Raw genomic sequence first — 70,280 nt, 5'->3', positions numbered from 1 at the left:
TGAAACACTTGATGTCTCTTGATACATTTCATATCTAAGCCACAATGTGTCAGAGGAGTTGGTGCAAATTCAGTTGATCTCCCTGAAAACAAACCCCCTGCTGATATTGTTTTCTGCAGTATTACCAAACTATGCTTTGAGCAGCTGTCTAAATCCAGCAGTGAAACAAGATTAAGGACAGGTTTCCCTCCCACATATTTACATTTCTATTTTTTGTGAATTCAATAATCATCATTCTACAAGTGCGTGGAATTTGTATTTATGGCAAACAGATGAAAGTGTTAGAAATCTTACTCTCGGTTGTTACAGGTGTGCACAGCTATTCTTTTCCTGGTTCTCTTCTGTTCTAGGAGGAGCTTCTCTTAAGAATATGTCAATGTGCAGTGAACATGTTTTGGGAGCTGAAAGAGTTACAATATGTCCTGCCTACGCACAGCCAAGGTGCCAATCTATTTTGCATCAGCTTCTCTCTGTGATAACTTACTTCAAACTCAAATCCAGGCATTTTGAGTGATTTATGATTTTATGTGTGAGCGCATGACAGTTTCTCCATGAAAATAGCCTCAACTGTAGCATTGGTCTAAATCATGCTTATTTTAGCACTAGTGTGTCTCTTCTGGGTTACTATGTCAATCACAGTTGCTGAATTCATTTTTAACAGTGCTTTTATCTTTGCTGCACTCCTACAGGGAAAGCCTCAGATTGTTTTATTGTTACTGTGAAGCTTGTTAGTTAGTGTTCTTTCCAGAGTCAATCCAAAGTTGCATCCTCAAACTGCTGCACCTGCTAGTAATACTTTTTCTGGCCTGTAGAGGGGCCACAAGCAAAATGTTCCAAGGTGCACCCACTACTAATCCTGCTTGACTCTGAGCAGTCAACACTCATTTGTTTCGATAAGCAGGGTTATGACCTCTTTTCTCTTTCAGAACGTTTTGTTCTGGCAATATTTATTATCAAGAAGCACAAAGTCGTTCCTTGTCTTTCTCTAGTTTATTCAGTCGTCTGCAGACGGACTCCTTGCTGTCTCAAGTGTGAGATGGCACAGTGAGCCCAGAGCAGAGGAAACAGTCAGATTATATATAATACATTATCTTGTGAAAGGATGACCTTGTTCTATCATCAGAACAATGTAAGCACAATAGTCACGCTATAATGCGTGTACAATCAGGACAATGGTTAGTCAGTAGATTATAACATACATGATGTTCACTCAATCAGCATTTCATGTAACATAAGTGGTGTCATGGTCAGCAGATTATGACACACACATACACCTAATCATATGACATAGTTGCTCATTTGGGTCAGAGAAGATGAATAATAAGAATTCCCATTACAGTTTCATCTTTTCTGTCTACTGAGGATAAGCAGCTGTCTTGATGAGGCTCTGTGTCCAATGACAACCTAGGTCAGGTGGAGATTTGCAGTGTTTTGTGGTCTCCTCATACAATGGATCGCATGGGTCCTACGTAGAGACTATGAAACTTCTGTTAACTTTTAGTCAGAATAACCTTAAGTATAGGGTAAAGATTTTGTGAAGGGGTTTCAATATGCTTGTCTGGAGGTAGATGGCAGAATTAAGTGGCAATACACAGTGTTTCACCTGTACTGTAACTTTGTTCTCCTCGACTAAGCTTCAATAAATGTTCTGCGTAAGACATACTGATCTCCTCCTGAAAAAAAATACTTTGGGTCTATCAGTTCTTTCATCATCATGGAGGTTTTTTAGGATATAAAAAACAAAATCAGCTGGTTACACCTCAATATGAAATCGTCTCTCTAATGTGCTTTGTTATGTGAGATTCTTGATTATTTCAGTTATGCCTGAAACAGCACTAATCCTATTTTCTCTGAGAGGACTGGATTAAATCTGTCATTTCTATTTGGAAACTTCTGATTTGACATTTGATTGATTTATTATTATTATTTTTTTTTAATTCTACTACTTCCACATTAGCCAGATATACGTTCATGGCCTTACATACAAAACACACACTCTTTTTTCCCCAAATAAAGTTATTTGGAGGGACAAAAAAGAGAGATGAGAGAGATCATTGTGATTTACAAAGAAGAACCATAACTCTACCAGAGAAACCTCAGAAGAAAACATCCCAACAATACTAATAGTTGCACTCTCTGTCTTGAGTGTTTTGAAATCATATTCTAAGTGTATGGTCTTACTGGAAACCCATCCACTACGATGACTCTTCAGCTCACTTAGATCTTAAACAGGTCTCATATTAGAGTATCGATCAGAGGAGTTAAATAGAATGCTTACTGCGTGTCCTGACTTATGAAAGTTTATAGTGATCTAAATTATTTCTACATTGCAAGCTTACATTAATGCCACTTCATTAATATTTGAAATCTCACATAACATGATAAAAATGTCTGCAAATTACCCCCACAAGGGCTATCCATTCATGTGAGCGCTATCAAACCCCAAAGGATGCATCATTAGCAAGACTCCATTGTTGGAGTGGAGAAAATAGAAGCATCCCCCAAAATAGAAGAGCAAAACAGAACCAATCACCACACATGGACAAACAGGGAAAAGTTCCAATTATAAAAAAAACACATAATCTTGCCTTTTCCTGGATGTACCATTTGCAGGAAGTAGAAAAACAATTCCCTAGATTGAGCCTTAATTGAGGCTCCTTTCATAATAGCTCAGTGTGCCTCTCTTTGTTCCCAATCCTGTGCTGAACAGCTGAAATAATTTATTTGGCCATACGCTGCACTGCAATGTGAGGCGGAAGTCAATGTTTTGGCTGACAGGCAGCTTTGCTTGTTCTCCGTAACAACCTCCAACCCCCCCACCCCCACCCCCCCCCCCATCCTGTCTGCAGCAGGAGCCCTGTGTAATTACATCCAAACCGTTCCCCTCTCCCATACGCTTGATATCACCGCTGACATCCACTAACACAGCCTCTCTCTCTCTCTCTCTCTCTCTCTCTCTCTCTCTCTCTATCTCTCTCTCCCTCTCTCTCTCTCCCTCTCTCTCTCTCTCTCTCTCCCTCTATTGGAGAGCTCTCTCACAAACAGTGTGCAGTCATGCCTTGTCTTCAGTTGTGTGTGTGTAGTGCAACGGAGCAGATGGGGGAAGAGAGGAAGAGAGGGAGACAGAGGCACAGATGAAAAGAAAGGAGAAAGAGCATGGCAGACAGCTGAAAAAGGAACTTATATATCCATGTCAACAGAAGCACCACAACGGAGACTGTTGAGCCGGATATTGATTCAGAGGACAAACTGCTGTCTGTGGGGTAAGAGAGCAACTAGTATGAATCTATGTCTCTGCTCTGGCATGTGAGAATATGAACTGTAGGATAAACCAAATTCAGGATCTTGGTGGATGTGAAGTTAACCTTATTATTAGAAGGATTACAGAGCCTCATACAATGTGGCATAATTAGACGGTGAATTATGCACGGGGGGGGGGGATCTCTTGTTGTGATTGCTGCATCTTCAGACTCTCAGGGGAAGTTTTGCCATGAATAAAAATCCTCCTTAATCTCATAAGAGCAAAAGAACAGAGGCTCCTTTCTACCTGAGGGATGAAGGCTGCACCACAGACAGATCAAACGATCTGTGACTTTATCAAATCCACCTGTCACACTTTGCAGGCAGCCAGCTTTTCCATTACACCCTGTGAGGGATTCCCTGTGGAATCATATTAGTAGATCAGTCTGATTGATAAGAGGTATGTGTGTGATTATGCTGTCACTTGCATGTGGAGGTTATGTTTTTTTTTAAAGTATTGCTTTCTAGGAGGAATTACAAACAGTCTGGTGGACCTTTTTGTGTGTGCGTGTGACAGCGTGTAACCCAGATAGGGAAAGAGACAAACGGATTAAAGACTGGCTGATAGGAAGAGAGATTTAAGTGTAAGAAATTCACTGTGGGTTATATCCTTGTGGTAGTTTTATAAGGTTTCTAGAGAATATAGTGTGTTTTCTCACAGCAATTGACGACACTCACTCCTGCTGTTTACCACTGATATTAGAATGCAGAGCAAATCTTTATTGAGAAGTAGGGCAGACCCTTTTTAAACATCAAAGATATTCAACGTCCTTAAAAACTCACCAGTATATTTGTTACAAACAAAAGCTCCTACCCTGTGCAATCCTGCAGGTTTCCTTTACAGTCATTGAAGCTGTTTTTATGTCTTTATGAAGCCATGTTACTTTAACAATCAATTAATCCTAATTACATTACAATCTAAGATCACTTAATTAATCTAACCTGATAATTTATTTAATAGAATATGAAACATTCACAATATTACTACTGTTATTATAACATTTATTACAGTGATGTTAGAATAAGAAATATTATCTTTAAAATCCAACTGGTCACAAATAGCAAAGCATTTTTTCTGATGTGGATTTTGTTTTAATGAACTGAAAATTATAAGAATTGATAAGCACTCTCTTGCTCGCTCACTTTGGCATAAGTTCATTGTTATTCACATTACAAGTATTATTCCAATGTAAATTTATGGGTATGCTAATTTACCAAATGGCAAAATAATAGCACTGAATTTTCAATCTAGTTCTTGATATTGTGCATCCTTTTTAGCATATGACCCGCCTGTGCTGCAGATGTTAATTTGAAGGATTTTGTGAAGAAAGGTGAGCACATCAAGTATAAAGTGGCATGGTGCACATAAAAAGAAACCCTCGCAGTATCTGCTTTGACGTAGAATTTGGGCTTATTTTGATTAATTACTTTGCACAGAACAAGGTGCAGGCACGCTTTTGAGGGATAAGTAAAAGGCTTGAGAGAGAAAGTGGATAAGATAAGGAGGAATGTATTGTCATAGTGTCATCATCACTGGGTGTGCTAAGCTCTGATTCAAGGCAAGTAACAATCACGGCTATTGATATTACCACTTTAAAAAGCAGTGCATTCTCCAATCATATTTATAGTTATGATAATGTAAACCAGATCAGCATCTTCTAAAACTAAAAAATATTCTTGTCTGTCACTTTCCTGTGAAGATACAGCAATCAAAATATAAATGTTACATTTTTCAGCAGCCAAAAGCCAAATGAATTAGTGGATCTGGTCATTTAAACATGCACACTACACACACTGCAGAGAACATACAGTATCTCTGCCTTCAAGTGGCTGTGCAGTCACTCAATCAAAAGCGATGGTCTTCATATAGTCCATATAGTATAAGCAGCATGTCGACAACAGATGCTGCTAAGAATCTGCCATTCATCTATATCAATGTAGATCCAACCGAAGACTCCACCAACTGATCAGTACATCTTCAATTAAAGGTGAAAAAGTCATTATTAATATCATTTGATATGGTGAGTTGGAATGAAACCCTGCAGACAGTTGGCTCTCCATGACATATGGTTGGCCTGCCCTGATCTATACTCTGCTCTACTGTTCCAACAGTTCCAGTAAGAACATTAAAGATGCTTGTGCTATTTTGGAGTGGTTTGCATTTAAAGCACAAATTGCAGTTACTTTTTACTTCACATAATACCTGCTACTTTGCTCATACTGTGTCAACACAAAGATGGAGCTCATACACTATTTTACATGTGAATTAAATGGAGTGTTCTTGTGACTTTATGGTTAAGATTCAGCTGATTGTAAGCAGAAATGTCCAAACCAACAAAAAATGAAATCAATGTATATCTATTCATGTATCTACCTACTAATGTATATCTATTAACTTTTTCATTTGGTCAATTTCTGTTTGGCACAGAACATATATAAAAATATATCTACTGAAAGATTTCTTCAAATTGATGTCTCATTACCGGCTCAGAGGAAGCCACATGGAAGGCTAATAATGCTGTTCTCTCACTGTGCATCTGATGAAAGTTGATGCCTTGTGTCATGAAGAATGATATGTTAACTGGCTGGCACACAGCTTGTTCATATATCCCATCTCACACTCCATTTGTGTTAAACTATTCCTAATTGTTCTGTTTGTTCCTCTCTTTCAGACACTGGCAGACACCCACTGGAATTGAAAGCAGTGTTTTGATAGCACAGACTGCTGTGCCATCAACATTACCACAAAATGCTGCGAGGCTCATCTGTATGGTGGAGAGGTTGCGTATCACCCTAAAGACACTAAAAAGAAAAAAACAAAGGCATAAGGAATAAACATTCATATCTGCGGTGAAAGGCACAGGCAGATGTTCCTCCTGCCATCTAATCTAAATATTCAGTCAAATCTGCACCGTGCCATGGAACACTCCCTCTTTTACACACACAATACATACTGATTTTTTTTGCCTTACGACGCAAAATGCATTTAACTGTGAAATGGAATTATAATCCATGAAGTTGATCTCTGTACAAGTAATCATAAACCAATGGATTCAAGACTAATTCCTGATTCTAGGAATACATCTAAACTCAAAACACAGGTGGTGATCAGTCTCACTCAGTCTCTATTATATGGACTAAATACATCACAGAACCTACTTAAAGCTAAAGCATGGGATCTTTACATATAAATGAACATGTTCTCATCTAAATCGTTGGCAAACAAGTTGATGCTCCAGTGCTGATCAAGCCTGTCACTGCCAGCTAAATCTCTGTATTTCACAGTATACCAGAGTTTTTAATCTGTTGTCGGTGGCGACATTCCCATGCTGGAGCACCAGTAGTGATGCGCTTCACATCGTCCAACAATGATTGCTGTGCACCAGAAACTCACAGTTTAGCCATCTGCTAACTTGATAGAAATGGGATAAAATAATTGAATGGTGCGGCCCTTCTAGACTTTCCAAACTAACTGGACCAAACAGACAAAATTCCAAAGGTGAAACGAGTCACTGAAAACTATTTGTCCACTGTTTTAAAGCCACAACAGTAGCAACAAGGACAGGCTCACATATATGCCTGAACTGTAGTTACTTGCAGGTAACTACTATTTACTCTCACTGCCAGAAGGGGGAGACAGAAGTTCCACACTGCAGGTATAAAATTTAAAATATAAGCTAACAGACACTGCAGTCCAGTCTTCATCATGGAATCTGAAAAGAGTACGACAGGACTGTCCACAGCTGCATTGGTGGCCATAGCCTGCAACACATTCGTTGCCATCCTCCTCCTCCTCCTGTGTCTTATCCTTTACCGAGCCTGCAGAGTACCATCCAGCCCAGAGAGGCTGCCGGTGTTGGCTCCAAGTGAAGGAGAAACCCAGCAGATGAACGAGCACAAGTACCTGTTGACCTCCTGACTGCAGAGCGATGAGTCAAATGTAGCGATGAGTGATGGCCTAGGTGCACTCCCCCACAGAAGAGAGGACTTAGGAACTGATCGCAAGCAATTATCAGGCTTGTCCTTTATAGTTGTTCAAGTTAGCTGCCAATCTGATGGTAGAGCCCTCGGTTGTGATTTTAAAAGTGGATAAATTGTGGCAGAGTGAGCAAACTATTTTTAAGCAGACGTCACTTGTCAGATCTTGTCCTTGATTTTTGGCAAAGAGCATGGAGGAGTGCTGATGTGAATGTATAAAGTTACAGCAGTTACAGCCTGAGGATCAGGACATGGGCACATGGATGGATGCAGGTTACACAGAAACAAAGAGAATGAAATGTTCAGTACACAAAGAGCGGTGGGGCTGTTGTTGGAAGTATCTAAATATATCCTTTGATTTCATATACTTTCATGAAAAAGGAGAAAACCATTGTATTGCAGAAAACAGGGACTTGAGCCTGTATGGAGTGTGTGTCATTGTCACTCATAAATACCAGCGATCTGTGAGGCATAACGCCTTGCTGAGAGTGTTACATAAGGACTAGAGAGGCTTAGTTGAGATTTGTGTCCTCTTCGATACTGACATCTGCTTGTGGCTGTCTGCATTGGCCCACACACTCTGGACAGGCGAGAGGGCTCATTGGCAGGAGGGGATTTATTGTATGGAAACCTACAGATTGAAAACAAAATATCCAGATTCCACCACACAGTAGCACCTAAACATTTTAACTGTATTGCTGGTTCTTCATCTTAGGATTCAACAAGGGATGCTGCCGAGATCAACAATTTCATGATGTGTATTAAACTTTAGAGCACCTTTCAGGCATTTAGCTGATGTTAGTATAACACTGGGTAAGGAGGCAAACATAGTTTCAGAATATATTGGTGCTGCATACCTGTAAACAATTGTTGGTGAGGCTACTGTGATCCCAGCTGGTTGTACAGAAGGTGACAATGCCACACACCAGACCAAGACTACCTGCAAAGGAGAGTCTTGGTCTGTTTCCAAGTAAACTGTGGTGTGGTTTGTTTGTGGTGTGACCAACAGGATTTCATGATAAAAATGTGATTTTAGCATGAATTCAACAGATAAACTACTATTAAATCTTCTAACCTGAGCTTGTGTCCTAATCTGTGTGTTTTGGCAATTATTAAAAGTTATTTAAAAGTCAGTGACACATCACAGAGTAGCTATTTATCCAATATTTATTACAATAATAAATATTTAAAAATGGCTAAAACATAATTTGAGTAAAAGGTGACTTTCACTTCTCTCAAGAAGAAAAGTTTCTCTTGACTTTATTGTGTTACTCACTGGATAAAAGAAGGTTATTGGAAGAGTCTAGTAAAAGAAGAGAATCCTAAAGTAAATCTCAACAATAATACAAAATAATTTATACCACTTCATCACAAAAATAAGTACTCTCTTTATCCGCTTGACCCAACCCAAATGAGACGCATGTGGCGACAACAATCTACAAAAGTGCAACATAAACATAAAGACATCTGACAAACCACAGAACAAACCCTGGGCTATGCTTCAAATGACTGCAGTAATGAGCTAACTGTCTGGCAGCTGCATTCTCATTACTATCATGGTCATTTGTGATGCATTATCTGTAAAAATGATGTGATTGAACAGCCCTTTCTTGCTAAATTTGTAGAGATGAAATAATGAATCACACTTAAGGGAGGGAGTGCTGCATGTGTTCGTGGGAAGACATGAAGGGCAGAGAAACTCTCTGTGGCAACGAGGAAAAAGAAAGAGAGCCCTAGACACGGCAAACATTTGATTCCAGTAGAGCAACGGAGCAATGGGTGGTACTTTACTGAAGGACAAGATCATTACGACAAAGACGAACGCAGAAGAAGGCAAAATAAAGACAGACACAGCCATGACTCAAAGCAAAGTTCTCCACGTTGATGGGATATTAAAAAGCTCCTAGCTCATCTCTGGATGGCTGCCCAGGACTCTGTGTGCCAGCCAAGATAACTCGTCTGGACATGGTCCATAAATGCTCAATCTATTATGCTAATTTATCTCCTTGTTCACTTGCAGTAACTCTCCCCCCCTTCACTTTTTAGCTTTATCAACTTGTACAATACACACGGAATAGGTTTAATAGATCCCTACAGCCAAATCTAATGTCGCCTGTCTAATATGTATCAAATACTGCAGTATAATAAATGGATTATTAATTGAACGTGAATGATTTATTAACAGTTAAAGAGAGAACAGAGGAAAACATTTTTAATAAACATATACACATTTTTTTCTTGTCATGTCGATGTCGTTACTGATGCACAAACTGAGCGAAATAAGTGTGACTTTTATGCATGGGAGTGAGAGATTGTACCATTCTGCCAGGTTAGCGAGTCTTTAAACTGTGCTTTGCTCTGGTTCCCTCAGCAGACTCAGTAGCTTCTCCATTTTGGCTACTTCCACTTCTGGACCTTTAGGTAGCTCCTGGCCCTTCTTTGCCTATAAAAATGCATAGACACATAGAAATTAGAATTTACTTGACCTTATGCTTACAGAGCACTGAGGGAGACCACAAACCCAGCAGGCAGTTAACATGAGGAGAACACAATCAGACAGAAATGGAAATTGATGCATGGTCACCATCAGTAGCAAAATGTTTATAATACTCCATTATATAATCATTTCTTTCCATTACATTGCCATTATATTGCCATTCCATTATAATATGCCTTGAGGGTATTGAGCTACTGCCTAAATGACAGCATTGCAAACAACAAAGGGATCTTCCAAAGCTGCGGTGTGAGTGTTAAATACTCCTGTGTGTAAAAAAAGCACAGCTGCTTAAGAGCCAAATTATGACTTAAGATTTGTCTTGTGTTGCTGCAGGAGTTCTCTCTGCTTCTGTGAGTGGATATTTAACAGGCTTCAATACTGTTACAGGATTTCCTCAGGCTCAGTTGGACCTTGATTGAAGAAGTCTGACACAATCCACCACAAACCATTTTAATCGGGAAATAACACATTTGACATTTAGGACTTTAGGAGACAACCTGCATTACAGCTTGTATGAATTAATTAATAAAACTGTAAAATCGGTTAATGTTTGTAAGATAATTTTAACTACAGGATATAAATATGTCGTGGACTTATATTTTCAGAAACAAAGAGGCCATTTGTTTCTTGTATCTTTGCTGACACAATAGATTACTAATGGTAGTTACCATGGCATTATAGACACTCATAGACACACTCACCAACTATTAATGTAAGCAGTGAATATGTTTGACAATTAGAACACCTCACAAATCTGATGACAGACATTTTGACTAGTTGAAGCAGGAAACACACAGGTGTAACTAATTAAACTACTACATTAACGGTGCACAATACCAGAGCCCTGATGGAACTGTAACAACTACATATAATGCTATCATTTGTATTATTAGTTACACATGTGCTTTTCCTGCTATGACATCACATAAAATCTTTTGCAAAAAAAGACATGAAGTATGAAAATGTTTAGAGTGCCAGCCTGTGTAATAAAAGGTATTGCAATTTTGATGAACACTGACTGTGCAAATCTTAAATCTGTTTATAATTATTGTAAAAATAGTGCATTATTAATATAGTACATAATGTAGTTTATATAATATTATTATAGAATTGGGACATAGTGACTGATGTGAAAAGGGGGATGACATGCTAACTCCTCCTTGGAAGCACTAAAAAGTTTAAAGTGCTGCTTATATAACAAACGCTGTTTACATCTATATTTCTATTTTGGTTAAACTAATTCAAAGTTCTAAATGGATACAGCGAGGGGGCTGGTGCAGACAGACAGCCTCTACACAAATGAGCATCAAATCCCAAAGCAACATAATATCGCTGCGATGATGTATGGCTCAATAAAGCTTCCCACACAGCAGAGAGAAAAGCTGACAAAGCACAAACCTGAACTTAAAATGAATAAAACCTTCTAAGTTAATCAAAATCATATAAATTCAGTATAGCTCAACATGTCCACATGGGTTCTCATTTATTATCTAAAATCCTATGTTTCCCTGCTAGTTTGCTTACTGCAGCAGTAAAATCCTGGAGCTGCTCTGTCTATCTATAGACTTCCTCTGTGTTAAAGTAATGCATACAGATAGGAAGCCCCGGTTGTGCTGTAAGGCTCAAAATATTGTTTGCCCTCATTTTCCAAATGTAAATGCTTTGATAGAAGTTAGCTTGTGGGAGGCAACAGTGATAAACAGATTATCACAAAACATTACATAACACTGCTTTTATATTGTGCTGGTTTGTGGCAATAAAGAATGAGACCAATGAGATGAACACATTGATGTTGTCACACAGTTGAAGAGAACAGTATACAGTCAGGGGACATTTAAGGCTTGGGGCCCAAGTACACAATAAGTACACATGATTAAAGTAGTGTGCAATTTAGTGATGTAATAGTGAACAAAACCTCAGACTTACAAACATATAAAGTACTGGTGAGCATTGGGGGATTTGGGCAAATGGTCACACACTGACCCTTCACAACCACATTACATACCTACACAATAGAACATAGATGTATCATCACCTCATTACTGACTGTAGCCCTCAGGCTTATAACTGGGGAATAACTGCTCGGATCAGCACAATGGACAGCGCTCATGGTAGAGCACACTTTGGCAAAGTACAACCTCCAATGAATTTCTGTTTCATGCATGAGCAACAACTCCTGAGCTCTCTGACCCTGGAAGCTCAAAATAATCAATTAAAAACTATTTGAGAGGCACCACAAGACGAGAGAGACTGTTTTATTGAGAGTATGAAAACCAGGGCGTTGACTTGTATTGTCACAGTTTGGATTGCTGGGCCACTGTGCCAGTGTTTTAGTAATATTAATGGACCACCATGGCAATCGGGCTGGTTTTAGTGGGCTGCAGTGCCAATTATATGGAACATATTATTGATATTATTTGCTGTGGGTGTTTGAGCCTGATGCTTATTTGCCACACTGGATTACAAAATGCTGAACGCTGTTAGTGGTGCTGAACTGTGCAATTATTCCCCAATTGTACGCTTGAGGGCTACAGTCTGAAGTCGCTAATGAGGTAGCACTGGGTTTGTGTATGTGTTGTTATGCTGAACTTATACAAACTGTGTCTGTGTGTGGTTGAAGGAGAATAGTTTATGTGTGTGGCACCCAGCCTGGCCTGGCGATGCCATGTATAATACACAAAGACTTGTAGTGACAATAAATATGTATTACTCTAGTTATTAGAATTTTGATCTGGTTAACATGCACACAAACAACCTAAAAGACGATTGGGGATGCTGCAGAGATGACTCTAAATGGGCCCTGATTAAAGTGTTGTGACTCACTGTGCTATTTGGTTTCCTCCTGTATTTAGTAAGGCCGGTGATTACGCCACAGCTCATTAACCATTGTCATCAGTGGCAACAGTTATGTGGTAGGCATCTTAAACAGTGGGCCAGCTGAACACTCTGTTTCATCATAATTTTCAAATAGCTTTTTAGTAGAATTTCCCATAAATAATAATTTCTGTTCTGCTTCTCCTACTGATGATATTTTCTAACAAGTTTATTTAATTACAAAGAACACTTGACTTCTTTTGTGGCTAATTGCTAACTGGCCTAAATGAGAAAGGGAGAGAGAAATACAGGCGATAAGTGATGCTAATAATGAGCTGCTGAGGAGAGGGGGAGAACGGCGGCCTTCATTCCATTGTTATTTAGCCAAATTAGCTTGAGGTCAGGGCTGAGTAAAGAATGAATCATTCGACTGGCTTTCATTGATGTGGAACATCAACAGATTGTTTACAGATAAAACAGTATGTAAAAGAACACAATAGGCTGTACATGTGCAATGATATCAAAAAAAGACATTACTCCACTGTGGTAGAATATTTGGCACCTAATGTGTACAAGCTTTGTTTGTATGTGCTATAAGAGCCTAATTAAAGATAAAGAGGCAAGAATAACATATAATGGTAAAGCATTTGAAAAAGAAGTTGATCTACTCATTACTTACAGGTAGGCTTAAAATATGCATAGAAATCACTGTCCCTTACCTTGGGTTTCTTCCGGAGGTTAGGAGAGAGTTTGAGGCTGGTAACATAGCCTCGGTCATCACCCACGATGATAATGGGATAAATGGGATTAAACTCTACGTGAGTCAGCTTGGTCTTCTTTTTGGACACCACTGGCTGCTGGCAGATAGCCTCATATTTGTTGATGTTGAGGTCAAAAACGTGAACCTGAAAAAGATGAGTGATGACACTACTCAATGTGTTTATCAATCTTTTTTCCCTCATTTTTGATTGGACAGTAAGAGTCTGCCCTACACGTGCAGCTATCCATGAGTGCGTGAGTGTGTCAGTGAGTGAGTGAGTGAGTGAGTGAGTGAGTGAGTGAGTGGGCGAGTGATAAACTTTATCACGCCATTGGTCAGCTAGCCGAGCGATTGAGTGTCCCCATTGGCTGTTGCTCTTTTAAAATGAATCGTTGCAAACAGTGTTCTATTGCCTCATCATGGGGTGTGAACAGTGCTTCCACTCAAAGCCCAATTTGCACGGGATTACCTGGGGACCTCATGATATTTAGCAATCGGCCTCCTCTCCTTCCTGTATCTTGTAGAACATGAGACTCGTGTAGGCTGTTATATCAGTTTAGTGTAGGTGTGCTTGCTGTAGGCTAGGGGCAGTAACTGGGTGGAGATGAGCCTTCTGAATTTGCACCCACTACCGTCAAAACTTGAATTTATAATGTCCACCGCCTCCATGGTCCAGCCTATATTAAATTCTGATCTGGTCTTCTTTACATTTACAAACCTCGAATCGAACTGACATTTCAGGGGTATAGCAATAACACAACACTGACTAAGGATGTAAATAAAAAGGCAAGTTAGGAGTGACCCATCTTATTGTAAGTCTTCAAAATGTGCCTCTACAGTGAGTAAGGGAAGGCTCTAAATCTGCGGTACACTGCCTTTTCTCATCATGTGAGCATGTCGTCTTTGATGTGAGAGGGAGCGCAGTGTAGCACAAGCTTCTGCAGTGATGCAAGCCTGACCATCTGGTGCAAGGAGGGTGTTCCCGGTAATTCAATGAGTGTACACTTCTGCCCATATGTGCATATTAATGTGTGTGTGTGTGTGTATTAATGTGTTTGTGTGTGAGCGCACGCTGGCAGCCCCAATACACAATCACAGGCAACTTTATCCAGAAGGAACCAGATCACATATATTATTCTTTGTGTGCCTAAGTGCATTTAGACAATCTGTTGACAACAAATGAGCCCACTGCAAAGCGCAGCCCACTCCTTTTATCAGAAAGATGACTGTGACCGAGCCGCTAGGGTTCACGCTGTCTGTATCAGCCCGGCACAAAGCATCACAGTCATCACTTGCGACTAATCATCATATTCTAATAGGGTATGACTTTCAGTAACCTCCATCACTATACCCATTAGCTACAGTGTTTTTGTTGTTGGTATATAAGCCCTATTAGTCACGACTGATTTCAGTGTACCGTGACTACGTCTGCAAATTGTGCAAGAATATAGAGAGTAATAAATGTAAATGAAATGTATCCAAATTATATTAATACACTGTTGTAGAGGTTTAAATTTAATATGTTAACAAATGTATTTAAACCATTGCAAACAGTTAGGTAGATTATGATATCAGTTGTGCAAGGTAATTGTCAAAAAATTACAAAAACATCTTGAGGTTTTGTAGGTTTTTGAGGTTAAGTATCAGATCTTAAAATTTCTCATGAACTGATGAAAGCATACTAACTGAAATATGTGGCAGTTCAAGAGCAGAAGGTGAAGGCGAGCTGTACAGAGAACATATACGGATATCGAGTGAGATCACAGTGGGCTAAACCTGGACTTCTCATTATTTCCTCCTGACACTTTAGTTCCTCAACAGTCAGCTCAGATGAAGAGAATAGAGAGATATTTGTTTGTACTGCACACCTCAGTGGTTCTTACACCTCAGCCTGTGAGGCAAGTCATTATCCTTATGAACACACGCATGCACACACACACACACACAATGCAGCCGGCCAGGTTGTCATCAACCGTAAATGCACGTCAAGGAGTGCACAACTCACGATGAGTCACTTGAGCTCTATCAGACACTTGTCACAGATGTACTGTCAGGAATCTGCTATTCTGGGGGAAGATTGTGCCGACTGATGATGAGAGATGAAGTTACATCACTCAGCTGACCCACTGATGAAGGTACACCATTGGTTGGTCAACCTTCATCGGTCGGCCCAGTGTTGTCACTTCCTGTATCCGTCGTTTCAAATGAAAGGCTCTCTTGTGTTTCATACACAACCCAGCCGTATATTAGGTTTTGAACTGGTCTTCTTTAAGAAAAAATGGTACAATCACACTGACTAGATCTGTTCAATTTTAATATTCTTGTCCATCCTGCTCATTTGAAAGGAGAGGGTATTGTGCTTGTAGAGTGTATGCCAACTGATGAGCTTTTAATGAGTTTTTTAATAGCTGCTGCAAAAACTGCTTTTGATCCAGTTTAGAGACTAACTTAAAATACATGAGACTTAATATGTTTTCTAGCAAGTCATTTCATGTGATTTCATTTCTTAGAAGATATTAAAAAAAGTGCTGTTTTTATTCTGGGTTGAAGCAGCAGCTGTTTGCGTCATCTGTTATTTTCTTACAACTTATACAATATAAATGGGAACGTTTCCTCCCTTCTGTGTCTTAAGACTGATGTTTGGCTGTGTAATAATTTGCATAATGGTGGGTAAACTACCGTATCTGTTCTGCCTGTGGTGACTGTAGACTGGCATTGGAGAGGATGGGACACACACACACACACACACACACGCACACACACACACACACACACACACACACACACACACACACAATCACATAAGGTGGCTCTCAAATTGCTCAGCTCTCATTTCCTCTCTGTCACTCTCACTCGACTTCACTTGGCACACTGGACAGGAAATGTGTCAGACACAACACTGTGGACTTTTATAGCGAGGCACAGACTGGTGCAAAGACAAACAGATGGGGACAGCTTGCAGCCATACTAAGAAAATATGTAGAGATAAGCAACACAGCGTCTACTGAAATTACTTTTGGCTTGAATCAATAACCACTGGCGGGGCGGGAAGCTGCCTTTGTTACAAGAAAATGTGTTTGAACAAACTAAATTGCCTGAGGCTATTCTGCATTAATCTGAGGTTTAGCCCTTGACCATGGCGAGGGTTTAGTCTGCTGAGTCCATAACTATATTATAAGGTTGATAATGAAGTAGGCAGCAGGTGGTAGATGGTGCAGCTGTTTGTCATTTCATGTGTTCTATCAGGTAAATGTCATTTGCTGGATATCAAAGACAAACAGCAGATGTGTGGTGGTAATAATCACAGCCTTCAGACAAAGCATTCAATAAATCCTCATATAAATCAGCCCATATCACCTGGAGCCATGAAAATATCTCATATTTCAAATGTAATAATGTAGACACGTTAAAATATGAAAAAGTAAAATCACTAATAAGGCAAAACCTTTCACTGTACAATGGATAATGTCAAGTGTTTTATCTCATGCACAGATCGTGCACTGTAGCCTTGTCCAGACAATTTAAAAGGCCATAATAAGCACATACAGTTATAACTGTTAAACTCCTCACTCAATGTGTGTGTTCGAGAATTAAGGTTTAAAATGACTCTTACTGTTCCATCTGTGGTCACAGCAGCAAATACAGTGGAGGAGTATGGAGACCAGGCAACATCACCAACAGCTGCATTCAGGTCAAAGGTGAACATCGGAGTGCTGGAAAAACACAGACACAAAGTCAGACAGTAAATCTCTAAATGTTCATTAAACTGCATGAAAAGATAGGTGCTTTTAATGTCATCCAGTGCAAACAAGAACTGTTACTCGTTAGGTAAAGCTGATGTTTTAAATAGTCTAAAGTTATTACTGAGATTGTGCACAGTCAATCTATCCTTTGTTTGATTCTGCATTATAGAAATAAAAACACAGAACACTTCATTTCTATTGTCTTTGCTATGTTATATCTGTGATTTCTTCCAGCAAGTTTTCAGTTTTTTGTCCATGTTGATCAGTTACAAATCATGGTGGTACAAAGATGCCTCATCAGGGCTTTGCAGAGAAAACATGTAGAGATGAAACAGAAGGCTCTTGCACACTGTTTCTTCATATTATTATCCTGTGAAACACCACTGAAATCCCCACTGAAAGCTGAATGTAGAAATGAAATATTTCTAGAAGCTGCTACCAGACACATACACATCTTCTTCAAATATTAAGGAGTGAGGGTTTGTTTGTGTGTAAGAAAGAGAAACAGAATAAGTAAAACTTTTTCTTTGATAGGTTGTAACTTTGGCAACACTGTAGGCCAGACTTACATCTATGACACTGATTTGCAATGACACTCTGTGGGTAATTGGTGTTGGATTTACTAAGGCAACAACTAATTATGCAATCAACAACTAACTAAGACAGCCGTCAGCCTTCTAGGCACATTCTGCAAGCTAATGAGGAAACTCTTTATCCCCTCTCTGTTTGGACTGGACACACATTGTGTTCACATTCATTTATGTTTATTCATTGTTTTGGACCTATTTCAGTATAGCTCAACTGTTTTTGGAGGTGTGCTCACACTCTCACCACTGTCATTGAGATTTCTGCAGAATATTGGTGAGTTAAGTTTCATACCTACCCACCACAACCTCTCTTAAATACATTATATTTTCAGCAAAAAACTGTATGAATCTCAGTAACACCAGAATGCACAATCAGCCAACTCCTACCTTTATTTGGACATGCCTCCCTTATTGATTTTGTGCAAGATGTGCCTCAGATGACAGACAAACTGTGCTTGCATGCAGGAGAGCTTGTTTGATAAATAGCATGCCCACTGGTAGGTATAGAATGTGTCTGAAATTAGATGCAAAAGGCTGATAAATCTGGCCCTGGGTCTTTCAGGAGAGGGTTTTTTATAGCGGAATGACACTGCACATACTGTAAATCTAGAGTCAGAGCAATTGGGATTCATAAATTGTGCCCAAGTTATCACTTGGCAGAGGTGCCGATTTGTCAACCTAACCTTTTCTGTGATTAATAGACTTGATGCAACTCTCCTCTATTACTAAAAGCCCTTCAGTTCATTCAACACTGGCTAACGTTGTCTGACAGTTTTACAGGCTATAGCAGCCTAAGCCATCAAACAAAAGAAGCAGTTTCTGGTATTAGCTTTCACACTTCTGAACAGTGGGGTAAAGAGTTTGTGAAAAGTTGTGTGATCCAGCCAGACCATCTCTGACTAACAATATGTCTTGTATCTGTGCAATGTTATGTATCATTCCTGAAAACCCTGGCTCTCATTATGGGTGTATGATTACTATCATTATTCAGTCAAGCTGTCTGTGCTGACAAGAAGTGGGAGGCACTGTGAGTTAGTCAAATAAGCCAGAAAAATCATACTGGGCCCACAGTGAGAATAAGAAGGTAATGAAGACTAATATTATTGTGCAAAGATTATACAAATGATGATTACCTTGTCCTTTCTTCACTGAATGTACAAACACATTTATACACATTAGTAATGCTGCTAACAAAGGTACTTTGAAATCAACAAACAGTCCACAATACTGTTGATAAACTGAAATAATAAAAACTTAAGGTTGCTGGAAATCTTGAAATTACAAATTAGCCAATGACCCAAGTCACTTTTTTACTATGTATTTTTATACATCTTTTCCATCTTTCACTCAATTTTAAGTGAACAGTCTCCCATGCACTGCAGTCGTTGTCACTGTTGAACTTCCACTGTTGCCCCAAGGGAGTATAGAGCCAGTCATAAGTCAAGTTCAACACACATGGAGTCATCAGCTTCTTCCTGTCACCCAGCAGTAGAGAGCTACACAAGGAGACTGTCATGTTCAGTATTTCAAGCTAATCCCCAGAGATCTCGCCCTCCTCTGCAAAGGTGCCCAGGCCAACCAGCCTCACCATCTTCCCACAGTGCTGCTAGAGATTGAACCCGGGTCTCTGAGATGGCAGATATGTGTTTTTACTGAATCTGGAATATTAACACCCTGCCACCCAAAAGCCACAATGTTTCCTTATAGATACAAAAAGTCCATAAACAGTTGTAGAAATGCAATACATTTACAGAGATGGAAATAAAAAAGGTTTCTGTAGATGGAAAACTAGAAAAATAAAAAATATAGATGAAAAATATAGATAAACTTGAATAATAATTTTTTATAGCTGTAATAAAATAGATAGCATCTAGGCTGAAGATGTCATTTTTAGCAGCAAGTATTCCCTCTTTCACTCCATCAGCTGTCTTACTTGATGGTATGGTCCCAGATCTTGACAGTCCAGTCCGAACTGCAAGAGATGAAAACCTTTGGATGGAAGTGGTTCCACTTCACAGCATCCACTGCCATGCTGTGGGCATTGTAGGTCTCCAGGAACTGGCTGGAGTAAGTCTTGGAGCACTGGGGAATGATAGAAAATTATTAATTTGGACCAAAGAAATAATAGAAATGTAAACTTAGGCTTTCTCTCAATATTTTAAAGATATTCTTCAGCCACTGAATTCATTCATTACCTTCTTGTAGTACCTGAGCCAAACACATTTGAAACACTAATCCATAGATTACCAGATTGTCTAGAAAACTGTCCAGAAGAACTTCTTTTATTACAGTGGAACCATGTGCATGATAGTGCACATAGTAGATTTCTCATCATCCCAGCAGGTACACAATAAAGTTACTTAATCAAATCTTGCAATCCAAACTGTTATTGTTCTTTAAGTGGTTTTATTATATTATATATTGGGTTAGTAAAAATTAAGTCAATGAAAAGAAATTAAAAAATGGAAGGAAGAAAGAAATTAAAAGAATCAGAAACTCATCAGATAATTATGCTAAATGCATTAGTTGGTATTAGTTCAAATAAAACAAAATATTTTCTAGTTTAGTTACCATGTTGCAGGATAAAATTGTGGCCATTTTTTTCCTGACTGACACTCTTTGCACCTTTTATTCTGGTTTTCAATGAAAACAATGTGAGCGTTATCTTTCCCTGTATGTGTTATTCCTCATTTTTGTTGGTAAGCATACATGCACTGAGAGACACTTTCAGGTTGAGTTCACTGGCTGAGCTGTACTGTTGATTATGATAAAATGTAAAAGAATAGCAAGGACATGACTTAAATTTATTTAACTACTTTTAAATTTCGAAGAAAATCTGAAGGAATCTTTAAAAATATTTTCATAAAAATGCTTTTATGTTTCTAGGCATATGTAATTTGCCATTGACAGCCAGCCAGAAGCACAACATGTTTGATAGTTTTAAAACAAAGAGAGTAATAAAGTCCTCTGTGGTTCAGTGTTGAATTACCCTTTAAATTTCCACCGTTTGTATTGCAGAGTTAGATTGCAGGGATAAATTAACTGGACAATCCAGGACTAAACAAGCTTTATAGCTTGTGGGGACAGCTTTTGTATTACCGAGCACTGACAGTTGATTGCTGACCTGCAGCTACATAGGTGAAAGATTTTTAATCAGTCCTGCTCTTGCCGGGAATCGTGTGTCACTGGGCCTTGAGGTGACAGACAGCATATTTCATCATAAACACCAGGTAGTGTGTCTGCCTACATTAGAGCTACTTGAGTACTGTGAGTGCAGCCAAGGTGTATGTTCTCTCACACTCAGCATGGATCTAAGACACAACCATGGTAATAAACATATCAGTGCTTTCTCCACATTCCCGTCACAAAGCCCTGCAACGTACAATCAAAATTTCTACAAAACAAACTGTGACACTGATTACTGAAAACACAAAACACAAGTAAACAGAAAATAATGAGCGTGTCAAGTCCGGTCAATCGAGCACTGTTGATTTTTGATATGCAACAGAGTATCAGCAGGCAAGTCTTAACTAAATACACTAAATATTCCTAATCATAATTAATGAAAATAAATACTGCTTATGTACCATGGTGTTATGAAATCCACAGTAGAATAATGTGGTTATTTTATCTTTTTAATGTAATAAAAGGTCACCAAATGCAATGGTTTAGCTCTTTTATATGATTTTAACTGTATTTGGGTGACAGTGAAATTCAGTAACAGAGGTTTGCAGGGTACAGCTATTATTGGTTTTGGCCTCTTTGGTGGATCTTCTGGGTCAATTTTTGATAATGATAAAACGATTACATTACTACCAGCCAGGAATACATAAACATATATTCCATATTATTTTTATGGCCACAGAAGATAGACTTTCCTCCAGCATTAGGTTTACTTTTATAAAGATCAGCCAATTTCAGGGATGTGCACATTAGCTAGTGAGCTATTTAAACTCTTTTCTGTTATTAAATCAATATAATGAGGGCACAGTAACTGCGAACAATTAGACTTTTATGAGTGTCTTTGAGGATAACAGTAACGAGAACATGAGCAAGAAAAGCGTAGAGAAGGTGGGAGGTCAGCCAAAAACTACCAGCTGTCTAATGTGGACAGAGAGGGCCTCTGCTTAAGGAGACTCATTAAACGCATAATGTCAAGACTGAGGGGCTCCCAGCGGGCCACATGGACATGCACGTAAGGATAACCACACAACACATGCACACACCCGCACTTTTAATGGAGCTCTATTAATGGAAACTTTCTAGCTTGTATACCCTCTGGGGTGCAAGTCCAACAGGATGTCTGTAAGTGCACCACAAACGAAATGAGCTTGTATTTTTCATTGCAGATTACTGAGAGACATCCCCAAGATAATACTAAAGCCATTAAAGGGTAATACAGAGAGACAAGAGCTAAACAGCATCAGCAGCATTCTTGCATCAAAAGTTTTTCAAATAAGCTTAACCCAACCTTTGTTTCAGCAGTGTGCTAATCATGATCAAAAGTTTATTGTCACTGCGTGGGTTTGAGAGACTTTATTAGCATTGTCAATTAGGCAAGATGTAACCTGACAAGCCAATTTTGCACAGATAAATTATGACCAAAATAAGGATTGATGTTGATGATTTTGACATAGTCAAAATCAAACTGAAATATTATATTATAGTCAACGTAACAGATGAACAATACTGTTAAATGGGACTCAGAAGATTCAGGCAGAAGGAATGAGAAAGATAACGAATTCAGACATTTGTGCCTGAAAGACTGAAAGTTTTTACTTACTAACTGTTGAAATTGTGCAGTATAGTAGTATACTGGTGCATGTAGTACACAATATACAGATTGCTTCAAAAAGACCTACATTGAAAAATCATGTAAAATATATAAAATCTGCACTTAACTTCAACCTGGCCTCATTTCCCCATTTTTTACATCTAAATATTTAATGTGGACAACAATTTTTTTAATTAGTCCAGTATTAAGTGACTTAAGTACTTAAATTAGGTTAAGTTGCTATTTCATATCATTAGTACTATGTCAAATTAATCAATTAATAAAATGTAATAATTAATTAATTAATTCAATATAATACATGTTATTGTATCACAGATAATGCTGTAGTCCCCTCCGCATTGGAGATTTGACTGCCTAAGTGGATCACGTCAGTAACATGCTTGATGTTATTTTAGATGTGACCTATGTCATCCAGCCAAATCTAAGACAGTGGAATCCTTGATACATACCTTGTGTATTTTCCCCTCCTCTGTGCCAACTAGGAAGAGATAGTCGATCTGTTTATGGAAGTCAAACGATGTACCACATGCTGCAGACAAGAGGCATGAAGCACTTAAATTAGCCACATGCTGTTACAGACATTGGCCTGATGTGCTGGACCAATGAAAATGTGATATTTGAAGTGCAGGCAGCACATGTGTACAGTCTTATATACATGCACAAGATGACACAACACAAAGTGACTGAGACCTTACCTATGCTTGGCTGCTGTGTACCCTCTGGCCCTTCGGGGACAGCACCATTCAGCGACAGTCTGATAATGTCTGTAAAGACCAGTTCATTCTGCAAGCATGCAAGCACACTATGATGAGTTGTAGATATTTACACAGTTCATTAACATAGTGTCTGATTGGCAAGCATGTTGAAAGTTAGAATATGTATTCTACTGAGATCAAAGCAGATGAGGGAATATCTGTAAATAATATACTGTATACTTAAGCAGATTTTATTGGCTAACCTTGACAAGTGTCCAAGACACAACTCGACCATCAGATGACACAGAATAGAAATTGTGATTGTTGTCCATGTCATCATTCTGCCAGCACACCTGTATGAAAAACAAAGAACAATAAATAAATCTACTAAAAACAGAATAAAACAGTTGGTGTATGTGTTTGAGTTGTGGTATGTGTTTGTTCAAAATATTATCTGACATTATTTGACAAAGATGTTAAATTTATATGGTATTTGCATTGATGTCTACTTCCATTCACAAGTCACTGGTTTGGGAAAGCTCTCAAAATGGTAAACCCACCATGAGAACATACAAATTTAGAGAAGACAGTGCAAGGGTGGAGTGGCTGGAGTTGAATGAACAACACAGACACACCCTGAACTCCAATCACCCTATCCACCTTTCCCTCTTCCAAGCCTCTCACCTGCCAGACAGGGTCAGTGTGCTTGCCAGTCTTAGCAGTACTTTTAAACACAGGTCCCAGTCCTTCCTCCTTCAGGTTGAAGACAGCCACACAGCCGTTGTAGAAGCCTACCGCCACCAGGTAGGAATGCTGCTCATGGATGTCAAGGCAGAGGACGCTAGAACTGGTGGCGTAGATATACTCTGGGAAGGCAGAGTTCTTCAATGAGTAGAAGACAAGCATACCTTGCCCCTGTTTATTGAAGTCATCTGGCCAGGAAAGGGACAATGGACAAGGGAGAGTAGATGGGACAGTGCAAAAGAGATCAGGTCAAACACCAACTATGCTTTATAGAAAGTGACTACTAAAAATCAGATTTGATGTTTACATAACTGCTCACTAATGAATCTTGAATTTCCCTGCATACTCACAGGATCCCATTCCCACAGCAAAAAGATCCTGATATTTCTGATTCCTGTTGAGGACATTTGCATATATTAGGGACCTTCCTTTCTTGTAGCAACAATGGAGGACGCAATGAATCAAAGTAGAGCTACACAAGCACACTTATTTTTAGAGTTGTAGAGCAAACCTACCAGCAGAGGGCAGTGACAGACAGCCTTTTGGCTTTGTCATACTGGAACTTCCACAGAGGAAGCAAGGTGCCCTCCTGGTCCCTGAACTCATCAGAGGCATCCTCAAAGTATTTGAAATCTAAAAATAGGGCGGAGAGAAGAGAAGCACTAAGAAGTGTGACAGCTTAAAGCATCAGTGACATTGTTGTGCATTTTACTGTCACTTTACATGTTTAATTGAATATACCTTGAGCTATGTCATCAAATGTATTTTGATTGACCATTCGTTCAAAGATCTTGGTCGCCTTTGCCACTTTGGTGATGTCGTCACTCTATAAAGGAAACATGGCATAATTTGGGATGGAATCCTGAAAGAAGACTGTGGCTATATTCTAAATAAATAATAATTTCTCATCAAAATACCATGGAATACAACACTACTATGAGTATAACGATCGAGCACTATCAAGAGTTAAAGGTAACAATAAATGTATTGTACATGCAGTGTGTTTCTAATCCATGATGCATGTCCAATTGGAAAATCAAACACATGACAGCTTAAAGCATTACATACTGAAATCAAATGTTACAGTAAGATGATGTATACAGATCTGTAATGACTAAATAGATTGATAGTTCTAAAAATATAACCAATATACAGGACAAGGTAATCAACCTTGATATAAGATATGGATACATATATTAGATAGACAGGTGCAAATAGAGTCTGGGAAGTTGGTAAGCAGTTACCTGAGTTTCTGTCAGCATCATCTTCTTTTTACTTCTTTCACCATCTTTCTTTGATGGTGCAGCTTTCAGCTTCTCTTTGTTCTTTTCTTGTTTCTGCAGCTCCTCCACATACGCATCATAGATCTCCCACTGTAAAGAGAAAAGTGTTATAGAGTTATAACAGGCATACTATAAGAGTAAACATATCCGCTGATGCTCAACAGTGTAGAAACAACTCTGACCTAAACATTTCTTTTAAACAAGTCAGGGAATTCACAACCTGATTAGCCGTGGCAGAGAAAATGCTGCGTGGAGGAGGTTCCGTCTGGCAAGTTCTCTCCTGCACAAAAATAAAAATGACTCAGCTGAAGCTCTTGAGGCACTAGGTGATGAATATTTTATTGTATGCCCATCAATATTATGTTTTTATGCACTTCAATATCAAAACTCCTGCTGATTCCTACCCTTAGAGGATTATTGAGGGTTTGGGAGGCCCTTTCACTGAAGTTGAACTGGTTAGTAACTTTCGGCTCCTTTTTGTCTGTTTTGGAGGCAACGCTGTCTGGTCTGTCCTCTTCCCCAGCTTCCTCCACTTCCCCTCCATCCTCTACCGGTGTAGCCTATGGAAAACCAACACAGGGAAGCTTTGTTGCTCAGATGACACTCTCAACCACTTCACCGTGGCCCATGCAACAAAATATATTTTTACCGGGGTTTCAGGTTTCTCCTCATCAGGTTCTGCTCCAGCATCAACTTTTGCAGTCTCTGGACACATTAGAAACATCAAATCATAAAATGAGGGCAGAACTTATAAGTAAAAACATTGATTTTATTTTTAATGCAAGGCACATCTTGAATTTCATGGCAGGTCTTGAATTTCATGGCACATGTTGAAAGTGACACCTTGTGGTACCACATATGCACTACACCAGAGGAAAAGAACCAGTATGTAAAAATGTCCACAAAAACATTATGAATATGAACAATTTTGAACTTGAATAACAAACACAAGCATTGCTGTGCTTTGTAAACACAGAATATTATTGTGACATGTTTCAGTATCTACCTTCAGCAAGACCCTCCTTGGCCCTCAGTCTTCGAGCCTCATCTGAGTCTTGATGCAGGAGACTGCCCTCCAAGACAAAATGAAGAGCCATCTGATCCACAGCACTGATAGGCTTGTAGGAACGTTCCTGAGAAACAGAACAAGCAATGATGTGAGTAACAGCAAGCAGAAAAATGTGTTAGTTTTGTTTGGTTATGGTAAGGAGAGAAGAGAATGTATATTAATTTAGATGGTATCATTGAAATCTATACAAAAAGCACAAGAACACTGGTTAAAGGTAACTGTTGTGTTTTAGTTATGAGGGGCTGACAGGTACGCAACAGCATATACCTTTCTCATTCCACAATATGAGTTGGTTTCAGTATGGCAGTGAAGCCAGCGATGTAAGGTTATAAGCTTGGTTGTAACTTCCTCACCTTGAAGCTGTACCGGACAATATTTTGGGGGGCATGTGGATTGTTTGCAGTCAAGATCCTTGTGATTTCCTCTTTCAGCTCCTAGTGATATAAAGAGGAGAGCATACAGTAACAGCACATGCCTGACTCACTTGGCAGAGATATTGCTGGCAAAAAGAATGACCAAAATATGATAATGAGAATGTCAAGTTGGGAAAGGGAATCAAGCAACAGCAGTAAAGTCTACGCCTCATTTGGCTGACTTGAACGTGAGCAATAAACATTCTAGTTCTTCTCTTACAGTCTCATTGAGCTCCAGCTGATCCGCAGGTTTAGTAAGTGCTTTCCCATGAGACCACTCATCATATCCCTCACCAGTCTCCACACCCTCTTCCTCATCCTGTAACACATGAAAACGTCTTGGTTAAATTAAAAAAAAGTCATTATGTTGTAATAGCATGTGTTTTTCATAGTTCTTCCATCAACAGCTGAACAGATACCACAATTCAGAACTGTTATGAGTGTGGTATGACTGTTGTGACTCAGACAGTACCCACCTTCTTTTTGCTTGCAGTTTTGGTGGCTTTTGCACCAGGAGCTTTCTGGACATTTGAGCTCTGTGTGAAAACAAATGACAACCAAGTAAATGATCAGCTCCATTATAGTAGGGGAAAAAACACTCTCAGCTTCTTTAAAGTCGATAGTACAACTTTTATTTAGCTATTCACTAACTGAGACATGGCGCTATCATTTAGCTAACGTTACCTTTTTCACAGATGCAGCTGCATTGTTACTACTCGGCACGGGCATTGCAAAGAGTTTGTAAAACTGACTCGACCAATAGTTTAGGTATTATCTTAGGCTAATATGTTTTTAGTCGACATAAACTATAAAGGGAACTTTAAAATAGTTAAAAAAAACAGAAGAGACTTGCTTCCTCGCAGCTGCCTGTTGCTGTGTATAGGTTGCCAAGGCAACCAGCCGTCCAGGTTGGTCGTTCAAAGAGGGTGAAGATGCTAATAAAGTCAAGATAGTACCCTTCATGTGGGGCTTACTTGTCGGGTTCCTGTCGTTTAACAGGGAATTATATGGCATTTAAGTTGTATCTGTTAATGAGTCTGTAAACTACTTACCAGATTTATATTTTTGTAATAGCGTTTTAATCCTTAGAATGGGGCTGCACCTATGTTTTAGAGTAAGGATCATTTGCTACAATATAGATAATTATTACGGTCCATTAGGAGAACGTGACACACGCAGTCAATTGTGGGATTACGCAAATACATGACAGCATGTGAAGCACACACATTTTGAATAAAGTTCTCGTGAATCATTTGTAAACAAGGACTTGTCTAAATGTCTTCATTACACATTTACATACACGATTTCACTTCAATACGCATTTCAATATGATCATCTCTGTGATTGGACAGATTCGTCGTGAATATTCTATAGACCCGGAAGTGGGGCGGTGCTGCTGTTTTGCAGTGTCGAGTCACCTCTGTCAGGATGGAGGAAAACGAACTGCTACAATGCTGAATAATAACGAAGAATCCCGTCAACCGAGCATCATAAACCGGGACACTTAGACAAAAGTCGCCCTTTATCTTCACCGCTGTATCGTTTCTACCAAACGCTTTGCCAAAATGATGGAAGAAATCGACCGGTTTCAAGTCCCTCCAGTCAACGGAGAGACGCAGCCGCTGGTAAGACAGACAAAAACACATATGCAAATCATTTCTATTGAAGGCAACATTTTTTTTCTTGTCTAATCTCGTCTGTGTGCTTTATGGCGACAGATGTGCTACAATCGGCGTGTAAGCTAACCGACAGCTATCTATGGGATGCGTTCTATTGATTATCTGCAGATAAATGATAGTGGCTAAATCTCCTCCGCATTGAATGATTACACCAGTAAGCCATTCAAATCACTGAATATTAAATACGTTTCATTTTCTCTTACTGCATCATAGTAAATAAACTGCGCACTTAAATCCAATAGATATTAAAAAATAAATCCCACGTCAGTTTGCGCTTGTTTACATCAGTAGCAGGCGTAACTCACGGTTTTTACATCTCGTCATTTGGTGACGTGTTATTTGGGTTATTTGGGTGTATCGGGATGCACTGCATGCCCAAATGATCGCGTGAGTAGGAGCTCTGTGTCCAAACCCGATACTGCAGGCTGCAGCACTGATCACACAGGCTGAGGCAGGCCCACGGTTTAAGAATATCTCTCCTACCATTAAATATCATATGACAAGTTTCAAACATGCAGGAAAATTAGACGTGATATACTCCAAACGCTAGGAAGTTATCTCAAAGGTATGTCTTTCTGTGTTTGAATGCCATTAGTACACAGGCCTAATATGCACACTGGACTGTACTACACTGTAAGATATGAAATCTTGTGTCATGGCTACTAAAAATGAATGCAATATGCTGTACAAGATATGAAATCTTGTGTCATGGCTACTAAAATGAATGAAATTTGCTGCTCTCATTCCCTACATTTAATCGTGTGTTGATCTTTAATTACAGCAATGCAGTGTATCATTATTATAGATTATCCACACTCCAAACAGAGCAGTCTCAAAGTGCTTCCATACTTCTCCAGCCCTACTACCCTGAGGCTTACCTCCAGCAGAAATCACACAAGAACATACTTATATTTTTTTCCAGAACAGAAAGTCTGCTTTATTATGCAGCAGCAATTGCCTCTCCCCATGAAGATTTGATTCAGTCTGCTCTCATGTGTCATCCACTGAGATTTCAGTGAGATTTCAGAGAAACTTGGGCCTGAGAAGTAAGTGGCTGCAGTGTGTCTGCTGTCAGCATGAAGCCTAACACTCTTGGAAACTGTATAGCCTAGTTTATATGCTTTACCGCTTCATGTAATTAGTTTGCCTGAGTCCAACAGCACTGTGGGTCTCTTCAGCATTGCCCTTTATCATATCTTATTTGACACACTTTACATTTATACCGTATCTGATAGTGTCAGGATCATAGTTGCTGTGGCACACATGGTTGTGCATTTTAATGCTAATAACTTCATTGTAATTCCTAAACCGCATTAATCAACTTGGCACTGCCTCCTTGTGGGGAATCAATTTCACACGAATCAAACCAGCTTTAAGCAGAATTTTGAGTGATATGAATTATTGAAGTATATCCTATCATCACTGAGAGACTAAGATCAAGTGTAAGATTATGAAATTCAGTGTATGCTTGACACTTCTATGTTAATTAGCAACATAAAAACATTGTATCCTAACAACTAGTTTTACAACGCGTTCCATTATATAGCACATGATCAGAAAATGATTGCCGCAGTTTAAATCTCATTATAACAGATTGCGTTGTAACACGTTGAGATTGTCATATAGCCCAGTTGCCATTGTCATCTTCACGTATTGCACGCAAGTGTTTTAATGGTCACCTGATCTATCAGTCTTCACTGCCATTGGCCAGCGGGGGGCCCATGATGTATAATCCTACCAATCACTTGGTGTCTATGCTGTGTCAGCAACCTTGTGGCTCTTCATCATCAGAGGCAGTAAAGGAGTAGCTAACAGGAGGACAGGCTGATGAAACTGATACAGAGAGAGGTCATTTCATTTATATGTTTGTGTGTGTGTGTGTGTGTGTGTGTGTGTGTGTGGCCCTATGAGAGAGTGTACAGTGTGTGTATGTGAATGCATGGTGAAGGTCAGGGCAACAGGCCATGTTGTACTTTTATGCCATAAAAATATATGTGGCACCCTAAATGCTATAAGTCAGGTCTTGATCATTTGTTAGTGACTGTCAACACTCAGCACATGTTCAACTGTATTCTCTTAATGTATGGTAAGTAATAAACCACAGGCCAACAAGGAGCTCATTGTTTAAGTTGTTTTCAGGTTTAAGAACTTTTAAATCAAATTTCTTCAGGCCAAACATTCAACTGATATATTTTAAGCTGCTCCAATATACACATAACTTGTTTATTGTGGGAAATCCTCTACTTGCTATCAGTAAAGAAGCCGTATTATGCTTAAGAGGTGTCAGAAAATTCTGTCACAAACAGCTTAATTCTTGTTCCTTTCATTTATTCACAGACAGTTCTGCATAACATTTCAAAGAGATGTATTTGACATACGACGTGACCCTGCCTCATCACAGTACCTTTCTGTGGTGGAAAGGAAAGTGTGAAAAAACAAGAATGAAAAAAAAAAAAACCCCTGTGGGTAAGCCTAATGATGCCAGGGAGAGGCCTGCCACAGAACAGAAAGAGCTCGTGTTTGTGCTTGTTACGGTGAGAATACCTCATCTGTGCGCTGTGCTTTGCCACTGTATTCAGTGTTGCAGCTCTCATTAATTATTCCAACCAAGTGCATAATGCCTCATGATCAGATGAGGATGAGACTATTGTAAACAACAAAGGTGCACTTGGTTATTTTGGAGTGTGGTCAAAGAAGAAAAAACCTTAGCGTAGTCATTTTTAAAGCTTTACAGAGATTACATATGCATAACAGAATAGTGCACATTGATGCTGTTTTACAAGTGATTTTTTCATCAGGCCCTGTGAGATTGATGAATTCATGGATTTGGCCTTAATACCAGTAGTACTTCACATTAATAATACCATGAAAAGGTTTTGATGAAACAGATTCACACTGATCTGTGTCTAGACCAATTTCTGTTGTAAACCATTCACACCGCCTTCAAATACAGTTGCTTGTTTTTCTTTTCTTTTTTTTATCATTACCATCTATGCCTGTTATGTGACACACAACATTTTGACCATACATTCATTTTAATCGACTGAAATAGTCCCACAGTTCAGTAGTGTGCTGTACTGCAGTATACAGCTGCAATGTGAACAGAAATGCAACTTTAACTTCAAGTTTCAGCTCCAGCCATTGAAATCCTCCTTTTTAAAAATAGCCGCTTTTTCTCTGGGGGAGAATATAGGGTTATTGAAAGCCGACTGCCTGGTAGCCTTGGTCCATGCGGCTTGTGGAGTCCTACAGAATGCAACAAGGGAAGGCCTGTAGGATAAACATAATGTGGAGCTCTGTCAGCAAAGCAGGCCAAGTGCAGCCCAACTCCCCTCTCTCAATCTGGGGAAACCTTGGCTGCAACAGCAACCCCCTCTGTTCTCCCACGGTCTCCTCCCCATGCCATCACTGCTCACACATAAAAGAGACAGAGCCAGCAACATAGGCAGAACACTCGGGCCTATTGATGGCGCAAAATAGTAGTCCACAGGCAAGAGAAATCTCGCTGGGGTATTGGACACAAGCAGGATATAAAGGGAGTTAATTTTCTGGGCTTTGGTTTAGGCAACGTTTACTGTTAGCTTAGCGATAAATCAGAGGCACTTATGGTACTGAGTTGATTGTGCCCCCAGGACTGTGTTCAATTTTAGGTTGCCAAAGGAAGTATGGCACTGATAGGAATTGTATTACTAGAAAATAAGATTGGTTCCAGGTTTATTACTGAATCATCAAACAATGCAGCAGTGACAACATTAGGATTATGAAGACACAGGGACAATGGTATATACTGTAAATCTCATTTTTTATGGGTTGAGATTATACCAAAATGAAATATCACTTATTGTTTTTGATTTTCTGGTTTGAATCGAAGCTAACATGCTTGGTTGTGTCTTTTCTTTTTCTAGGACCCAGCAGCATCCTCTACCTCAGAGGCAGACCCTGACAACAAGGGAGAGACTGTGGCCATGAACTACAAGCCCTCACCACTGCAAGTCCAAATAGGTATCAACAATCATCTGCAATCATCTGCAAATCATCTTGTGACACAATTCTAGGCTTAAGATTTGATCAGATAACACTAGCAAAAAATGGAGAGCCTGCCTGCCACAGCTACAACAGTGTACAGGTTTGTTAAACTCCATCATGAGGGGTTGAAATGAGTACAAAATATTCTGTTCAACATCCGTTTATATTCAGAAGCAAAAGACATTCACTAGAAGTATTGTATGACAATGAAATTATATTTCCCCGCCTCCCAGTGGATCTCTTTTATCGTGTTGAAACATTTCTGAGCTGCCTCTGTTATTGCAATGCCACAACACTGTGAAAGCCTTTTTCACACTCAGGATTCCTCATTTTTATTTAGTCCCAAGGCCTTGTACTGTGTATTTAGTCCTAAAATAGCTGGCTGAAAAATATTGCTTTCTGCTTTTTAAGATTAGTGACCCTAAATGTTTAGAACAGGAATTTCTTGAACTCCATATTTTCATGATATCTATGAATAACCTAAGGTGCGAATTAAAAAAGTAATATCTGTGATTCAGCTTTTAGCAATGACTGCCACTAGCAGTATACAAGATAGAGGTCATATTGAAGTCATGTGATAATGACTCTAATGTGGATCATTTCCTGTGCTGGCTATGTATGCATATGTATAGTTGCATAGTATGTTTTTCATAAGATGACTAAAAGCCTGTTTTTGTGTGTAACTGTGTTTAAATGTGGTAACTTCTATCAGGAATCAAAATCATAACAAGCTGTCACCGATGGTCATTAGGTTGAGGTTTATTTGATGTTTGTACTGATGACCTCACATCCTGTGGTTGCCCAGAGAAACAGAGGGACCTTGCCAGGAAGGGCTCAGTGAAGAATGGCACTGTGGGCAGTCCTGTCAATCAACAACCCAAGAAGAACGCCAGGACAAGGTAACCGCCTCAACTGCCTGTTTGTTTCTCTGTTATGCTAACCAAGTCAACCACAAATGTCACACTTTGCATTAATTAACATCACATGCGATATGTTTTTGTAACGTCTGCTCTCCATTCGATGCAAAACACCACAACCAACTGAAATGCAAAGCGTGAGGACAGCAAAGCCCGCTACTGAAGGCTTTATTTGCTGCCATCCTTCTGTGGACACCGTCAGACTTTATAATGTTACAAGCGAACACAAACAGTGCACAACAAGGCTTCTTCAAGAAGGGGGAATTTGTTGTGTTCCACGAGTGTGGATGGTGATAATGGAGTCAAAGCACTGAGCAATAAAAAACAGTACAAACCCCACAGTATTGACAACTGGCTCATCTGTCTAATCCCACTCTCTGATGGATTAGTGGAAATATATGAAAGGCTACCAACTAGTCTGAACCCCGAGTCTCTGAAGCATAAAGATAATCTGGCAACGCCTGTAGGCTGAAGGTCACAGATTTGCTCCAATTTTTCCTCCTTCTGTGGCCTTTAAGGAGAATATCATACTCAGGACAGTTATCAAGTACATGCCTTCCAGGATTTGAAATATTTTTCAAGAACATACTCTACTACTTTGTGAAAATGTACTGTGTTGTTAGGGTTTATTCAAGTTATGATACCTTGATAGTTTGTGCTTTTTCAACAATAAAACTGTTCTCTTTGTTCTCCTTCAGGTTGGTGGTACCAAACAAAGGCTACTCCTCCTTGGACCAGAGCCCAGATGAGAAGCCCCTTGTAGCACTGGACACTGACAGGTATGTCATTTCTTGAACTTCACAACACTAAAAGATAACGCAATTCAAAGAACGAATATTTCAGAAACAGAAGAGCTGGCCTAAAAGGAGGAGAGGAAAAACAGAAATTGGCTAACTTGTTGTTTTGTACATTTCACACTGTCATGATGGTACATTAATCCATCGAGTAACTTGAGAGAGTTCTTAACAGAGGGATCCTAAAAAGGGGCAAAGCCTCTAGCAGGGCACAGGATTAGTGGATAGCGGGGTGAGGATTTGGATGGGGGGAAAAGCGGCTCAGAGGGAGCGCTCTCTTCCGCGCTGTACCATCAGGTCTGCTTTTGACACAGATGAGTCCCACCCTTTGTGCTACATGAGGTAGAGTCTCTCGAGTGAAATGAGCCCTCTGGGAACCAGTGGAGCTTACATCATGGATTGCATCATATAGTTTCTGTCACAGGATTTCTGACTCACAGCCACACAGGACACCCATTTGTTTATTGTCCACATTTAGCTTCACGTGCACACACATTGCACAGTGTTACGCTGTTCTATGACCTTATACTGTATGAATGTCAGATTAGTCATTTAGGAATCAAGAGACTTCAGTAGATCTTCTTTTTTTAAAGTATATTTTTGGGGGCTTTTTGCCTTTAATGGACAGACAAGTAGAGAGAGACAGGAAACTGGAGGCAGAGAAGGGGGAATGACATGCAGGATAGGGCCGATTCGAACCGGGGTCGCCTGCAGTGAGGACTATAGCCTCAACACATGGGGCGGGTGCTCTACCCACTGACCTAAACACTGCCACCAGTAGATAATTTTTACTAGCTAAAATGTTCAATCTGTTTACCTTGGAAATGTCAACACCTTCAAATATGACATATGTATTTTTTTACCATGTATTACAATGATTTCAACCTTCATATTTTGATACGCTTGTGTCTAACTGTTGACGTCTCCATTTTTTACAGTGACGATGACTTTGACATGTCCAGATACTCGTCATCAGGATACTCCTCAGCCGAGGTGAGATGTCTGAGGGACCAGGTATCTATGCACACATTATATTGTAGTTGATATATTGTGAAACCACAAACATCACCACCTGATCATCCAATCCCATCGTCACACCGGTTCCACCAGGTACATGTGCACCCATTTGCACCATTGTAATATCCAAGTATTTAGAATCACTGAGTGTCATCTGTAGTGATTTAGCTGTCATCCAAATAGGTTGTTCCTTGTTATTTTTATCCTCTTGTAGTGTTTTTCTTTTTTTCTTTTTTCTTGCCTCCCTCCATTACCACCAAAGATCTGACTGAACTCCACGGTGCTTTTTTCTGTTTATGTAAAGGGCTCTCAACGTTTCTGAACATGTAATGATGAATATATTTAGAATCAGCATTCAAACTAATTTCACTAACAAGCTCATTCCTACCTTTTAGGATTTGGCAACCAGGTTCTGAAGCTCTGCTGATACTCTATCTCCTCCCCTTTTGCTTCTACAGCAGATCAACCAGGACCTGAACATCCAACTCCTGAAGGATGGGTACCGGCTCGATGAGATCCCTGATGACGAGGACCTGGATCTGATCCCTCCGAAAGCAGTCAACCCCACCTGCATGTGTTGCCAGGCTGCTCCCTCCACAGCCTGTCAAATCCAGTAGCCCCCCGCCCCTCCTCCAATCTCCTTCAAGAAAAAAAAAAAAAAAAAAAATCTCCTGTCTGCCACCTGCACTGAAGCCAACTTCCTACTAGAGCGGCAGCAAGGAGGAGTTGAAAAACTATTGGCTGGCACCGGCACAAAGGGATAACAAGGGCGTGTAAATGTTACAGTAAGCAATTGAAACAGGTCAAGTCTCGAGAAAAGTGTCCATATGTACAGTATCTTGTGCACGTTCCTCCTATGGTAGGATCTGTGCATCTTACTTCTGCGGGGGCTCGACTGATGGCAGAAACATTACCTCCAAGGAAAACATGTTACTTTTGCTTCTCCTTCGCCTGAACTCCATCCCATGGTTGTGGATATTTTGGTTTATAACCACCATGAAGGATTGTGCGACACTGCAGAAGAACGGAACCAACAAAAGGGCATGACAGGAACAACGACAAAAAAACGTTATTACTGCTGAAGTGCACCATTCAAGGAGTCTAATACTCTGCTGCTGGTCATATTCAATGGACGAGAAGAAGCTTAGGAGATCGGAAGTCTCTTAGTGGCCATTGTCTTTTCTCTCGTTTCTTTCAGCCGGTCTGCTTTGTCTTCCTGTGTACATATGTGTCAAACATGAAAATGATATGTGTGTGTGTGCGTGTGTGAAATTATGTCAAGAACATAGTGCTAAACCATCAAGTTGCTGATAAAACACTAGCGCTTGCAAGTCACGACACTAAGGTAGTCAAATCCAGATTTTTTTTTTTGTAATGTCTGTCTGTTACACCGAGGTTGTACTGCTCATTGTTTAATATTCAGTTAAAAGAAACTGAACACAAATCATTTTGCATGTTGCCTGTTAACACTGTCTTCTAATGACCAGCCTGTGCAGATAATTTACCTGATTTTATTGACCCTTAAACACATCCTTGTGCTGATGAGACATTGTGTGAGATGTGCTTTAAAAAAAAACATAAAATTAGCAATATTTAGGTTCACCTACTGTAATAACAGAAGATGTAGAGAAACAATTATTTAGAAATAATGGCAGAACAGCTCATGGATTAGTGTACTTCCTTTATTTTTATCCATGTCAGCCCTGGACATGACTGGGTATGGAAGGATGTCACCACCAGTGAATGTGGTAACAGAAGAGTAAATGAAAAAAAAAGGGTTGTACCTGGTGTAGAAGAAGAATGTCATTAAAGTGATTCCATATTGCCTGGATGGAATTTTAAATAGGATTTTTTTTCATATCAAGGGAAGTTAAACATGTTTTCTTTAAGTTTTTTATTAAGTGTATTTGTTTTGTATGATCATATATTTGCGCAAACTTAATTTGGGTATATGTAGCACCAGACACAGCTGTGTATTGTCAAGGCTTTATACTAATGGATGTTTTCCACCACGTTGAAAAGGAAGTAGTTCTTGCTGTTTAGAAGTTCTGAATTCATGTGATTTATTAATCATGTTTACATCACTCTAAAGGCATCTGTGGAGCTTCACAGACATAAGCTATTTTCACACTTGTGCGTGAACCTGCTCAGAAACAAATGACAGAGGAAGATGATTGGTGGGTTTCCCAGAAACACTTTAACAATGAGAGTTTATGCCACTTCATGGTTATGCACATTTTGACACCCGGAAAACAAATTTCTCTTTCTCTTTAAAAAATGACCTAAACTTATAAACGCTCATATCTAGCTTGTATGTGTACACTTTACACTGTGGTACAAGTTATCCTCTTACTGTAACATTCAGATCGTACTGTAAAAAAGGATTTGATCAGGATGTGAAGATACTAAAATACTGTGTGCTTATGTAATCAATGTTATTTTGATTATCTTTGTAGATATATAACAGTGTTTTGGGAAACCTTGCATTCACTCTTCAGCTGTTCACATCTACATCTACATTTTAGGAAAATCCATACAAAAACAAAATATTTTGGGATTCACTGAATGGAAGAACAGTACATAATCAATTATTCCAAAAAGACCCCTTTTCTTGGAGTTTTTTTCTTATTTTGAGAGGTCTGAAAGATCAGAAAGCATATGTGTGATCAACAGGAAGAGACATAATTTTGCTTTCATTAAATGAATCAATTGTACGGTGTGTACTAAAAACCTACAGGGAAAGAGAAAACAAAATGTTTATTTTAATGTCGAACCATTATTGGCTAAGTAAACCATCCAGACAAGTCCTGGAATCTGTGAGGAATAATGTCCTATTTCTCATCTCTGATATAACTGATACAGCCTGATTGTTTCTACAGCATTTGAGTTACAAAAGCACACAAACATCTACTTCTTTTGCAAATGAGGTGCCATCTGTGTAGATGATAGAATTACGTGCATTAAGCTGAAAAAAGACATGATTAGGAGTACAGAAGTTGGTGTAAGATAAAGTTGTCAGGACAGCTATTTGCTGAGGAGAGAGTTGGCTCAGTAGCTGTGTACAGCTAACATTTACATTTAGAGAATGACTGTGTGATTGACTATGGTGCTGGATTTTGTTTTCTGTATCATAAGCATCATCCTGATAGATTCACACGGTCGTCTTCTATTGAGTACGCTACTTCTGGCCAATGTCGTTAAGCTTCACTAACCTCTTGAGAGTCCAAAAGTAATGCATTGTAACAGAAGATATTTATTTGCAGTTGTGTGTGTTTAACTTATTTTTCAAGTATGGGAAAAAATTCATATACAGACTGATGGTTTTTGTTAGTCAGATGCTTATTATGATGATTGTGAACTGGTCCCATTTAGATTTTAACAGTGTTAAAAGTTCTGTGTATAGTGCCGAAATATCAAAAAATAAATATTAGATATCTGAAAAATTTGATGTTGCCATGTGTTTCTGTGATTCTGTTTTTTTTTGCTTGGTGTCATATGTCAGCCATTTATTTTTAAACAATATTTTCTCAGGGTCAGTGGTAACCTGGAGCCTTCGGCATGGACAGATAATGAGTCAGTAAACATATTCACAGTATGTGCAGGTCCTAATTCAAATGCCCTTTGGAGAAAACCAGAACATCGAAAAGAAACACATTAAATTAACTCAGTTTATCACTACAATGAATTGGAAGGCAAAATGTATTTTTTAAAATATAAAATTGCTGTTTTTCATCAACCAGAAATACCGACGCATGGAAGAAGATTTGTCACATTATATCTCGACATCATCATCCTGTGTTTCCAAAGCACTCCCAGTCCAATAGTTCTTCAGACTCCTTCCAACTGTTATGCCAGCAGCAGATTAAACAAATAGCTGCTATATGAAACAGTTTGCCTGCCTCCCACACAGAGTGTCTGCTGGGGATGTGATGGATATAGGAATAGTGAGTGAGAGGGGTGGGGGGTTGGGTGTTTGTGATTAGCTTTAAGTTGATCCCTTGGGACCAGATGGTGAATGGTGGCTTACCTAGAAGCCTCAAGTCCCAGGAGCTAGTTTGTGGCCACGCTGCAAGGAGTAGCACTGTAGCTGAGGAACACGTACATGTAGTAAAACAAGCTCATGAGACAAAACTGCAGGAAAATAGGAAACAGGTGAGCAGCATTTTCATACCTCAGAATGATGTTGGTTGGGTATAGTGGACTTTATGGTTGTAGAAGTGTTTTACTGTAAAGTGGCGGAGTCTCCTTCTGGACAGTTGGCTGAGATTATGATATCTTCATCCACCAAATCCTAATGTTTCTATTTCCAAAAGGATATCCGTACCAGGGTCTCTAAAAAAATGAGGGATTATTATGCAAAAATGAGGGACTATTACATATAAACTATTTTAACATATAGCATTTGAGTGAACATGGTGTCGTCTTAACTGCTCTACCACATGTATGCTACCTAGCTTGTCTGAACTATGAAGCCTCTAACATCAACCTTCCTTCGTAGACTGACATAAAGAAATTCGGGCCGTAAGTGACATCATGTTTCTGAGAGACCTGAGCTTTTCTGCTGTTCTGTTGCTGCTGCTCTCTGTCCAGTCTCTTCATGGCTCCGCTCTTCCTGCTGTATCCTCCTATGAGTTCACCGCCTACAGGATGCAACAGTTCAACCTGGCACAAGACAAGCATGGTGAGTTGAGAGATATATTTCTGCCATGAGCTGTACTGTTGTACAGCTGGACATATTCTATTTCTGAAAAAATTACACCCTCAATTTGAACTAAACTCCGCTTTTCTAACCTTTTGACCACTCAAAGCACTTTTACACTACATGTCACATTCACACACATTCATACACTGATGGCAGGGTCAACAACACATTCATATAACATTAGTTCAGCCATAGGGAGCTGGGTTAAGTGTCTCACTCAAGGACACATCGACATGTGGACTGGAGGAGACAGGAATCGAACCACCAATCTTCTGATTGGGGGACGACTGCTCTACCTTCTAAACTGCCCATAAATATCATATATATACATTTAGAAACACCAAAAAATCTTGGGTACTGTCACTTTGACCAATTTAAGTTAAATCATAAACTGAATAAGGTTGGATTTTCTGTATTAATACATATCACACTTAAATGAACATTGACACCACGTGAAGTTTCTACATTTTTGTGACCTCTTTAGGCTTTCACTACAAATCCTTCTCATTCTTCCCATGTCATTTTTGGATTTTGGATGTTAAGGTTGCCGTGGAGCCATTGTGGTGGCAGAGGCACGCTCAGCAGATGAGCCGGTGCTGACACGTCGCTGTGTCATCATGAAGGTGCCAGACTTCACAACAGAAAAATATCTCGAGGCCCAGAGACAAAATGCTGCTGCCATACTGATCCTGCTGCCCAGAAATATCTCCAATGTCCCCCATGATAAAGTACAGGTAACAGATTTATCCCAAAACATGCTCTATGTGCTCTAGCTATGAGGGAACAAAAAAAATGAATTACAGCATATTTTATCAGGCTCTTATCATATAATGTTATGTAAGTGCTCCAGGGAATCAGTTAAGAGCTTGCAGAATTACAGTCATAGAAATCCTTCCTGCTCTACTTCAGTGATTTGTACCATATAAAATACTTTTATCTAGACAATTGCATCTCTTCACCTAGTTGTTTCAACAATCCCCTTTTCTCTCCCAGTCCTTCATGGTGAGTGAGAGTGAGGCCTTGCTGAAGGAGACCCTCATGCCTGTGTATGTGGTGCCTGAGGATGAACAATTGCTCTGCATGTATGAGGAGGTCAAGCAGGCTGCAGCCACCCGGACCTCCTCAATATTTATCCGAGGTGAGAAATACAAGAGGATATGTGGATGTACTGTGTGCTACTGTAGATGGATGGACAATTCATAGCTGGTGACATGATTATTTGAATGAAAGCGATAGTTAAATTAAAAAGAATAGATAAAAAAGGATGGATATGAATATGTAAGGAAAGTATATTTGATTAAAAATGTGATAAAAGATTATCGAAAAAAATCTAGGAACGAATCTTGACAATGGGTAAAAACAGCGGAAGAGATAATATTAAACAAGCAGACAGAAAAAAAATGCAGCCTGTGTGTTTTATTCAACTTTTTATGATGTGTTTTTGGCAGTTCTTCGAAGTATGGTCACAGCTACAGCCTTTCAGATCTTAGTGAGCAACAATGCCCCTATCAAGGCCATCACGGACAATGCTATAGTCACACTGGAGGTGAGTGTGAAAACTCAAGCGTTTTTATGCAGTAGAGAGAAGTAAAAAGCCTACAATGACATTCTCAAAATTTCAGTCGAACCACATTATTTTGACATGGGGTTTAATCATCAATTCTGCACTATCCTGTTATCCTGTTATCTTGTTATGTGTATTCCAGGGAGTGCTTCCCGGAGCAGGGGAGGATGTGCCCACTATCGTCATTACTGCCAACTATGACTCCTATGGGCTGGCACCGGTGAGTCAGATAAAAACAAAAAAACCCACTTAATCGTGATGTATGTAGAACAGTTTCCCAAGCTCTACCCTCTTAATTCCATTCCTCTCTCCTCATGTTCATGTTCATTAATGTATGTGTTTGTATTTATGTGCAATACAGTGGTTGTCTTATGGAGCAGACTCCAATGGCAGTGGGGTCACCATCCTGCTAGAGTTGGCACGTCTCTTCCAGAAGCTTTATAGTAACTCAAGCACCAGGCCACCGTAAGTTACAAGTACATTCTGCAGTAGCAAAGAATGCAATGAATGACAATATTGCCTAAAGTGTTTACTAATTACAATAAAGTAACCACGTAATGCTTTGCAAATTTCTATTTTTAGAACATAACACCCCAAACTGTTCTAGAAACAAACTGTTTTGCGTTCTCAAGTGAGCTCCACACTATCAAAGTCTGATTTAATAAACTAATCTAAACATGTAATTATCCAATAAAAAATGTGTCCTCTCCTGTTGGCAGGTAGCATGTCCACTATTGATTAAAATGTTTGATTGATTTTCATATTTCTTTTGGTGTTTTAGATATCATTTAATGTTCTCCCTAACTGGAGGAGGAAAACACAACTTCCTGGGCACAAAGAGATGGATTGAAGAAAATCTAGACCATGCTGGTGAGTTTTGGGGCTTATGCCTTGTCGAAAATAGTCTGCACTAACATAGGCCTAAGTGAACATGAGCAGCCCCGTTTGATTTATTTTGTCCAAACTTTTTCTAACCAGAGTCTAGCCTGCTCCATGACAATGTGGCATTTGTTTTGTGTTTGGATACACTGGCTAATGCCGATGAGCTGTACATGCATGTGTCCCGCCCTCCTAAACCTGACACTCCCATGCACTCCTTTATTCAACTGCTGGAGGAGGTAAACAACTTCACATATAGGTGAAAAATATGGATATATTTTATTAGGCATGCATTGACTTTCGCACTGACATTTTTGGTATCTTACCCAGGTGGTGTCCTCCAGATTTCCCTGGGTGAGGATTGGGTTGGTTCATAAGAAGATCAATCTTGTGGAGTCTACAGTAGCCTGGGAGCATGAGCGCTACAGCCTGCGCAGGATCCCAGGCTTCACTCTGTCTCATGTGGAAGACCCTAAATCTGAGCTACGTGGCTCTGTACTAGACACCATGTGGGTATTTAAGCTATTTGAAGGCCTTGTTTACTCTGAGAGAATATAGAAACATCATTTGAGGAGTTGCCTTAGTTTCCTGATTATTCTCATGTGAATATCTCCTCACAGATCGCAAGTGGACTTCAGGAAACTAAAGCGTAATGGCATCATCATAGCAGAAGCATTGGCACGGTATATGTACAACCTCTCAGACAAGGTGCATGCATATTTAATACACATACTTGAATACAGACACTATGTTTTTACCATTTTGTTGTTGTTCTTCTTCTTTTATAGCATGTTAATGTGTGATTACTCTGTGTTATCCTCTCCTAGGGTTCACCAAAAGATGTTCAGGTTTTCAGGGGTCAAATGGTAAGATCCCAGTTACATTTAGCTGGTTGGTAAAGGCCAGTGCTGCCCTCTGGTGTTGGTTTATGGGCATTACACAGTGTTTGTGTCTTGGCAATTTGATTTGCTTGGAGATTTATTTACAACTTAATGACAACGTTTTTAAAAGATTAATTTTTACTGGTAATCATAATAGTGATGTGAATACTAGTTTTGATCGTTTATGATGAACTAGAATCAGACTCATATGGAAATTCTTAGATAGTACCTATTATTATGTGATGCTACACATGTTTCCCAAGTGTTTCTTTCTGTGAATTCACATTCACATCCTTGATACAGGACTTCCACGACAGTCGTTTGTCCAGTCTGATGGCTTTCCTGACATCAATCCCTCGGGCCACCCAGCTGCTGGATAAGGAGCCCGGTCACATCCTGCTCGTCAATTCACTCGAGCACGAGTTCAAGCGCTACTTACAGCAAGTCCACAGACACAACTTCAAACAGGACAAGAGGTAATATTTCATGGTAGAAGTAGTAAACACATAGATTATTTTACCAGCACTCACCTGTGTTTTTGCTATTGATTAACTATATTTAACACTTTTGATACAGGGACCCTGACATTACCTTTTTCGATCAAATGAACCAACCAATAGTGATGTACAGGTAAATATCTGTATTCATACACCCTTTTGTTTGTGTGGTAATTTCAAAAACACATTTGGACATTTACACTTTTTTCTTTCAGAGTCAAACCTGCAGCTTTTGATCTTTTCCTGGGTGGCTGCATTGCTGGGTATTTGGGGATCGTTTATTATGCAATCCAGGTTTGTTAATCTAGTGTTATGTTGTTGCATTACTTCTTTGCATAGCATGTTGCCTTGTATGTTGTCATTCTTGAGCAAAGCCCAGGCATTACAGGAGGTAGACAACACTTGATATATTGCTTTCTTGTGTGTATATATATATATATATTTCTTATATATTGATTTCTTAAAGATTCTGTCTGTTCTCTGTTACAGAATTTTGGCTATCTCTACACAAAGCTGAAAGCAGCAGTGAAATCCAAGCACCAGTAAATAAGACTCTGAATACTGATTCTATAACAAAGCCTTTGAAGTCTGCCTTGCACATGTTAGACTTCTGCTTCACTGGCTGTGCAGCACATGAAAGCAATGCAAGAAGAAGACTGATCATATGCACAACTTACGAACAGTGTATTTGCTTTGAAATGTATGTTGTTATAAAGATGTTTGTACCTTTTATTATTCATAAATCCACTGTATTGTAAATCACGTCATATTGAAACCAACTGGACTTTGTTGTTTGGAAGACATGTAAACAAAATAAATAAAGGACGAGTTTGGGGATGTGTCTCGCATCATAGTATAGTGAAGAACTGAACATGAACCAAAGCTTGGATTTGATTTGTGTGAAGGACGTTCCTGCTACATCATTACTATGATTCCCCCTGTCCTCTGCTCTGCATCTGTTGACATGGATTTGACTGAGCTTAACATGCCTGTCAAACAAGGCCCAGCCATCGCAGAGAGATGAACAACCAGTTCCTGTCACAGATAACTCAGTGCGATCGGTTGAGACACAAAGGCACCCTACAGCGTTTGGTAAATTATTGATGCTCGTGTGGCATGCTGACAGTGAATAGAGGTGACCCTGGATGGTGGTGGGAGATTCTGAGAAATCCCGTCCTTCTGGCGGTGTGTTGCAGTTCTGCAGATCTGATAAGACTGAGTCTGTTTTAACTACAAGGAGGCTAAACAGCTGGGGGCTGAGCATAGTGTTTCATATCAGTGCTGGCTAGTTTGCGAAGGCCCCTGGGAGGGAAATAGGTCATGGATAGTGACCCCAGGTATGTGTGTCTCTGCAGGGGGTTTAGAGGGATTAGTGGCTGAGTGCTCAGGTAGCACAAAGAGTTGTTCTGGTTCAGCAAGGATCCTCTTCAACAGTCTCTATTTCCAATATACTAGATTGACCACAATAGCTTCAGGTTAAACAAAAAGTTTTTAACATGAATTTTACCATTGACAAAGATCTAAACAGGATTTATAGCTACTGATGAATTTAGAAAATATTATAAAAGGACACATAAACACACAGAAACAGTAAATGATGTCAGCCAAATTGGTGACATACTCAAGACAGTGACAATTCTGAACAGAAAAAAAACAAACCATACATACTGGGTACAATTGGCAGAAAAAGAAAATAAAAGAACTACAGGTACACATGAGTGAGGGGAGGAGCCACCAGGTGACAGGGGGGGAGAAGGATGCTCATGACTTTCAGGCAGACTGCAGAGAAGCACTGGAAAATAAGTAGACTTGAAGCGAAGATGGCTCCCCAGCTTTACATCACTATGTACAAAGAGCAGTTCACCTCTCCTTGTGGAGCAAAACGGGCACAACTTCGACCCACGTCTGCACACCGCAGGAACAACCCCCAGCCGCGACCGGTAAGATGCAAAGCCTGCTATACCACATGTGAACTTTAGGAATTTTAAGGTCAGAGTAATGATTTATTTATTTGTTATGCTGCAAACTGGCTAAAAAAAGATGCAGATTGAGATGTCTTGAGTAATAATTTGCCTAGAAATCATGGAATAATGGCTGTCCTTCAATCTGTTTATTTTAACAAATACTGAACAACCAAACAAAAATTAACATTTCCAGGCCCTGCATTTAAGGTCAGACTTGAGTCACTTATTATTGGCATTCTCTTTATTGCTTTTCATTTAGCCCATCTGAGGTGTCCTACACTAATTGGCAGCTGGTTGTTTACATTTCCCTGTGCTTGGTGAAAGCTGTATCCCATCTATTATTCAGTACTTCCTCCATGCCTATTTATTTATCCAGACATGGAGTAAACAGAGCTGACAAGAGTGTTATACTGAACCGTCGCCCTACTGTAAAGAAAAAAACAATCCCTAATGACTGCACAACAGAGAAAACCAGAGATACCCTGAAAAAGCAGTCAAACAGCAATTTACAGTTTGAACAATACTGCATCATTTAGTGTGCAATAATACAAAGATTAGAAAAGCCTTCTAGGAGGAAGTTTGTTGGCATTTTGAATGCTTTTTACATTGTTGCTATGCAGTAATAGCAAAGTTGTAATGGCAGAGAAATAAGAGGACTAATCTTGTATGAGGTGTATTGAATGAGGACAAAGGTCATAAAATAAGAATATTAGCTACACATTAAAAATGCCCTATTGTATGTCATGTAACACAAAGTGCCCAGTACAAATAAAAATAAATGTTCAGTCTTGCTAATAGTGAGGTGCACAGATTAACTGAATCAGTGATACCCACTTTCTTCTTCTTCTTATCTTCTACTTCTTCCTCTTGTATTTCTTCTTATGCTAATCTTATTTGACTATCCAGGATTTTCTGTTTCCCCGGAGTCTTCAGCCCACCTACAGGTCATCCCAAACAATGGACATTGGCCGTCCTCTTTTCCCCCCTGTCAAACAATTGTCATTCCATAATCCACTTAGGACTGACAACTCTCTGAACACTGTGGACACAACCAAAGTACAACACATGCCCCCTGTCAACACATCCACAGCACAAGTTCTGCCCTCTGCTGATGGACTGCACACACTACAGCTCACTGAGACTCCTGCTGGCACTGGCACTCAGCTCTATGCAGCATGGAAGAATCCACCAAGGTGACAATTGATTAGATCAATCAATGGCTCAAAGATAACTAAAGAAATACTCATACTGTTTTTATTTGGTTTAGAATGGATTATCAGAGGAATGCCCATCCACTTTCAGCACAGCAGCACAGGTGAAAGACTGGCCTCTGACCTCTTCTTGTGGCCTTTGAGCTTTATTTCATCACTTAAACAAAGCTACTATAAGCTACTCTGGTAATACAAAGATAAAAGAAATGCTGAAGTGAGTGATTCCATGAGTCCCATATTGTGATGATATACTGTACATGTTTTTGACAGGCAATATGCAGGCCCTCACCTTCGGGCAAGACCCCAAACCAGCAACATTCTTGCATCTCAACACCACCTTCCAAGAGCACAGTACAGGATGTCTCATTCTAACACTGTCCTGGATTATAGGTGCATATTGAACTTCTTTTAATAACAAAAATAATATCTTGATGAATCACACATAAAACACATAAAAGGATGACAGGAAAATATGTTTTTGTGTGCCATATGTAATAACCACTTTTACTCCTATGGTTACTCAACAGCGGCTGCTACAGCTGTTTCCATGTGGTGAAGCCCTACCAAGCTGGACACTACATCATACACCCAGAGTTTGTGTCTGAATGCCTTCGTTAGGACTATTACAGCAATGTCTTCTGAAGTGGGGACTGAGGACCTGCAGAGGTCCTTGAGGGGGCTCCAGCAAAATGAGGGCTCATTAACCACACTGTTGTTTAATTCTCCAATAATTAACCCAGTGAGACGAGGTGTATGAATGAATAATGTAGCTGTAGGCTCCACTCTTGCCACTATTATCTCCCTACATACAGCATGGACACTTTTACAATTCAGTACTAAATCAGCAGCAAGATATCTTCCATTAAGGGGCTTGTGGTGATCAAATCAAATGAGGCACTTTGGCCCAAATGTGTATCCGTCTGTGACATAAATTTTTTATCCTGCTATTAGAGGGGGTAATTTTCCACATGTGATATATGAATTCTTTATTACATGTTTGGAGAGTTAAACAGAAATAGTATTGCAAACAATGAAATTTTACTCAGGGGTATTACAGACTCATTGTAGTTATTGTGAAAGGTATTTTCTCAGGATACTATATAGCAGACACAATTTACCACCAGTGCAAACAAAGGTCATTATAATCATATTATTACATATATGAGTCCCCATAGAAATATAGCTTATATTCTTTTGCTATTTCTTTCTGTTTTTTCAGTCCATTAAAATAAAGTTTTTGGCATATTCCTCCTCTCCCCCCCCCCCCCCCCCCCACTATACCACCAGTGTGCTATGTCAAGTTAATCAACCAGTGTGGTGTGTTATATCAAACTGTAATCTGTGCAAAATGAGAAAATAAAGAGCACTACTTCAACTGGACTACATTTCCCAGGCTGTGGTGGGCGTAGACAAGGCGGACACGCAACAACATGCCTTCATAGAGTTTTTTCTGTAAACTGTGGCAAACAAGTTGTGCCTGGATCTGCTGAGAGGTAGGGAGAAACTTTTTTTTAAAAATTAATAATTGAAAATAAAAGGGAAAAGGCATAAGCAATTATTACAGGCGGTTTTACGCACGGATTCCTTGTTATTTCAGCTCCGTTAACTTTCTTGCACCACCCACCAGGGCGCACGACATCGACGTTTCTATACATCGGGCCATATGTGTAACCTAAAAGTTGTAAACACTATAGACAGTTATTGCACGGTTCTTATCTTGTAAATATGTTTTAGTGTAGGTTATTAATTGTGCGTCTGTATGTCATAAACGAAATATAGTACAAAGTAAAAACGTGAAACATCATAACACAGTATCTATCCATGAAATAGCCACGCCAAATGTACAGATCGTGACTTAACACATCTTAACACATTATCTATCCATGAAATAGCCACGCCAAATGTACAGATCGTGACTGTTGTTGATACTGAGGTACTGTTGGCCTCTGTAGTGCTGTCTGTACATTTAGCCATTATCAGCAGGCTGCCACGCGCTACACACATTTGCACGCACGCACGCGCGCACGCACACACACACGGTTTTTGAAGGAGTGGGCCTTTTCCAGACTTCTGTTATGACTGTATCAGCATTTCTGTGTTTATTTTTCACTATGTCAGAATAGATAGTGAATCGGCTGAAATAGCAGATATTCAACCCCTCTGATCGCATCGTAAACAAAGAAATGCCTTAGTCTGAAAATGTTATGCCCTTTTCTCACACTCTCAATGACAAAACATGGTTGAGTAAGAGCTTTTTTGTTGTTTTGAAATGCCACTGTGAAAAGAAAAGAAGAAAAAAAAAACACTAGAATGAATTGTGCAGGAATTTAACTGAATTATCTGAAAAACAATCAGCAACATGTTTAATAATCATTCAATCATTTTTAATGCAGAAATTCAAATAAGAAAGATTTTGCCTCCAGCTTCTGTTCCAGTTCCATGTGAATATTTGCTGGTTTTCTGAGCCCTTCATGATAATAAATTTAACATTTCTGGGCTGCTGGTTGAACAAGACAAGTAATTTTCACTTAAGGCTCCAGAAAATTGTAGCATAAATTAAAATGTATAATATCATTAATTAATAAAGAAAACAATCATTGAGTAAATTGATAATTAAAATAATCAGTTAATTGTAGCTCTATATTGTGATGACACATACAATAGATTTTCATAGCTTGCACTTTTCAATAAGAAAAAAGAAAAAATGACCTAATATTCAGAATAGATCCGATAAACAGTACATCTAAGACTTTCCTGGTCAATTTTTCCACCTGAGTCCGGCAGTTGGAGTCTCCAAGGAACCAGCAGTTAGTTCTCTGTTAATTAATGACAGGCTTATGTTATCACTCCTGTTGTTGTGGGAAATCTATACCAAGGGTGGTTGAAAACAGAATTAGTCAATTAGATTGCTAATTAATAGCAAGCATTTTTTATTATCGACCCCTGCTTCTAGGGCAGACCATGAGGGTCAATTGCAGTTAGGGCCAGTCAGCAAAGAGGGAAGCTGGAGAGGACTGAACTCCCTTCAGTCTTCAGTGCATTCAAATCTAATCTATTCTGATTAGTTGAAGCCAAAATAACAAACATCAACCAGTTAATTACCCGTAAGAGTAAGTTTCTTCTGTGCCCCTGTTCAGAGGGATGGTAAGATCCCCGTGCAACAGATATGGACACATGTCTTTCTGTTTGTGTTTGATTTGTTGCCAGGGTTGTTTTTGGCTAGAATGATACAGGTTACTTCCAGGTTCAGTTAGTCTTGCTTAATAGAGCACAAAGTTTAGTATGCTTCTCCTCCTCCTCCGACATTGGCAAAACTCTAAGGCCAAAATCCCCTTTTTCTGCTTCTCCACTTCCTTACATACAAATGAGTATTCTTTCAGTTGAACTCATACACTAGAATTACTTCTGGGAAAGTCCACTTTATCCTCTTATGGGTAATTGGCAGTAGATTTGTTTTGTTAAGTCTTAAACACATCTTTAAAGTTTACATCCTGACAGCATAATACCTCTAACTGCTGTGAAATCACTTTGTGCAGCATTGCGGAGCATGTAAGAAAATTCTAGAAATGTAATGGAGGCTTTGAACTGACAAGGAAACAAAATTGATGGTGAGACATTGACATCTTGAATGTGTGCAGATCTGGCCGGGGCTGTTTGCTTGGATGTCTCTGGTAGTTGAGTGAGTTTAAGGCCAAACAACAACTGGAAGTTTACTGTACAAAGTTTCCAGCAACAAGGAAACTTGTATTAATCATTATGATTAAAATCAGTTTACTGTAATACCAGAAGAGAAAATATTGTTTGAAGAGCTTGACTGAGAATTTTAATAGTCTGTTATCTCTCTCTTATGACAGGCAGGCAAACAGACACAACGACGGGGCTGGAGTGCAACAAAAGAGATTCCCTGGAAAACATTTTTATGTTCTGCAGAACATCAGCTGAAGTGTTTACCCAGTGAACAGCACAAGTCATGTACCAAGTTGTACCAGGAGGAGCGGGAGGCACAATTACAGATGTTATCCCCAAGCAGAAACACAACAAGGACACTCGACCCTTAGTCGGAGCTGGAGTAATCGGCCTTGTGCTGGTGATTGCAGCAGTGACTGCATGGTGTTATTACATAGCCTCTCTACGCAAAGCTGAGCTGCTTAAGACTCAGCTGCTGGATCTGAATAAAGATGGCTACATTATCCGCAACCAGGGAGGGTCTATTGTTTTCAGAATGGATTTCAGGTTGGTATTTCTTACTGGTCATTGCAACCTGACCTGATATATATATATATGTGTGTGTGTGTGTGTGTGTGTGTGTGTCATACAGTTAATGTAAAATGTGAATGTAAAAATTCCAGCAGCAACCAATGTTCAATAAAAAAAGGTTTTTGTTTTAAAAATTCAACTCATGTTCAACACAAGTACTTATTTTAAACATATCTTTAAATCTAATTTAATTTTAGTAATTTAAACAGAAATGTGAGGTGTGTGTTGAAGCAATAGTATGATAATGCAATTATGTTACTTGGCAGGTCAGGGACATTGGATTTGGATTCTTGCTCTAAAGAAGGGGAGATGCTGAGCTGTGAACGCACCACTGACAGAAAACTGAATTTCTTCATCGAGACAGTGCGACCCAAAGACACAGTACAATGCTACCGTGTGCGTTGGGAGGAATTGGTTCCTGACATACCTGTTGAGCATGCCATGACATACAAGTTCGCACACTGGTATGGTGGCGCAGTGTCAGCAATTCAGCACTGGCCTATTTCCATCTCTGGCCAACAGGCTCCCAAACCTTTTGTTACAAGTGATATTTACTCAAACCGCAATGAATTTGGTGGAATTTTGGAGAGTTATTGGCTTTCATCCAATGCTACGGCCATCAAGATCAATAATTCTGTGCCCTTCCACCTGGGCTGGAACAACACAGAGAAGACTATGTATTTCCAGGCACGATACAATGACAGTCCCTTCAAGCCAAACCCAGGGGAGGCTCCATGTGCTGAACTTAGCTACAGAGTATGTGTGGGCTTGGACGTGACATCCATACACAAGTACATGGTCCGGAGATACTTCAACAAACCAAACAAAGTGCCAGCCAAAGCCATGTTTCAACATCCTATTTGGTCCACTTGGGCATTGCATAAGACTAACATTGATCAAGAGAAACTTTTGACATATGCTGCCAACATACGCAAGTATGACTTTAACTGCAGCCACCTGGAATTAGATGACCGCTACTCCAGCCGCTACGGGGAATTTGAGTTCGACACAACAAAGTTCCCCAATGCCTCAGCTATGTTCCAAAAGCTGAAATCAGATGGATTTCTTATGTCACTCTGGATTCACCCTTTTGTTAACTATGACTCTGAAAACTTCCATACCTGTGTAGAGAGGGGGCTGTTTGTCCGAGAGCCAACAGGCCGGCTGCCGGCCTTGGTGCGCTGGTGGAATGGTATTGGTGGCATTTTGGACTTCACAAATCCAGAAGCTCGTGATTGGTTTTCCTCACAGCTGCGTTCCCTGCGCTCAAAGTATGGAGTGTCATCTTTTAAATTTGATGCAGGTGAGACCAACTACTTACCATGGAAATTCAGTACCAGAACTCCCATTCGGGACCCAAGTTTTTTCACAAGACGTTATACTGAGATGGCCATTCCCTATAATGATAGAGCTGAGCTGCGTAGTGGCTACCAGTCTCAGAACATATCTTGCTTCTTCAGACCTATCGACAGGGACTCAGTGTGGGGCTATGAGTTGGGGCTCAAATCTCTTATTCCCACAGTGCTCACCATCAGCATTCTTGGCTATCAGTTTATTCTACCTGACATGATCGGAGGGAATGCCTATCTGAACCGCACTGATGGAAATCATGCATTGCCTGATCGAGAACTCTATATCCGCTGGCTGGAGCTGTCAGCCTTCATGCCCTCTATGCAATTTTCTATTCCACCATGGGAGTATGACAATGAGGTGATTGAAATTGCACGGAAATACACAGATCTCCATCAGAGCATTGTGGCACCACGGGTCCTGGAGCTGGCTGGTGAGGTGCTGGACACCGGGGACCCAATCATACGGCCTCTGTGGTGGATTGCCACAGGTGATGAGACAGCCTATAAAATAGACTCCCAGTTTCTGATTGGGGATGACCTCATGGTAGCACCCGTTTTAGAGCCTGGAAAGCAAGAGCGTGATATCTACCTACCAGCTGGCCGTTGGAGAAGCTACAAGGGAGAGAGATTTGATATCAAGGAGCCACTGCACCTCACAGACTATCCTGTAGACCTGGATGAAATTGCTTACTTTGTTTGGGTGTAACAAAAAGGGATTGTAAAGCTGAACGGGCTAGGTTAGCCGATGCCCAAATCTGCTTGTGAGACAAGCTTCACAAATTTAGCTTTTATGCTTGACAGAAGAGGCTGGGAAAAGGCTGTTTTTTACGGAGCTTTTTTGCAACAAAATATGGAGACTTTTAAAGCAGGTTTAAATTTAACACTGCATTGCATCATAAATGTGAAATTGTGTCTTAAAAATACATCATCTTAATTTTTCATTTAATTTAAGCTAATTGGTGCTGTGTTTTCTTTGCATCTTTTGTGATTTTAATGTAAAGCTATGTTAATATCATGTATGAAAGCTGAACAAGTCATGTATGAATTTTTCTGATGAAAAGGGAATAGGTAAACTGTGAATTGAATAAGGCATAATCGCTATAAAGTATATATGAAATGTTTATAAAAATGTCCATATAAAAAGTGTCAGAACACTTTGAAGATGAATTTAATCCAAACAGATTGTAATATGGGTGACAGAAGTGGTGTCATCATGTCATAAGGCAGACAATAGGCTTAATAAAACCCTCTCTATATACCATATGTATATATCAATCAATTCTCTGTTTAACTGAGCTATCCTCCTTTTCCTTTGACACTGATGACTCCTCTTCTTTGCTCCGAGTTGCTTTTCAGGAAGTTCAGGTTTTATGCTTCACTTATCAGGATGACTGCTTGAAGTTTAATCATTACATACTGCATGTGCTCTCATTTGTGAAACACAGTGTCATGTAACTACTCTTAGCCTAGAAGAAGATGGATTTTATCGGGCACTAAATATTTTATGCTCTCCCTCAGGTAACAACTTTCTCAGGCTGTAGTGTATTCGAAGGGTCTCACAACTATTTTTTATTGTGCTTTGCTGACTCCAAATGCAGCTAAATAACTAATAATGTCTAATGAACACATCCAAAATAAGGAGATTCTCTTTAGAAGGATTTTTGTTTGAAGTTTTGTTTCTTTATAATCTGCTTAAAATGTAACATGGAAGTCCATAAATTCCGTTAATTTAGCAGCATTTAATTATCAAATTAAATTGTACAGTGTATTTTGTCATATTGTGCTTTGTTGATGTGAATATTTTGTAACTGCAGTGATGTCTCTATGTGCCATATGTTATCTGCAACCATTTTGTATGTGATTTGTTTTTATGCTACACATTTCTTATTGTTGTTTATTATTTAATATAAGTGGTGAGTTAACCCTTTTTGGACTGAGTGTACTACAAATGCCTCAGAAGTTTATCTTCTATAACATCTTTAACTGTAATATATTTTTTTAAATGTTCCATTGCTGCACAATATCTGAAAAACATCTCCTCCATAGTTGTAGATCAAAGTACACCAGCTAAGTCATGTCTCTTGTTATCTTGAGACGAAACTGATATTGATCTTCTCATCAAACTCCAGGAAAGGCAGCAAGCATATTTCTTTGAGTGACATCTCACAAAGTAAATTCAGAACGAATATTTTTGGTAACATTGTACAGCTATACTTGGGTTACAAATCTAAAAATTATACCATTATATCATGTTTTATTTGTTTATTTTTGTTGTGAAATTGGTGTGTTTTCTTGTCATGCAGTGAAGCCAATAAGCTCATATTTTACTTAAACTATTTGACAAAATAGGATTCTGAATCCTTTTAAATCTATCATCAAAATGAATAAAAAGATCCATATGATTACATTTAGTTATGTATAGTTTTAACTTCCTGTGGTTCCTGTGATTACATTTTTTAAATGAGTTGATATGGATTCTGATTGCTTTTGAATTTGCAATGGATAAATATTGCATCTGTATGATTTATAGATCAAGCAACTTCCACTAATGGTGCAATGTGCCAATTTGTCAGTTTGTTTTAGTGTTTTCTCACCTACTGCGGAGTTGCATGGCAACTGTGTGCTTTGACATGTGGCCTTCATGTTGACCTCAGTGGATCTTGTTTGCGCCTTTTAGTTTCATCATAACAGCTTTACCTATTTATAGCAGTTCTCACTCAGCATCTGGGCAAGACCAACCTCTAAGGCTATTCCTGTCTGAGAGGGTCTCGCTTTATGACAAGACTGAAAGGCTGTATCTTGGACTGAATGTTTTTTTGCTTTTGGCTCTTTTGACCCTGTGTGTGTGTGTGTTGCTTCCCTCGTATTATTATAACGAATGGCAAAATTTGCATGTGACTAAAGGGCAGCATTCATTTCAGCAAGCGTGCGCATTTTGTATGAATGTATTAAAAGAAATCTGGTTTGACTTTTGTTTGTTTCTTAGCATTTCTGTCCTGCATTAATCTTTGTTTTAAAAGTAAATGTCACATGGCACACAAAGCTCAATTACTGCTTTGTCACCACTGCTACCATTGCCAGACAACTTCTTTACTCTAAAGCGGTCAATAATACATGACTGTCTTTTTACACACACCAAAAAAATGAAAAATGAAAACAAGGAAACAAAAAACAAGGATATGAAATTCAGGTCAGTAAGCTGACCGTGCAATCAGTGAGCCAATAACAACCTGTAACCTTTCATGAGTCTGCAATATATGAAAACTAATGTGCCTATCAAATCAGTATTGAAAGATACACCCCTGAGGGACTTTTCCAACTTTTTGATGCCCAGCTCATCACAGGGCAATAATGACAAGGTGATGAAACAATTGTGCAGGTTATTTGGAGGCGGTGTTCAGATCAATAAATCATCTGCTGGTTCATGATGTGAGGCCAGAGAGCAACTGATATAAAAGTGTAAGACTAGACACCAAGAATAAAAAATATAAACGGGCTACGTAGGGCGATAAATACAATATTAGAATTACAGCATTAAGCATGATTGTGCTTTTTGAGTTCAATTGGCCTAGCAGCACCATTTCTTACAGCTATAGTCGATCTTTCATATGTTTGGGGAATTTATTCCATTACACAACAGCGGGATATGCTTCAGAAGTACTTCACTTTATTTGCCAATGCCTCATCTTTCTTCAAAATTGATCTTGACTTGCAGCCTGTGCGGGGAGGACATACATTCATTGATTAGCTGTCTGTGTGTTGCAGAGATCAATAATATTTGTCGGTTTGCTTTCTGCAATCATATTGTTTGGTTCTGCCCATCTTTTCATAGACTCACTGGACAAATAATTTATGTAGAAGCTTTAGGAAGAACTAGGAGTTTTCTAGATGGACATTTGGAAAACAGGATATAATTGTTTAAAAAGATCACTTAATGCCAAAACAATAGTTGATTAATTATATTAGCACCTACTTCAGTGTGGGACTAATTCTACTATTTTATGAATCTGTTGATTGGAAAAAAAAGTAGAAAATGCACATTTAACTGTGAAGAGAAGTAGTATGGCACAATTAGAGATACATAAAAGGTAAAATTGTTTCAGTGTCTAATAAAATAAATGCGAAAATTCACAGGTAGATTTGACCAAGAATTGATATTTAATTTTCACAGATATTGTAAGCTTACTGATGACAATCTGTAGTTGTTCTGGCCACATGGTGCTACAGACGTCCAGGAGGGTGCAGTGTAGCTTCATTGATGAATTCTTTCTCTGACATGTCAGTGGACAAGGGTCCAGATGTTATATGCACAACACACACACACACGCACGCACAAACGCACGCCGCAAGCACGCACGCACGCCGCACACACACACACACACACACAAACACACACACACACACACACACACACACACACACACACACACACACACACACACACACACACAAAACAAGCAGGACACAAAACTGGCAGAGCACTTCCCCCCTTCCTTCCCCACCTGTGAGCCCACCTGTGTGTCCATCTGCAGAGGAGAGACGCCAGTTGTTCTGGTTAGGAGCCAGTGTGTCTCAAGTACCTTTCCATACCCTCCTTCTATGAGCCTGTCTGCTGTCTGTCCTGCCCTGTAAGGCATATGTATTATGAAGAGAGAACAAAGTGGTACTCTGAAGAACAAACTTAAAAACACTGCTGACTCAAAAAAATAGAAAAAATATGTCAAAAACAGATGCATCATTTGCAATTTCCCAGTTATTTTCCCAACCGGACTAATCCTCAGTTATTGGAAATATCTGACAAAATTCATAAGAAATGATTATCATGATCAAGAAGGACTGCAAAAAGGAATTATTTGTGACAAATATACAAATGAAACCATTTGACATTACATTGAATACATGTAAGCAAGATAGCAACCTAATATGAATCTTGTATAGCTAATTAAACTGGATTTGCCACAAATAAACCAATTAATCAAAGATATGTATTACAAACCACAATTGTGATCACTTGTTTGTGATGATAATATAAGAACTGTAGATGATGATCACTAAAACTACTTGAATATATCATCAGAATTGTTGTTGGATCGCAAATATAAACCAAAATGAGCAGTAGACAAACAATGATAAATAAGCTGCAGACTCTAGGAGCTAAGTATGAATGAGCGTTTATTGTAGATATCCACAGGGGAAATAAAACCCCACAGCCCTCCTGTGTGAAATTCAGAATCTTTGTCCTTAACCCAAGATTTTCACTCCGTAACTAGAATGACCTCGCATCTGGTGCTGCCATGGCTTGTCTGACAGGAATATGTCTGTCCTCGCCAGGTAACAAATGAACCCAACCAAGCCAAGAGCGTGCCTCTGGCATTATAGAGACAGAGATAGTTGCTGCTGACTGGTAGAAGCATTTGTTAACGTTGCGACTGAGTATTAAAGGGTACTGAGATGATATATTTCAGTGTCTGAGTTCACTTACACATTTGTTTTTATAACTTACAATTCCGTGTTTTTACTGCTATTTTTTAAAATTAGTGTTTTTTTCACTTGGTATACTCCTTTTTTTTCTATTTTGTTATTTTTTAAAATTTTGAATATTGTCCCCTGACTCACTTTGCTCCCTCAACTGCAAATTTGTTTTTGGAGACATTGACAACTAAGGTCTCTTGAATCTTAAATGGAGACAGATATGCAGACACACTTAAATCATAAAATTGAAGACTGAGGTGAGCAACTTAGGAGGACAACAGGCAGGGCACTTCCTCTGTGCCTTTGAGGGGGTAAGAGGTTGAACGAAATGTCAGGCACCGAGGAGCAGATGCATAATTGAAACATTGCGTGGCGGCTGCAGCCGTGCACAAGGTTGTTTGATTGATACCGTTTTAGAACACTCCTGTCCCCTCATGCTCATGGGGTTTACCTGGGGAGAAACTGGGGGAGGGGGAAAGGTGCTTAGGTGGCTCATCTGGGTTTTGGAGGAAAATTGGTGCCATCCATCAAACACTGCATTTAACAAACGCTAACGCAGGCCTGGCCAACAAAGGATTCGTATATAAGGCAGCGAACCAGGAAACATGTGAGGTGCAGGGACTGGTGAGGGTCTATCAATCAGCCAGTCAGCTCCTTTATTTAACAAGTGAGGGCCACAGACCCCAAGGGCCACACTCCATATTCTAGCTGGTTGGGCTTGCAGTCTTCCCCTGTAAAAAGAATAAAAAAAGGGGAGGAGAGGGATGAAGAGAGGAAGGAAAGAGGGGCATGAAGGGATTGGGTTGGGGGGTGATGGAGGTGCGGAAGGGTTTGGCCCATGTCCCCTGGCGTGCCGGTGCGCTTCATCTTCTCAGTGCAAGGGCCTGGAACTGCAGCTTGATGGGATTTTCAGCCCTGTGGCCTCCGCTGTCCCAGCATCCATCTGGAGGGTTGCCGTGTGCACAGTGGAGAGCCAGCCACTCAGCAACACAGCCATAAAGAACAACCCGTAGGCCAGCCAATGCCACTGATCTGAGGCTCGCAGCTCTGTTCAGTGGACAGGCCAACACTCAGTGGCACACACTCCTGTCAGGGACACAGGCTGATCCCTAAGCTACTGTGTGCTCAGTGGAACAGAAGACACGCTCTGTGAGGCAGCCCACATCCGACCACTGACTTCTTCAAAGCTTAGAAAATTGGAATGGAACAAGCACTTCACTATTCAGCAGCCTTAATGGTGTGGAGAGGGCTATCTCCCCCTCTCTCATTTTTTCTGTCTCTGTGTGTGTCACAGCAATTAAATATACACTTCTTCTTATTTTTACATTATGCAACTTTTGCTTTTTACATTCAGTATCTGATCAAGAAAAGCGGCAGAAGCCATAGTGGCCTCTTGTAGGAAATGAAATGGTTGCAGTGGTTGCACAGATATCAGATATCTATGGTTGGCTACAATAAAGGCTTGACTTAAAACAATGCTTCCTTTGCATGTTCAATAAGATACAGAGTCCATTTCTACGGAGAAGTTCAATTTAATACCGTAACGCACAGCATCCAGAACAATAATATCAGCGATATATAATTGAAAATCAAGACCAAATATGCAAAGACAATCATTACTGCCTCTCATTATTGGATCCAATTTATGTATGCCCCAGGGGACAGAGTAGCAAATAATGGATTGGTACTGTGGAGTGCCGAGATACTGTATGCTCCATATTGGTGGTGAACGTGCATGAGATTCTGCCTGATATAACTGATATAACCATGGAAAGATTGGATTGAAAATGTTTTTGTTTCTCCTCAGGGCTACGTGGCATCATTAGCATATTTTTTTCTCTCCTGATGACTGTAAATTCAGTGAATGTAGCCCTGTCGTGGGTAAGGTGGGCAGACGGTAGACTGTATAAATAAACAGTCTGTGTGAGGGCAGCACTGTGGCCCCCACCTGCCCACCATCAATCAATATTACAGCGGCCACTGGCAGCCCAATCGCCCTTTTATAGGCCTGTGAAATGATCAAACATCTGCTCATAACCATGCTTCATATATAGATGGATCATACATACAATATCAAATCCTGCATGATGTCATTCTGCACAACAGGATGTAACAATGACAATACAGTACATTTATCCAAAAGTGTGTATAAAGTGTGGTGGATTAACGGTGGGTAGCTAGAGGGGGGATAAGCAGCCTTGAGGCAGATTACATCAATAACAGAATCGACAGTGGACTTTTTAAGGCTCACCAAATACGGTGGGTCAATAAAGCAAAAATGGATAACACATTTCTGATGCTGTTCGTCATCTTCTTTCCCAATAATTATATGCAGTCCTGTTTTTGGGTTTCCAGAAGAGTTGGTGCGAAAACACAACACAGTGTCAACTATTTCCATGTTTACTGTTTAAAAGTCAGCCATGTTGATGAAAGCTCAGTGAACATGATAAAAGTTAAGGCCAGTAACTAGTTTGGCAGCTGTAGTAGACAAAGGTTGTGAGGGCCTCGTCCATGGAGAGGGGGAACGAATCCAAGTGGTCCAAGGTTAATGGTGGCTTGGAACAAATGGATTCAGTGCCACGGGCGTGCTGACAGGTGATTTGACGTGAGTGAAGGTGGGCCATCAATCTCCTGTTGGCCTCTTTGACCCTCTCCCGCCCAGCTGTAGCAGCTAGGGGGCGCCAGGTGTCACGGTGCCCTGACCTGTTCGGGTCTCCAGATAGCCCACCTGCTGTCTGCCTAAAGCTCCCCCTACGGCTAGAAGAGACTCCCATCACTTCACGCTTGGCTGGCATGATGAAACTGTGATTGGAAGATAGTGAACTGTGACAGGCAGTGGTAGACTCAAAGTCTTCAAGCCAAATTCAAACCACTCGCTCCAGGTTTCCTTTTACAGTCCACTTTTCTCTTGAATTGTTCTGACAATTTAATGGTGCACAAATGATAATCTGCCAGCCTGTCTTTAATATGCTTTCATACCACTTGTGGCTATTTTCTCGTGTACTGCAGAATAAATGGCTTTTGTAACTCATTCAACCCAAGAAGAAATATCATGTAAGATATGCTGAGGCAAAAACTACTGTGTGCAGGATGAGTGTCATTATGTGAATGTGTGGATGTGTGTACATGCACTCCACCTGGCAACCCCCCCCCCCCCTCCTCCTCCCTCCCTCTCCCCCTCTCCTCCCTCCCCAGGGAGGTTCAGCTTCACATTTAAACCTGACATAAATTCCCTGTCACAAATCCCTCGGGCAGCCAGGCTTGTAGGCACAAAAGCAAATATTTCCGCTCCTGATCATGGCCAATCCCTTTTAACATCCCCACCCACTGCAGCCTCCTCCCCACCCTCCTCTGAACCTACCCTAGCACCGCAAGCCAGCCATTTGTCACAAAGTAATTATAGAATTATCGATTGGCAAGCAATTAACACCTTTCTTCTCTTTTTCCACCCTCCTTGCTGCCCCACCCAAACCCCCCCACATCACACCCCATTCTTTAATTTGAACTTGGAGAAAGAAAGAATAAGAAGGGGAGAAAAAGCTGTGGGAGTAACACATTTAATCCTGCTGGCATTTCCTAGTTCTACTCAAATTAATAGGGCGACAGGGACAAAATGGCTTTTCTCTTTTTTTCTCTGTTTCTTCTGTTATTCTTCTCCTTGTCTAGCCTGCTGATCTATCTTTAACAGACAGGGAGCTGCTTAGAGTACAGCCAAACACTCTATTCTCTCTGGGATGAATGAATACGCCATTAAATCTCATTTCGAAAAGAACACCTTACATTCTTCATAAGAGCCACATACTCATGCTCCTGATATGATCTCAGTATCACTGCTGTTGAACTCTAACCATTACAGACTATTCTTTTCATATTTGGCAGCCTTTACTTTCACTCCCTTCTTCTTGTGCTGTTCTCCAGCTGCCACCAGTGGTAGTGGTCCAGATGGACGTGTGAGGGAATAGTGGCAGAACCTCCGGCTGGCAGGCGTCTGAGTCAGGATGGATGTCATGGAACATCACCTTAGTAACATATGGATAGGGACAGGGGAGTTGATTCCCCTTCTGGCAAGTTTGATAACACATCTTCTCTTTCAGTTTATCCGCTTCTGTCTCTCGGCATCTCCTCTGACTTGAAGATTCTGCTGATGTCTCTTGTCATGTCCACTAAAAGAGATTTAATGTAATTGATCAAATTTACCGTTTATTTCTCATTTTTTTGTACTGGTATATTTTGTCTCAATGGAGCGTAATATGTATTCTTAAACTATGGAGCAGATCCAAAATGGGTCACGGCTCCACTTTTAGTGTGTTCCCACAAAGTAAAAGTACCAATAAATATTAATGAGTCTGTATCCTTGGATGAGAGACTAAATTTCTAATTTGGGTCCTGCACTGAAAAAGAACCCCTCACTTACAGGATTTCATTTTCCTCTGCCTTCTCCAATTCGGGGGCAAAGCTACTTTAAATTGCCATTTGTTTGTCATCACACCAGTGTTGCTTGTGCATTGTTATGTTTTCCTGTTGTGAGCAGATGAGATAGAGCTTCTGTTGTCACCGATCACATCAGTTTCAACAAATTAGTCATCATATAAATGGTGAAGACATTAAGTGAAGATGCATTTTGGCAAAGAGCTGAACTGTGTGCATGCAGCTGATAAGAGAAAGTAGGTTTTAAGCTGACTTGGACTAGCTTTTTTTAGTCTGGGTTCTGAATACCCCTGCACACATGAAAACAACTGCAAAAAAAAAACCCAACAAACCCAAACATATTTGCAAATGCAACCATATAATCTCACCCGAGGCCTTCTCTTCCCCACTGAAATTCTGCTAACCTAATGTGAGTGGCATTCATTTGACAGCAATTTAGGAACAATTTGAAGCCATTGAGGAACCTTTCTCTTTCATGCTGTAGTGTTGATCAATAACTCCCCTCAGGATGTTATTCAAACACGCATAGAGCAATATTCCTTCCTGAGAAACACTGTGATATTGACCTGTTTTTCCTGCCCTGCAGCCCTTCTTATTTTCTCAAAGAAGGTGGAACCCAGGAGACAGACATTGTTGTGGCCCTATGCTCTATGCAGGTTTTCTGGCTTTCATGGTTCTAACACCGTGACTTGCTGTCACCGTTTCTTCAAAGCCTCCTCCAACTTTTGCAATGCATTATTGTTCTGTTGACATTTAAGAGAGTTTTAAAAGGAACACAGGACGCTTGCCTTTATAGATGTTTTACCATGGCTTGTTTGTCAACCTGTATTTGTTTTAACATTAGACATGAATTGTACTTAAGAATTTGGGGATTATCTGAATAAACAAACACATTAACTTATACTTATAAAGACAATTTCACTTGTAAGAAAAATAACTTATCTGCAATCCCAAATTCAGTTAATTAATCAGTGGTATAATATGTACTAGTGTAAATGGTTTGTTCAATTTTCTTAATGCTGCACAAATCAATATTTTTATAATAATGGAAAAAATGACTAGGGCATATGTGTAATGTGAAAGGGGTCACGTCATGAACTGAAAACACAACATTTCCCCTTAACTTTACTGTATTTTTATATATTTTATTATTCTGGCCCACCCCATTTCCAGCAGCAGCTGATTTTAGCAAAAAAAAGCTCTTATAAACCCCCTTTGTACACTACCCAGTACCAAACTGACAGTCAAAGCTAACAACTATAGCATTGTGAAGCATTTAGCTGATGACAGATATTTTCCTCAGTGTGAGAGCTGAAATGAGAGTAAATTTTGGACTTACGTTTGCCATGTGGCCAGAAACATAAGCGATCACTCCGAAGTGATGGAGTGCCAGTGTCACTCCATGTCTGCTGAATGTGAAAAATGCAAATATTTGTTACACACGCCAAAAAATGTATTACTTCTGGTTCAAAGCTGCATCAAGCAACTTTGACCACTCCAAGCATTGGCTGGCTGAGATATGACCGAGATAAAACAACAAATCATTTTCAGGGCAAAAATGTTGACTTATCGGAACAGGAGAAGTACATTTCTGCCTCGATAATGTTATTAATAACATTAACTACAATTCAAGTATCCCAGTATCCATGACAGTGTAAAGGTGAGCCAGTATGCACTATATAAGGACCGGGAACTGAAGCAGTAAAATGGATCATTAATATTATTAATTACACCAGTGCTTTTATGTCATGTCTCTTGTCAAGTGTAGGCAGGAACATGCTTTACTTGTACCTTAATATTAACAGTCTTTTGGGCAATGAGCCAAACATAATTAGGGCAAGCACTCACAATTTTTGTCTTCCATTTTCTGAAGAAAAGGACATTTTTTAGTGCTTGCCCTACTTATTTGTAAATGCTCCACTTTCTTATTTGTTTTCTTTGGCTTCTCTCCTTTCATGCTGGGCAGGAAGTGTGCAGTTGGCTGTGTGAACTTGCTGGTGGTGATGGGCAGATCGATACTAAAAGTATTGATCCATGCAATACCCGTGCCATTTAATTTTCAAAGGATTAGGATCAATATAATAAACTATGATGTCTTCCATTTCTGTTTTGCAAATCATACTGATTGTTCTTTTTATTCCATTTACTGTGAAACTGTTACCAAACCACATGATTATCATCACCATATGTTCAAAGAAGAGATTAGCTTCTTCCAAATTACCTTCCCACATTATCATCCCACTTACAGAATCACCACATTTGGCCCTTAGAGGTAGAGGTAAACCCCAAAAAATCATTCAAGCGATTAATCAGGAGTTTGAGCATGACTAGTTAGCCTAAAGATCAGAGAAAGGAGGAGAAAGAAGACACTTTGTACCAAGCACATTTATACCAATGTATGCCTCTCAGAAAGGCACAGAGAATTCTGGTAGGCTTAATGTGTAGATTCATCCCATTCTTCAAGGTAACACAATGTCAAGTGCAAATTAACCTATCCACAGGACTGTTGTTGTAGAGTTGAAGACAATTCAGAACTCATCCCAGGCTTTCAAACCACTGTGATTTGTTCATATTGTGATGTGACATGAAAGTGGCTGAGGTCATATGATAGTAGTAAGGTCACATGGCAGTCTTTTGTGAGCCACTGGAGTAAGGGATTCAGACTGAAAACAGCTCTGCATTAAAATAATACTGGGGGCTGTGTTGGTAGGGTGGGTGGTTTAAAGTGGACCTATTATGCTCATTTTCAGCTCTATATTTTTATTCTTGGACCCAACTAGAGTAGCTTTGCATGAGTCACATTTCAATTTTTTTGTAATATACAGTCTTTTTAAGGCCCCCCTCCCAATGCACCCACTAATAATAGGTAAAGTAATAATAGGTCCCCTTTTAGTTATGGGTAAGACAATGACATACAATCCAGGAAGTATAGTTGGACTAACGGATTAAAGTGTTTAAAGACTTATCAGACATGAAGACACTGCACATTGCTTGTAACACAGACAGGATTTTACAAATCTTTGAAGTTAAGATAATTGCAGGCTAAACAGTACAAACTAATCCATCAGGAATGTGCGCTTGCATATGATTGGTGAATGCAGGGCCACCACATCATGCTGAAGCAAAAGTTGAGTCTGGCATTGCATGCATTGTTTTGTCCCAGCTTACTGTGACAAAACTGATAAGAATTACAAAGAGGTGTGACATCATGATTGACAGCTGTGACAGCCGCTCTCAAACCTCTGTCAGACTGAGGGGGCGTGTCCTGCGTTATCCCACCACCGGACTGTACTGCGCAGGCTCTGGCTCCAAATGGGGAAATTGTAGTCGGCAAAAGAGGGGAGAAGTTATTCGCTAACAACCAACTTGAAAAAAGGATAATAATAATAATCCAATACAGTTTTTGTCAAAATCACCAAATCTCTCCTCACTATCCTAGCTGTCCCTTCCAAGTGCGTGCTGAAAAAAAAGTCCGGTTTCAATACACAGCCTGGGCTCTGAGATTCAACAGATAAAATGTGGCTGTCAGCAGAGACATTATAATAAGAGGAGACATATCACTGAAAAAATCTCCCATTGAAATGCATAGGGAAACTACGTAACGCCAAGATGGCCGGTGTTTGCACATGTCCCGCCTCTTCTGGTGCCGTTGCTCCAATCATTTTGCTGGTCCTACGCGGTCACGTTTTTGCGACACTTGGAAGTCATTTTCAACAGAGAGCCTTAGAAGGACTTTGCTGTCAGTCTATGGGCTCGGGCGAGCCAACACAACAATGCTCCAGCTCCAGCCAATCAGAGACAGGGAGCGTTCTTGCATTCACGTTCAGACAGAGATGGATATGTAGTGTACGCAGTCAGAGCGAGAAACGTCTGGCACAAACATAGTGAAGGAGAGGTGACCAAGAAACATCCAGAGAGGAGAAAGTTAGAAGAACAAAACATATAAAAGAAGGACTTTGACCAGGACCCCGGACACATCAGTGTGGTTTTATTATGGCGGAGGGACCAAGGGAGACCCAGCAGAGGCTGATCTGGCAGACAGGTGAGTAACATCAGCTCTACTTCACATAAACTGTAGACAGCCCACTGTCTAGTTAGTCAGGATATGTTGTTGTTGTGATGTTATCTGTAAAGTAGCAGAGTTGTTACTACAGCTGTTTGACGCTCTGCACGTTAACTTCGCAGCTAACGTTAGCAGCGTGCTAACGTAACCTACAACGTAGCTGCTGTGTAGTTACTCGCTGTGTATGTGGTGTTTGTTCACTGCTTTCTAAGTGTTTACAGTCATGAAGACATATAAACACAGGTTTGCTATCACAATAATCTCACATGAGGTTGAGACGCGGTCAGGTGTTAGCCAGGCTAGCCACCTGTACTATCAGAGCAATAAATGCTGCTATCAAATTGAAGCTTGCGCAGTGGTTACTTCCGTTACCACGACAATGCGTGTCCATGCACTTCGAGGGTGGAGTGGAGCCCCAGAAGGAGTACTTCAGTGGTATTGAGCGCTTTGCTGTTTGCTTATGGCGCTGTAGGCTCATTCCTTGAGCTTGGTTGTGTCGGTTTAAGACAGTGGAATATTGTATTCTTAATTTTGGCTTGTGACCGTGGTAATGCAACTTGTGTAATTGCTGTCCTCTCATTCTCAAACTCACCCACTCACTCTTCCTGTGTATGTGTATAAGACCTACTATAAGGAAGCTGCTGTGTTGCTTTGTTTATAGGTGATTTCTGGAGTCATGCGTGGTTTCATAACATGTTTAAAAACGCATCAGTAGCAAGAGAGTCCTGCAGTTTTCCAAACACCACTGAGTAAATGAGTAAATGTACTTTGTTACATTCAACCACTGGTGTCAGTTGCATGTCTGAACCAGTGGCTTAAAGCCCCTGTCTAGTTTCTGACACCTTTCTCTTTACTTCCTCCATGTACACATTGTGTACAGTATGAGACACAGGTGAATAGCACAGCCATGTTTTTGCCAATAGAAAAAACAATCTCTATCTTTGCAGTGCCTTATGTTGAAATTGACACACATCCTTCTTCTTGATCTCATTCTTGTGGTGTCATTCATCTCTACTTGTAGGCTATGAATAACCCACAGATTTATATGAACTGACATTGATTTTTACCATTGTTGTTTAAATATTGCAAAACAATGGAAACCACAGTGTAAGGTTGATTTTCAGTGGTATCAGCAGTAGTAGTAGCTCTTTTGCATTATTCAACAGTTTTAATCTTTCAGAGCTTGCAATAATCCACTCTGTTCAAAAAAGTTCAATCAATTCATGTTATGAGCTGCTGTTACAAAAATAAAAGTGAGACTATAAAAGTTATGAAATAGGAAATTACATATTTCTATAAAACCTCTCTATTAGATAGTGACAAAGCTCAAACCAAAAGCAGCTCAGAAGTAATTGGCTGAATTGTGAGGGTTAATCAATGCTGTTGATCAGTCTGTCATTATATACTGTGTGGGCCATGTATAATGACTTGTTTATTTGTTTAACATAATGGACAAATGGAGAATACTGTATCAGTAAACTGACCAGACAGGTTGTTGGAGTATCATTCATCCTCTTTATTTCATTATAATGACTTCACAAGTTACTGCCTTGTGAATTTGTTTAATGAGGATAAGAAAGGGCTAGTGGAGCAACAGGTTGGCCTTCAGGAGGCAGTGTGAGACACGCTGAATGGATAATAGAGTTGTGGGATTGTTGGGTGGAAAGGGGGTTCGCAGGCAGACAGAATGGAGGACCATGGTGCTGGTCTTGTTCCCAGTCGGGCCAGGACCTGTGAGCACAAGGTGGACACCCCTCATCAGGCCTCGTCCCCACCCCTACACTTGCCTTCCAGCCTCTCATTTTCCACATGATTAGCTTGCCACCTGTCCTCCGGCTGGCCCTTGGCCTCCAGGCCGTCCGCGTCACGGCACCACTTAGCACTGGCAAGATTTTCACTGAGACATGCTTCATCACTGTGGAGCTGAGGGAAAGAACACCTCCAAAATTATGCATCAATTGATATTTTCATACTTTTGTGCTGTGAGCAACAGTAAAGTGATGTAGAAAGTTATGTTAAAACTTTTGTATCAGGTTACTGATCAGTTTCCCTTAATGTTTTTATTTTTACACATATTATCTCTCCTTAGGTTTTTAACTTGTGAAACTGGAGGTTTATAGATTTACAAGTCAAACAACAGCAACGTTTGAACAGATAAAAAGAAGACATTGATGATCTTGGTAACATTTACCAGCAGATACCTCAGTTATAGATGGTGGTTATGTCAGTGTAGTTCTTTTACGAATCAGCGGAAGGCACTGTTTACTACAGAATATCTGCTCTATAAGCTCCACAGTTGAGCTGACTGCTGACAAGTCATACCTCTTAATGCTGCTGTTGCTGCACAGATGACAAATGTAAATGGATTCATTGGCACAGTATTACACCACAGTCTTTATACGCATAAAGGATTGTGATGTGATGCAAGAACAAGAAAGATTCACTAACACTCTTCTAAATTGTTGACCTCTTTATACAATATAAGCATAATGTTGGTATAATTAATTATCTCTCATTAATTCAATACTTCTTACTTGAGCAATGAGACTAATCATAACCTCTATCTTCAAACCACTGGTCAACGTGAAGTCTTCCAGTAGGAAACCCAGTTGAATCCTTATTATGTTAAGAGCGTGTTTCTTGTGCAGACTGACAGAAGGTGATTTTAGCCCTCTTCTCTGACTACATTTTCCACCTGTTTGAACCTGTTGTGTGATGCACGGCGGCACAGTGCGACACACCGTGTTATCCTTTGGTAATTCAGCCCGCTGGTAATACATTTATGCTCCGCCAGAGCAAGGGATTGGCCCTGACCCATGTTGGCCTCGCCTCTGATGTTGGTGGCTTTAGACAGCAGGTACAAAGAGAGGGTTACTAAAGAGGGATGGAGGTCAGAGTGTTGAAAGAGAATCCTCCTTCACATAAAATTATGTCAAGCCAGTATATTAATACACCATGGATCTCCATGATAGTTCTCAGGCCTGCATGATGGTGCATAATAACTCACTGAAATTTCATTACCTCAGTGTGGGTTAATAAGAATGATGTTTATTAATATTTGACAAGGTTAAATTCTGATGTTTGCCTTTTTGACTAAAGTCTCACCAACCACTAAAAAACATTTGTGGTCCAGAATTGAACAAACTGTGGAAACCATGGTTGTTATACCACTGCTAAAGAAATGACGTCAACACAGTAAAATAATCTATTGTGAGGATCATTAAAAATGTATTTATGTGCTGTATGTTGTTGACGTCATGCCACTGAGTCTGTAGAGTTTGTGTGCAGCTCTCTAATTAGAGTCTTCATATTTGGAGACATGACACAAATCCTCACATCAGCCTATTCGATACAAATTCAGTCTTAATTGAACACAGGTGGGAGTTTCGCAGCAGGGAACATGAGAGAGAAAGAGGAAAAAAAAGGGAGGAGGAGGGCATCAGACAGAGTAAAGTTTTTCAAGTCTTTGTCCCTCCTCAATTTGCATGCCTAATGAAGCTGAGCAGGAGTTAATAGCGGGTGTAATGACTTCTGACTGGCTGGGCTGTGGGCTGCTGGAACAGGAAAGGGCTCCGAATGGCTAACTGTGGAGCAAGATGGGCAGAGGCAGGTAAAGAAACACTTTGTGGGTGACAGACGGGAAGCCTGACTCACTTCTCATGCAAACTCTGAGGTACTTTACTCATGAATTTGTATATGTGGAAAAAAATCATACCTGTACGTATGTATTTAATCATTAGATGACGTACACAATGTTATATAGTATAAGCAGGTATGGTAGATGATTGCAGGAAAGAAAGTGAGTAAAGTTTATTTAGCAGCTTTCTGGAGCAGATGCTAACTCAACAGAAATAAAATTCAGACACAACAGTGCAGCTAAGAAAACCATTTAGTCAAAG

At 39.8% G+C, this 70,280-nt stretch overlaps 4 protein-coding genes across 4 annotated transcripts; 3 read left to right on the top strand and 1 right to left on the bottom strand.

The window, feature by feature from the left end:
• Positions 1-9,619: 9,619 nt before the first annotated feature.
• Positions 9,620-27,407, bottom strand: dnai1.2 (dynein, axonemal, intermediate chain 1, paralog 2). Its single transcript, XM_053316175.1, has 20 exons — positions 27,381-27,407; positions 27,155-27,214; positions 26,899-26,997; positions 26,619-26,699; positions 26,203-26,329; positions 25,846-25,901; positions 25,601-25,756; positions 25,417-25,476; positions 25,158-25,286; positions 24,655-24,739; positions 24,429-24,546; positions 24,264-24,307; positions 23,854-24,101; positions 23,433-23,522; positions 23,170-23,257; positions 22,924-23,003; positions 19,613-19,761; positions 16,963-17,062; positions 13,309-13,494; positions 9,620-9,721 (listed from the first exon to the last, which is right to left on the bottom strand). The coding sequence occupies exons 1-20, from the start codon at positions 27,405-27,407 to the stop codon at positions 9,620-9,622; spliced, it is 2,085 nt and encodes a 694-aa protein (XP_053172150.1).
• Positions 27,408-28,117: 710 nt separating this feature from the next.
• Positions 28,118-36,826, top strand: fam219aa (family with sequence similarity 219 member Aa). The gene is made up of 6 exons (XM_053315756.1): positions 28,118-28,303; positions 32,263-32,359; positions 33,189-33,282; positions 33,999-34,079; positions 35,033-35,087; positions 35,570-36,826. Exons 1-6 carry the CDS (start codon positions 28,244-28,246, stop codon positions 35,726-35,728), a joined length of 546 nt encoding a protein of 181 aa, XP_053171731.1. The 5' UTR covers positions 28,118-28,243; the 3' UTR covers positions 35,729-36,826.
• A 2,818-nt stretch (positions 36,827-39,644) lies between these two features.
• Positions 39,645-44,220, top strand: zgc:109965 (Nicalin-1-like). Its single transcript, XM_053316199.1, has 15 exons — positions 39,645-39,792; positions 40,357-40,547; positions 40,807-40,951; positions 41,262-41,359; positions 41,520-41,597; positions 41,739-41,842; positions 42,159-42,247; positions 42,356-42,495; positions 42,587-42,765; positions 42,877-42,964; positions 43,084-43,122; positions 43,441-43,613; positions 43,714-43,767; positions 43,850-43,928; positions 44,124-44,220. Exons 1-15 carry the CDS (start codon positions 39,645-39,647, stop codon positions 44,178-44,180), a joined length of 1,662 nt encoding a protein of 553 aa, XP_053172174.1. The 3' UTR covers positions 44,181-44,220.
• Positions 44,221-48,220: 4,000 nt separating this feature from the next.
• myorg (myogenesis regulating glycosidase (putative)) lies at positions 48,221-55,386 on the top strand. The gene is made up of 3 exons (XM_053316496.1): positions 48,221-48,302; positions 50,664-51,042; positions 51,333-55,386. Exons 2-3 carry the CDS (start codon positions 50,780-50,782, stop codon positions 53,122-53,124), a joined length of 2,055 nt encoding a protein of 684 aa, XP_053172471.1. The 5' UTR covers positions 48,221-48,302; positions 50,664-50,779; the 3' UTR covers positions 53,125-55,386.
• The last annotated feature ends 14,894 nt before the right edge of the window (positions 55,387-70,280 follow it).

The sequence above is a fragment of the Scomber japonicus genome, chromosome 3 (genome assembly GCF_027409825.1).
Source record: "Scomber japonicus isolate fScoJap1 chromosome 3, fScoJap1.pri, whole genome shotgun sequence".
NCBI lineage: Eukaryota > Metazoa > Chordata > Actinopteri > Scombriformes > Scombridae > Scomber > Scomber japonicus.
Note: the sequence above shows the minus strand (reverse complement) of the source record. Positions and strands in the feature narration are given on the sequence as shown.

Excerpts from the sequence above, each read along its gene's own strand:
- dnai1.2 (XM_053316175.1), bottom strand. The coding sequence starts at position 27,407 with ATGCCCGTGCCGAGTAGTAACAATGCA. Across the intron at positions 27,215-27,380 it reads TGCCGAGTAGTAACAATGCA|AGCTCAAATGTCCAGAAAGC; the intron begins GCTGCATCTGTG and ends GTTTTCACACAG. Across the intron at positions 23,004-23,169 it reads TACACAGCAGCCAAGCATAG|CATGTGGTACATCGTTTGAC; the intron begins GTAAGGTCTCAG and ends TCTTGTCTGCAG.
- fam219aa (XM_053315756.1), top strand. The coding sequence starts at position 28,244 with ATGATGGAAGAAATCGACCGGTTTCAAGTCCCTCCAGTCAACGGAGAG. Across the intron at positions 28,304-32,262 it reads ACGGAGAGACGCAGCCGCTG|GACCCAGCAGCATCCTCTAC; the intron begins GTAAGACAGACA and ends TTCTTTTTCTAG. Across the intron at positions 32,360-33,188 it reads ACCACTGCAAGTCCAAATAG|AGAAACAGAGGGACCTTGCC; the intron begins GTATCAACAATC and ends GTGGTTGCCCAG.
- zgc:109965 (XM_053316199.1), top strand. The coding sequence starts at position 39,645 with ATGTTTCTGAGAGACCTGAGCTTTTCTGCTGTTCTGTTGCTGCTGCTC. Across the intron at positions 40,548-40,806 it reads TCCCCCATGATAAAGTACAG|TCCTTCATGGTGAGTGAGAG; the intron begins GTAACAGATTTA and ends TTTCTCTCCCAG. Across the intron at positions 42,496-42,586 it reads TTATTCAACTGCTGGAGGAG|GTGGTGTCCTCCAGATTTCC; the intron begins GTAAACAACTTC and ends TATCTTACCCAG.
- myorg (XM_053316496.1), top strand. The coding sequence starts at position 50,780 with ATGTACCAAGTTGTACCAGGAGGAGCGGGAGGCACAATTACAGATGTT. Across the intron at positions 51,043-51,332 it reads GTTTTCAGAATGGATTTCAG|GTCAGGGACATTGGATTTGG; the intron begins GTTGGTATTTCT and ends GTTACTTGGCAG.